Below are 60,339 nucleotides of genomic sequence, written 5' to 3'. Positions count from 1 at the left end.
AGTTTGCTTGATCCGATATACCGGGTTTGTCTATAAAAATACTAATTTTGCGTACAATGGCAAGTAGGGTCGATTCCACAGGGAGCAGGTAGGAAATTATTTCTTTCCAAATCAGCAGAACAAAATTGGGGGATTTTCAATGGGAGAGAAATAAATAAAATAAAAGTAAAATAAAAACAAAGCGAACTAAATTCAAAACCAACTCACAAAGCACAAGTCACTAAAAATAGCAATTAATAAGATTCCACCCAAAGGATCAACTGCTCAGGCACGGTCCAATTAAATGATCATCGATGCAAAGATATTTCCTCCATTTATCACTAGGTTGGTTATAGCTATCAATAAGCTCTGACAACCAGTTCTTCCTTACCTTTTCGACAGTCAAGGTACGACCATTGACTGCTTCCCTAATCAGATAACAACCCTAGGTACGACCGTAGGAATTTAATTACCCAATTGCATTAAAGCTAGAAGAACCCAACCCTAACCAATAAACACGCTAAGAGGGTTTATTTAAATTAGATCTTGCGTTTCCCCATCATAAAGCCAATTATGGTGGTCACCACGGGGTGTCAATTAAATGAACAATTACGGATTCTATTTAATTAACGTGGCAGTAGGCTATTAAATTAAATCAAATACCCGGCCGTTGATATTCAATTAATAAAATACCCATGAACAATTAATTCAGGAAACGCACGAATAATAACGAATTGGAAGAAATAATGAAAGCTTGATTAGATCTCACAGGTTTTATGGACCGCGCCCTCGCGTCACCCTTTGGGTAGAGGAGGAAATTAGCCGCTCCTCATCGTTTCAATCCCGCGTGGTTTAGTTGAATACATTAAATTGATTTCCGAAGAATTGGAGAATCACAAGAGAAAACCCACGGAATTTAGAAAAGTCAAAGGCAAAAAGTGAAGAAAGGTCTCCGTTGTACAGAGCCCAGATGCAATCCGCAGAAATCTTTAATGTCTGGCCACTAGCCGCTAGCCGCAGGCGAAACCACAGTAAAGAAAAAGAGAACAGGAGAAAAGTTTTTGACCCAGAGCCGCAGAAAGCAAAAGAAAACTCTAGCTACCTAATTTCTGTCGTCTCTGTTGCCGAATAAGAAAGAAAAAAAACAAAAGCCAAGCCAAAGTGGCGGCTGACAAGGGGTAAATTCGAAAAAGAGCTGAAAGCTACAGTCTTTATTGGCCCTCGTGGGCCCTTCCTAGTCTTTTCCATTTGAAGCAGCCGCAGGAGATATCTTCCCCATGGTTAGGAGGCCCACAATTCTTTAAAGGTTCTAATCCAGCGCTTCAGGTTCACGTGGACCACGGTCCGTCTTTCGGTTTCGTCCACCTTCCAAGGCGTGGCCACGCTCTGAAATGAAAAGTCTTCTGGAAATTTTTCCCCGCGATATCATTTTAATGCTAACCACCTACAATTCGCACAAATGTCAAATATGAGTGAAATCCCCTTTCTTAACACCATGAATGGCCAAAATTAGGACAAGATGACAATGCAAAACGTGCCAAATAACGGCTCTATCAAATCCCCCCACACCTAGACAATGCTTGCCCTCAAACATTTCGGAGCTCAGAAATACAACCAAGAGAGCAGAGGTTATGCAGTAGTCTATACTAACACAAGCATCTAGGGTCCCTGACAATATCACCAAAGGTAGAACACACCGGACATGTTGTAATTCGAAAAATATATATATGAATACTATGAACGCTCAATTCAACATCACGGAATGCCATTACCATAGGCTTGCACATTTATCACATCTCCACCACTTAAAAGTGAATCGAACACATAAATCAAAGGGACTTTAATAGGGTTGTAATGGGGCTCAGGTGAAAGGCGGGTTAAGAAGGTATAGATAGGGGGTAAAGTGTCAAGAGAATGTCCGAAACTCCCCAATAACCACAGTGCTTTACCAGAGGGGTTTCACTAACAAGGCAGTTTCCATTTGCTGTACACCTTATACAAGTGCCCCAAAAAATTTTTTTTTTTTTTCGAAACTGCTCACAAGGCGTGGGCACGCCTTGTAGCCCATAGTCCTCTGGTCACGAGGGCTTCTTCAGGTTTTTTTTTTTTTTTTTTTTTTAAGGGAGAGTCCTGTAAGGCGTGGGCACGCCTTGTAAGCCAGAGCCCTCTGGTCAGTGGCTTTTTTCAATTTTCCCTCCTTTATACAAGGATATCATCATATAGCTCCTAAGCTAACAGCACTTGCAACCCCAATTTTTGTTTGCTTTGCACACATGATGGAATTCAGGCATTCCCTGACAACACAGGGGTAAACAAGAAAGTTTAAAGAGGTCTTGGGTTAACGAACGCGGATATCAACCAGAAACGAAGGACAAAAGCTCAAATTGGTTTACTATTGGGAGATAAGGTGAGGGCTTGATTCTTTTAGATAGCTAAAGAGAGTTAAATCCTAAATGCCCTTATCATTTCAAATGCATCCAATTCAACATAAATGTGGCCTCGACATGCACAAACTAGCAAATTCTAGAATGCCAATACCATGTGTGATACCCACTCAATCAAACAAAATAGAGCAAACATGAATAACATGCTCAAGCAAGGCTCAAAAGCTCCCCAAAAGTTACACGAATGGGTCAATTCCAGCATATTCATCATTCAACAACATTGCCAAGGGAAACAAAATGCATAGCTAGCATACTTAACCACATAACCACTTACGTTGATTGCGTCATTCATCACAGCACATGCTCCAACATTGACAAGTATAGACATAATTAACGAACCGACTAACTACAATGACTTTCATTACAAATTTTTTCTTCTTTTTTTTTTTTTTCAACGAAGCAAAAAAAAAAACACAGAACTGATGAGACAAAGCTAAAAGGACTAGTGAAAACCAATCCCCCCACACCTAAGACCGACATTGTCCCCAATGTAGGAAAGATAAATGAAGTATTAGGAGAACTGAGAGGAACTTTCCTGATCACCGGGGAGTGAAAGCGAGACACTAAGGTGGAGGGGGATGAGGCGGCGTGAATCCAATGTGAGCGTAGAAGGCCGCCTGATTTTCTGCCTGAATGCGGGCGAAGACCTGGAGTGCCATAAGACGGCCATCTATCTGTGATAGCTGGGTGTTGAGCTCATGAACACCCTCCCGGAGGTCCGGGTAGCGGGGGTCTCTAGCAGGAGGAGGATGCGAGGAGGACGGTCCCGCCTGATCCGGATGGGGCGGCAAGTCAGTGGAGGGTGCAGTGGGAGGCTCCCGAGGCTGCGGCCCGTCCTCACCAGGGAGCGTAAACTGGTAAACATCGCCCACCTTGCGAATAACCCCCATTCGTTCTAAACTGCGCAAATCCAGTGGCTCAATCTCTCTAGCTAGGGCGAAGTTGTGCTCCTCGTCGAGGTCCAGCAATCCCAATCGGACGGCCAAGTGGGTAATGAGCGAACCTAGGATAATCGGTTTATTGTGCTTATGAATGACTGACTCCATTTGAATGGCTATCCAACACCCAAAATTGACCTTAACATTGTTGCGCATGCACCAAAGGAAGTAGAATTCTGCTTTGGTAAGGGTGCCGGAGGAATCTTTTCGCCCCGAGAAATTGTAAGCCAAAAACCTGTGGATGACCTTTAAGACCGGATCCTTCAGATGTCAATATATTCAGTTCTGAACGGTCTGGTGTAGTCGATCGCACTATTAATATACTCTCCGGAGGCAATGGTGTCCTCACTGACGAACCCCAAAGTCAGATTAAACTCATTGATTGAAAAATCATATTGTTTGCCTTTTAATCTAAACCGAATAATCTCCGGCTCATCCAGAGTGATGTGCTGATTCCTGATAAACTCAAAGGAGCAGTAGAATTCGCAGCAAAGCTCCTCAAACGTGGGGTAGTTAATGCTCAAATACTGTTCCCAACCTATCGCTGAGAACAATTGCTCAACCTCCCGAGCAATTCGCAGGTGGTCCAGGGTTGGGGCATGGAAGCACTTACAAGGGGCAACAGGTCGATTCACCAAAGTGTTAAACCGGTCCTGTTGGGCCCTTGTAAGATTAGTGATCGATTCCCCCCACTCCCCAGGAGACATGGTGCTCTTATTCAGGCCTAAACGGGACCGAATGGTGGGTTGAACCGGGGCTCGCCTTTTACGAGGTTGGGACCCAGATGGCCCAGCCGTAGTTGTCTTCTTAGGGGGCATTTAGGGACCACAGGAATAATGAATCAGCTCAAAGACAGCCAACCAACCACCAAAAGCAGATATGGGACCACAGTCAACAAAAATTATCGAATATTCCAGCAGCTTAGCAACAAAAGGGACACAATTACCCCACCAACCGACAACCAGACCACAAACACCAACCAATTCCCCACTGCTGACAATTAGCCGACAACAATTAAGAAGACCGAGCCAACTCCCCTCAAATCAAGATATTAGTCAATAAAAAGCAGCACTCAGAGGGCTACCAACCACGTGTTCCAAATAACACATTCACTAAAGCCCACAGATATCTCAAGTATATATTCACAGGGAAGCAGATATCAGTTGTTTCTCTTCAGATAATCAACCCACTGGTCCCCTGACAATACCAACAAATATAGCAACCCAAAAGGAGGCAAAAATTGGCAATTAAAACTCCCAATCGAAGTCACCAGCTCAACAAGAAAAGTAGGGGTACCACTTTTTATTCCCTTTGTCTTCGCTGAAGAAGAAATTGGCGGGGAAGGAGAACTGAGGCTGGGCGTGCGCGCAGAGGCAGGCGTGCGAGCTGAAGTTGCGCAGGTGGCAAAGCTGCGCCGTGCGCAGGCGCGCGCGCGCGGACGCTGGATCTGAGGCGCGCGGCTGCGAGGAGGGCCGCTCGCGGCAGAGGCGCAGGCAGGATCTGGTAGGCAGAGCAGGTCGTGCGGGCAAGCGTGCGAGAGGGCAGAGGAAAAAGGCTGCGCGCAGGTGGGCAGCGCAGGCGCGCTGATGGGCAGGCGCGCGCGCAGGTGGCAGCGCAGGCGCGCTGAGGCAGGCGCGCGCTGTCTGCTGCTGGTGCTGTGGGTGCACGCGGTCGTGAGGATCTGCGCGCGCTGCTAGGCGGCGCGCGTGCTGGTGGCGCGTCAGCGCTGGACGCGGCTGTGCAGGCCGCGCTCTGGGGCAGCTGGGGGCTGGGTCTTGGAGGCGCGCGGCTACCCGATCTGGGTGTTGGCTGCGGCGGACGGCGGACGGCGATGGGCGATGGGCGGCGGCAAGAGGCGGCGGCGGGCTTCACCAGCAAGAAGAAAGGTAAATCAGGATTTCAGAGAAATTGGAAAATTGATTGCCCAAGTCACGGACAGGGACAAGACCAGAAAAGGTAAGGAAGAATAGGGTCCTGGTCAAAGCCCCCTTTTTTTTTTTTTTTTTTTTTTGACTTTCGCTATCGAAGTGGTTGGAAGGCGTGGGCACGCCTTGAAGGACATGGTCCTCTGACCAGAGCATCCAGATGATTTCCAAACGAAATTCCATCAAGGCGTGGGCACGCCCTGTAACCTCTACTCCTCTGTCCAACACCACAAAAACAGTCAAAGCATTAAGACAAAACTGAAAAATCGCAGAGTAAGTAAAAATGATCACAACTAATATTGTAATCCTTGGGTTGCCTCCCAAGCAGCGCCTTTCTTTAACGTCTTTGGCTAGATAAGGCCTTGAAATGTTTAGATTTCACCTCTTGGATTATCAAGGAATAAAACCTCCACTTGCTCACTATTAAAGCCTTCGTAATAAGGCTTTAGACGGTGACCATTGACTACGAACCTTTTCTCCGTCTTAAGACTTTGTATTTCCACTGCACCATACTGAGAACTATTAGTAACAACAAAAGGACCAATCCAACGGGAGCGCAACTTACCAGGAAAAAGCTTAAGTCTTGAATGATAAAGTAAGACTTTTTGCCCTACGACAAACGACTTTCTCGAAACTTGTTGATCATGGAAAACTTTGCTTTTCTCCTTATAAATTGCGGAATTCTCATAGGCTTCATTCCTTAACTCTTCCAACTCTTGTAATTGGAGCTTTCTGTGTCCTCCAGCCTCCATGAGATCCATGTTACACCGCTTAAGTGCCCAAAATGCTTTGTGTTCATATTCCACCGGGAGGTGGCAAGGCTTACCAAAAACTAACCTGTATGGGGACATCCCAATCGGCGTCTTATACGCAGTGCGGTAGGCCCAGAGAGCATCTTCCAATTTCACACTCCAATCCTTTCGATCAGGTCTCACCATCTTCTCCAGGATCGACTTAACTTCCCTGTTTGATACTTCGGCTTGACCATTCGTTTGTGGATGGTAGGGAGTGGAAACTTTGTGGAGCACACCATACTTACGAAACAAAGCAGTGATCGTCTTATTACAGAAATGGGTGCCCCTGTCACTCACTATAGCTCTTGGCATTCCAAAACGGACGAAAATGTTAGATCTTATAAAATCTGCAACCACTCTATAATCATTAGTCCGGGTGGCTTTTGCCTCCACCCATTTGGAAACATAGTCAACAGCAAGTATAATGTACAAGAAACCAAAGGACGAGGGGAAGGGACCCATGAAATCTATACCCCAGACATCAAAAATCTCAACAAATAATATGGGGGTTTGACTCATTTGGTCTCTTCGAGAAATATTCCCCACCCTTTGACACTTATCACAAGATTTGCAAAACAGATATGCATCCTTAAACAGAGTAGGCCAATAAAAACCACTTTCTAACACTTTACGAGCCGTCCGCTTTGGACCAAAATGCCCACCACATGCAAATGAATGACAGAAAGCTAAAATAGAGTGAAACTCACCTGCACTTACACACCTTCTTATCACCTGGTCTGAACATTGCCTCCATAGGTATGGGTCATCCCAAAGGTAATGTTTGGCATCACTCTTTAGCTTATCCCTTCTAGCTTTTGACCAACCTGTAGGTAATTTACTTGCTACCAAGAAATTTACAATATCGGCATACCATGGTGCCGACGAATCAATGGCCAGAAGTTGCTCCTCAGGGAATGACTCCCTCAACGGTAGATCTTCTTGATTCGTGAGCAACCGGCTCAAATGGTCAGCCACCAAATTCTCGGCTCCACTCTTATCCTTAATCTCTAAGTCGAACTCCTGCAGGAGCAGGATCCATCTAATGAGCCGCGATTTGGCATCATTTTTCGCCAACAGGTACCTCAAGGCTGCATGGTCAGAGAAAACAATTACTTTTGCACCCAATAAATATGACCTAAATTTCTCCAGTGCAAAAACAACAGCTAGTAATTCCTTCTCCGTCGTGGAGTAATTAAGTTGGGCTCCACTTAAGGCTCTCGATGCGTAGTAGATCGCGTGTGGCGCTCTTCCAATTCTTTGTCCCAACACGGCCCCCACGGCATAATCACTTGCGTCGCACATAATTTCAAACGGAAGGCTCCAATCTGGGGGCTGAATGACAGGCGGCGATGTCAGTGACTCCTTCAATTTATCAAACGCCACCTTACATTCACTTGTGAAATCAAACGGCACGTCTTTCTGCAGTAGTTTGAACAGGGGTGCTCCGATCTTCGAAAAGTCTCTGATAAATCTCCTGTAAAAACCTGCATGGCCCAAAAACGAACGCACTTCCCGTACACATACGGGGTAAGGTAGAGCAGAAATAAGGTCTATCTTAGCTTTATCTACCTCTATGCCCTTAGCCGACACAACGTGTCCTAAGACAATGCCATGATCTACCATAAAGTGACACTTTTCCCAATTAAGTACCAAATTCGTCTCTATGCACCTTTTCAGAATTAAAGCCAGATTTTCCAAGCATTCATCAAAACTGTCCCCGTACACACTGAAATCATCCATGAATACCTCAATTATTTTCTCTACATACTCGGAGAAAATACTTACCATGCACCTTTGAAAGGTCGCTGGAGCATTGCAGAGTCCGAAAGGCATTCGGCGGTAGGCAAACGTGCCAAATGGGCATGTGAAGGTGGTCTTCTCCTGGTCTTCTGGTGCGATCGCGATCTGAAAGTAACCTGAAAAACCATCCAAGAAACAATAGTAAACACGACCTGCCAATCGTTCTACCATCTGATCAATAAAGGGGAGGAGGAAATGGTCCTTTTTAGTCACGGCATTTAGCTTCCTGTAGTCGATGCACTGGCGCCAGCCAGTTGCTTTCCTGACCGGGACCATATCACCCTCCTGGTTCTCCTCCACGGTCACTCCCGCCTTTTTCGGGACTACCTGGACAGGACTCACCCATGGGCTATCCGAGATAGCAAAAATGATCCCCACCTCTAGAAGCTTGAGTATCTCCTTTTTCACAACTTCCATCATCAGGGGGTTCAACCTCCTTTGAGCCTGTCTTACTGGCTTCGCATCTTCCTCGAGCCGAATTCGGTGCATACATAAGGATGGACTTATTCCCTTGATATCTGCTATACTCCACCCAATTGCCTCCTTATGCTCCCTCAGGACCCGCACTAGTTTGTCTTCTTGACTTGGAGACAGGTGCGCAGAGATGATTACCGGCAGTGTCTCCCGATCTCCTAGGAATGCGTACTTAAGATGCTTTGGCAGAGGCTTTAATTCTAAATCCGGTGCCTGCACAACTGAAGGAAGCAGTTTCGTTTGAGTCTCTGGCACAAAAAGAGAAGTAAGCTCATACCTTGGGGATACGGGTGGAAGCGAGTGTAAGGCTTCCACAGCATGGAGCAAATCTCCCCTTAGGTCCACATCATGAGTTACACCCAACTCCAAGTGCTTGGCTAGAGCCACTTCCAAAGCGTCTTCGCCATCTAATTCGAAAATTTCCTGCACAAAAGGCTCAATAACACTCAAAGCAAAGACCGAGTTAGATTCTTTTGGGTAATTCATCGCCTCAAAAATATTGAAATTCACAGTTTCACCATCAAATTCCATTGACAAAGTACCCTCATTCACATCTATCTTAGTCCTGGCAGTGCTAAGAAATGGTCTACCTAACAAGATAGGTGATGGGCTTAATGATTTCTCATCTCCCATGTCCAAGATATAAAAATCTGCAGGAAAAACCAATTCATTTACCTGTACCAAGACATCCTCAACTAGCCCCTCTGGATATGCATTTGTACGATCAGCTAGTTGGATTATGATGGCTGTTTCTTTAAGTGGCCCAAGATTTAGAGAAGCAAAAATAGTCTTGGGCATCACATTGATTGACGCCCCTAAATCTAACATTGCTTTCCTAATCGGTGTATTCCCTATCTTACAGGGGATCGTGAACATACCTGGATCTCCACACTTGGGTGGAAGCTTCCTTTGGAGCATTGCTGACACATTTTCTCCCACCGCTACTCTTTCGTCCCCTCTCAGTTTCCTCTTATGGGTACATAGATCCTTGAGAAATTTCGCGTACTTCGGTACCTGTTTAATTGCCTCCAACAAGGGGATGTTGATCTCCACTTTTTTGAACACCTCCAAAAGCTCTTTTTCCTTCTCTACCTTTTTTGTCTTCTCCAGCCTACAAGGAAAAGGAGGTAAGTTAGATTTAATAGTGGGCGGAGAAGTGAAAGTTACCTCAGGATCCTTGCGAATACGCCCTTCCTCTTCAATTTCCTTCTCTATCTCCTCCTCACTCTTGCTTTTTGAATTTCCCTCTTTCGGCCCTTCCAGTGTCTTGCCACTCCTCAGGGTCATGGCACTTACATTCCTGGGGTTTATTTCGGGTTGTGAAGGTAACTTTCCATAAGCATGAGACTCCAAGCGATTTATGGCAGTTGCCATCTGGCTTATTCGAGCCTCCATATCCTTCATGCCTGATTTTGTATCCTGCTGGAACTGATTGGTGCTCATGGTTAAAGCTCTAGTTTCTTGCTGGAGTTGAGCCATATTTGTGGTCAATGACCTGGTCTCCTGCTGGAACTGTCTAGTCTCTTGCTGGATCTGGGCGGTAGTCGTAGCCAGACTCTTGACAATATCCTCCAAGGAGCTCCCTGTGTTGGAGGATGATGGTTGTGATTTCGGTTGCCATGGTTGCTGAAATCCTGGTGGACGATTCGGATATGAATTTTGTTGCCTGTTCCCATAGCTGAAATTGGGATGATCTCTCCAACCCGGATTGTACGTGTTGGAATATGGATCATACTGCCTACGAGGCGCGGGCACGCCTCCAGCCATGTTCACCTGCTCCGCCCCGTTCTCTTGCAAAATGGGGCACGAGTCTGTGCAATGGTCCATGCTAGTGCAGATTCCACACACCTTTACTCGCGGTGTTTCTCTCATGGCTAATTGCCTAACAACAGACGTCAATTCTGACATTTGCTGCTGTAGGGATGAAATCTCTACCTCGTTGACTTTACGGGGAGGGTTGCTCTCACGGAAGCCAAATTGCTGGGAGTTCTCTGCCATGGCTTCGATGAGCTCCCACGCTTCCCTCGGTGTCTTGTTTGCAAGTGCTCCCCCACTGGCAGCGTCAATGATACTCCTGTCTGTTGATTGGAGCCCCTCATAGAAGTATTGGATTAACAGTTGCTCACTAATTTGGTGCTGCGGGTATCTAGTGCACAACTTGTTAAACCTTTCCCAGTATTCATACAAGGACTCACCGGGATATTGCTTAATGCCACATATCTCCTTCCTCAAACTCGCAGCTCGGGATGCAGGGAAGAATTTTTCCAAGAATTTCTTTTTTAACTGTGCCCATGTGGTAATACTACCCGCTGGTAGGTAGTATAGCCAATCTTTTGCTGCATCCTTGAGAGAGAAGGGAAAATCTCTAAGTCTTATCTGCTCCTCAGTGACCCCAGGAGGTTTCATGCTGGAGCAAACTACCTCGAATTCCTTGACATGTTTGTGGGGTTCTTCGCCAGAGAGACCATGGAAAGAAGGTAGAAGGTGAATCAACCCCGACTTCAGTTCGAAAGCAGTGTTCTCAGCCAAAGTGGGGAATGTGATGCATAAGGGCTGGTGAGTCAGCTCCGGGGCAGCCAGCTCCCTCAAGGTTTGGTTGTTGGTCATGCGTACTTCGTCTTCCGCTGACTCGTTTGCAGCAAATAAGTGCCCTTGTTTTCGTCTCTTGGTCTCTTGCCTCCGCTTACGCGCTGCCTTCTCAACCTCCGCGTCGTATACTAATTCACCTGTGCGAGAAGAACGGGGCATAAACTAGCAAAAATACCAAGAAGAACAAAATAAAATAAAAATAAAAATAAAAATTGAAATTGAAAAGAAACGAATAATCCAAACGCCAACTCCCCGGCAACGGCGCCAAAAATTGATAGGTGCCGAACCTGTGCAATAATAATTACTAAAAAGTCCTAATTACCACCTCAATTAAATAATTATAGAACAAATCCAAGTACTGGAGCAGGGACCCTAGGTGTGCAATGGGTTATTTGATTCACCCTGTTCCCGAAGAGTTTGCTTGATCCGATATACCGGGTTTGTCTATAAAAATACTAATTTTGCGTACAATGGCAAGTAGGGTCGATTCCACAGGGAGCAGGTAGGAAATTATTTCTTTCCAAATCAGCAGAACAAAATTGGGGGATTTTCAATGGGAGAGAAATAAATAAAATAAAAGTAAAATAAAAACAAAGCGAACTAAATTCAAAACCAACTCACAAAGCACAAGTCACTAAAAATAGCAATTAATAAGATTCCACCCAAAGGATCAACTGCTCAGGCACGGTCCAATTAAATGATCATCGATGCAAAGATATTTCCTCCATTTATCACTAGGTTGGTTATAGCTATCAATAAGCTCTGACAACCAGTTCTTCCTTACCTTTTCGACAGTCAAGGTACGACCATTGACTGCTTCCCTAATCAGATAACAACCCTAGGTACGACCGTAGGAATTTAATTACCCAATTGCATTAAAGCTAGAAGAACCCAACCCTAACCAATAAACACACTAAGAGGGTTTATTTAAATTAGATCTTGCGTTTCCCCATCATAAAGCCAATTATGGTGGTCACCACGGGGTGTCAATTAAATGAACAATTACGGATTCTATTTAATTAACGTGGCAGTAGGCTATTAAATTAAATCAAATACCCGGCCGTTGATATTCAATTAATAAAATACCCATGAACAATTAATTCAGGAAACGCACGAATAATAACGAATTGGAAGAAATAATGAAAGCTTGATTAGATCTCACAGGTTTTATGGACCGCGCCCTCGCGTCACCCTTTGGGTAGAGGAGGAAATTAGCCGCTCCTCATCGTTTCAATCCCGCGTGGTTTAGTTGAATACATTAAATTGATTTCCGAAGAATTGGAGAATCACAAGAGAAAACCCACGGAATTTAGAAAAGTCAAAGGCAAAAAGTGAAGAAAGGTCTCCGTTGTACAGAGCCCAGATGCAATCCGCAGAAATCTTTAATATCTGGCCACTAGCCGCTAGCCGCAGGCGAAACCACAGTAAAGAAAAAGAGAACAGGAGAAAAGTTTTTGACCCAGAGCCGCAGAAAGCAAAAGAAAACTCTAGCTACCTAATTTCTGTCGTCTCTGTTGCCGAATAAGAAAGAAAAAAAACAAAAGCCAAGCCAAAGTGGCGGCTGACAAGGGGTAAATTCGAAAAAGAGCTGAAAGCTACAGTCTTTATTGGCCCTCGTGGGCCCTTCCTAGTCTTTTCCATTTGAAGCAGCCGCAGGAGATATCTTCCCCATGGTTAGGAGGCCCACAATTCTTTAAAGGTTCTAATCCAGCGCTTCAGGTTCACGTGGACCACGGTCCGTCTTTCGGTTTCGTCCACCTTCCAAGGCGTGGCCACGCTCTGAAATGAAAAGTCTTCTGAAAATTTTTCCCCGCGATATCATTTTAATGCTAACCACCTACAATTCGCACAAATGTCAAATATGAGTGAAATCCCCTTTCTTAACACCATGAATGGCCAAAATTAGGACAAGATGACAATGCAAAACGTGCCAAATAACGGCTCTATCATTTGATGATTTCAGGTAAAGGATAACATTCCAGATGATGACCAAATCTACAATCCAAACACTGGAACAAATGCTTCTTGCATGGCGCAACTGTTGCACCTTAAATTACCGAGGTTGGTCTCCAAGAAAGCAAGAGGATGCTGCTGAATTTTAGAGCTATCATATGTGGCTTTGTAGAAGCACATTGAGGATCTAAGTAGAAATCACGTTTGGAGCGTACGCAAGTGAAAATGCAATTCGTCTTTTTGCATCCACGTTATCGACGTGTTTAATACTTTAATATGACGGAGTGGGTCACAAGGGTGTGCGATCTCAGGAAGCAATTCTATGCAGGATTTACCCAGTAAAATACCAGATTCTGTGCAAACGAAAATGGTATGTTTGATGGGTGAGTAGCACCCTGAGCAATTGCTATTGATTTGCTTTGTGACACTGCATTGGGTCAGCGGGTGGGACAGGCAGAGGGGTTGCTCGTGGGGCTCTCGATGAGATTTGGAATCTGAGAAGATGGGCATCAAGAAGGCACATTGTAGGTCTAGAACAAAGTTGCACTGCTGAGATATGTAGAATGCTTCACGGAAATTTGGCCCAGAGAAAGCACTGCATGATGGCGTTTTTACTGGGAATTTGGAGCTGGGGAAAAGGGCTAGAAGGTGTTCAAAGTGAAACTCATATCTGAATTCTAATGGCAGAGAGCACACTCTTCATGCAATATGTTTCTGCAGTGAATGAAGACAGACAGTCCCATAGATGTGACTATGGCAAAAAGAGCAGCGAAAATCGACCACAAATGGTGCTTCAAATATGAATAGGGGATGCCGGTGGTTGTTTTCAGGGGCGTGAACTTCCAATTTCTTGGTAGGCTTCAAGTTAATGCAAAGAAGGTCTATGCTGAACTTACAGATTGCACAATGGTACACAAAATTTGAACCATTGGATCCACATAAATGGCACTGGAACTTCTGAGGAGCACCGGATTCCACTTCGTAAAGCGAAAGAGGATCCTCAGAGTGACAGGAATGGTTCCACTCTTGAGGCAATTGAAATTGAGCACAAATTTCATGAAGGAAAAACCGTATATGGCATCTCTTTCATCTTCTTTTTGGTAAAGAGAGACTGCCTCTACTTCGAAAGGCTTTCTGTGGCAGAAATGACACGAGCAAGAATTCCATGGTCCTATACTTGAATCTTTATACATCTCCATTCGATAATGGTGCTTGAGATGGGCTACAAATTCCATTACTTCTCCTCGGATGATTTTAGTCTCTGGTCCTATACTTGAATTCCATGGTCCTATACTTGAATCTTTATACATCTCCAATCGATAATGATGCTTGAGATGGGCTACAAATTCCATTACTTCTCCTCGGATGATTTTAGTCTCTGGGGAAAAAAAAGAAGAAAAGTCAGTATACTGAGCTGGGTGCTTATGAATTATGATACCAGTTATGGGCTATGCAGCCTTTTCAAGTCTTCAAGTACTGTTTGGATTATGCATTTGGTCCAATGGCGTCAAGAAACAATTTCTGTCGAGTGGCTCAATTTGAACGCAAGTTACAGTTACATACGCGTAATGGCTAACTTTCTTGGTTCTGTCCCTTTCCCATGAGGTTCATTAGACAGGCTTTGATCAACTACATTGTGACTCACAATTTGTGAGGGTTTTCGGTTGTTTCCTTCTTTGGCTGCCGGTGACATTTCCCCCGAAAACAGCCTGGATTAGCTGCCACCCAGTTGCTCGTACTGATGGTTTACTAATAAGTTCAACTGTATATAGTGTCAATCAACTGGTAGTAGAAAACTGCAAACTTGAACAAGCAATACCATTATAACTTAATAAGAGAAATTTTTTACCATTGTGGATGGAATGAACCGCTTTCCGAGTTCCTTCAGTTCTTCTATCTTGCTATGTAGAGCAGCCATCTCTTCTTCTATCTCGCAACAACTCCTCTTGTTCATAATTCATTACAGTTATAACATTTTTCTTGATCACTTCCTCTTAAGCAGCAACTTTTTCACTGGTTTCGTTAGTTGGAAAATCAGCAGAGGGAGTTTGTCCACTATCGTCTGGACAGGTAACATCACCCATAAAATTGTTTACTGGTCTGCCCAATCCTGTCTTGCCATCTTCATTTGCTGCACCAGAAGAATCTCTCCAAGCCATGCAAGATATGAGAATGAAAAAACTGCAAAATGAAACTTGTGTCCTATAGAAACAAGGAGATCCAAGGGATAGAGAGGCGAACAATGGAGGCTGCATAGCTAATATTCAAGTCCAACAGCCAACATCCGTAGACCCTGAGGTGGGCACGAACTTGGTTAGGCACTTGGTTGATGAGAAAATCTGTTAAACAATCATTTGCAAGTCTTGCACAGCTCCAAGCTATATATTGCATGGTTCCCTTTGTCATTCCCTCTGTTTAATGTGCAATACGTCCAATAGCTGAACTAAGTGCAACTTCTTCCCAACTTAAAATTGAAACAACAATTAGTTTGAACAAAAAGTAATGGTTTTTTTTTTCTAACAATATGACCAAACAAAGATGAGTTACTTTAAGCACTAAGACGGAAGTGACTACAGTTCCTCGCCACTTGCTATTTTACACTCAAACAAATTGACTCAGATGATATAGTAACTAGTACAGTTAGATTTTATACAATTACCACAAACAACAAGGCCAAGATGAAACCAATAAATGGGAAGGTGAAGAAAAATACAAGTCAAAGAGCCTCCTTTGTTAGCCTCACTGGCTTTTCCTTCAAAAATGCTACATCACTGTTTGTAACCGTCAGTAGATGATGATCTAGCTCCTCTTCTTCAACATCTGCTGAAACTGATGATCCTACAGAATCTGTCCCATCATCTGCAGAGAATAAAAGAGATAAAAAGTACTGATAATTGCATAAGAAAAATGATTGGAGTGTGGAAAGCATATTAGAATCATTTTTAATGTTTTCCCCATATGTTTACTTAATAAAGGACATCATTTCTTCTATTTTGATGCCTTAGGTTAAACTTAATCATAGATGTTGCTATGTTCATATAATAGATGCACAAGGCAGTTGTTTGGCTCAAGAATTGAGGTTTGAACAGATTTGGATTCATATTTGCTCATTATTTTCTTAAGACAAGCTTCATCCAATCTTTAGGCTTGTTAAGTAATAAAGCTGAAAATGAAGCCGCCAAAAGCTTGGGCCACAAATTCATGAGCTTACTCGTATCAAAAGAAGCCCTCATCATTTTCAAATTAAGACTCCTATATAGCATCAATTATTGTGCGAGACTCAATGTTGGACATACAAACCAATTGCGTCTATAGGAAGAATCATGAAATAGTTGGAAAAAAAGGGAAAATAAACACTATGGACAGTTTCCATGCAAGAATATTAAAGTTCAATAATTTAAACTTCTGCACTGCTGACTGCTACAGGTGGGTATTCACTATGACCAACTGACAAACTCTTGAAAGCAACTTCTTTCTAAACTTGATCCGATGGAGAAGACATGTTAGACCACACTATAAAAAAGGTCAAATTATTAATTTGAAATTTGAAGTAAAAACACTCCTTTAAAGTGTGCAGGTTCTTTTAGGACTTCATCATTTGAATCAAGATAATATAGGGGATCATTTCATCCTTCTTTCACCAGAAACAGAAAACCAAACACCAATAGAACTTGCCTGAATATGCTTGATGATCAGGGAGTCTTACTGCTTGAATCTGAATGCTCTCTGGCAGCAGACAATTGAAGAAAGAACCTGAAATTTTAAGGAAGAATACTTGTTAGGCTCGGAGAACAATCTAAAATGTAGACCACCAAAAATCAGTCATCTTGCTAAAGCCTGAAAGCATCAGTATGTAGAACTGGATTCTATTCAAATACCACTGGTATAGAAGAACCCCAACATTCAAAGAAAAGCATTGAAAAATATCACCACCAATATTGGTGCTGAAGCCCAGTGGCAAGAGATCTCATTCTACTTTTCTAGATGTAATAATGTAGTGTTCATTCTCTGTAGGGTGCAGACATATCCAAAGAGATTTAATCCATTGTTTGTCTTTCTGTTACCATAATCCCATGTACAACATGAGAAAAACCATTGGCTAAAAAGCAAACTAGAGAATCCTGACTCCAGAATCTCTCCTTTCTGTGATGACTCGTTCACAGAAAAAACAACAGGAAGAAAATAAACAGCTTATTCTACTATATTTCACACGAAAGGTACACCTGAGTAATGAGAACAAGATCAAATGTTGAACTAAATAATTTATACCAAGTAATTGTATCTAGCTGACGTACATATGAAGTGTGCTTCCTAAACAAAAGTCAGATTGTGAAACCATTTTTTTCCCCAAAAAAAGGATGATTGAGGTATCTCAGTTAATTGACTAATAAATAAAATCACAGATATTATAACAAAATTAACAGCTCCAGATTGTCTAGGCCGTTTGTTTGGATTGAGCATTATTTCTCCAATTTTATTTGCTTACATCATCATTACAATTTCCAATACACCTTTTTATCTTCCCGATTACCTTTTTATCTCACATACATCACATCACAAAAAGTTCTCCCTGACTACCTTAAACTTCATCTCTAATCACATCCTTAAAACTACAAATAAACTCCTTGTGTCCTTACCTAAATGTGCTAGTCGGTTCACCCATCCAGGAATTCGCTTTCCTGTGAGACACACGCTAACATCATCGGTGAAATGATTGCAATTCTTGGCAATCAGATGATAGTTGTCTCCATGATATTTGCTAGAAAGATGCTCCATGAATGACTGAATTTCTGAACGAGTCATGTCGGTGCTACCCAAAAGGACTGACCGCCTAAAAACAAAACCAGGGCAATTTTTGGGTTCAACTTCAAACACCCCACTTGTTGGATACTCATGTGCTCCATACCCATACTCTAAACCATGTACTGCAGTCAAACAGAAGCAAAGATTACGGCTAAAGTTATAATTTTACAAACCAAAACGACATAGAACATAACCATGTTATGCTAACACATACAGCCAGAACCATTGAACTAATGGACTAAGTCAAAATAAAGGCTCAACATGTCTAATAGCAAGTGATAACAATTAACAGCACAGATCTTGTCAGAATCACATCTATGAGACTTCTTTCAACACATCTATTATTGGATTACATGCAGCCCTTTAGAACCAATGTACTCAGTCATGATTGAAATGCAAAACAGATCCAAGAAATTAGTGAAGTCGTAGATCATCACTCCCAATGTTGTCCAAAGTTGCAACAACTATCACCAAAGAGCCATAATTGCACTCCATGTTTTAAGTTACCATCTATATGTCAATATGCCTCGTATGACTCAAAACTATAACTTCCAGGAACTACTGAGGATCTGAGTAACAAGTAACTAAGCATTTATGTCAAAGTTTAATGTTCTTTAAACGTTGCCAAGATTAAGGCTAGTATAAATATATGAATCATCATACTGAACTGCATCACCAATATATAACGACAGTAAACAAAGATGAACATCTGAAGATTGATTGAAACATGAGAACCAAGATTAGCATTTTGGCATCGAAAACTTATTCTTACTCAAGATATTACATCATCATTTAGCAGTGAAAGATTTTATAAGATCAATGTATATTTCCAACAACAGATACATAAAGAGCAAAATGGAATAGAAGGTATTGCCGCCTCTTTTTTCACGATACAAAACAGTCAACTCATAGTGAATTAAATTCACAGGTAAGGAAGATTTTTTTAAGCTCCCCACAGAGTGGAGGTTCCTAAGGTGAATTAAGCTTTTCGCTGCATTCAGATGCTAAAGTGATGCAAATAAGGCTGCATGTCTGAGAGAAAATATGTGTGAATTAGTACTGTTGTTCATACATCTTACGTAAATCTATTAAGTGACGACTTGAAAGAGAGATTCTTTCTTCTTGTCGGGGAAAATGATTTTTGTTCATTATTGACTGGAAACAGTGTAAGATTCTAGGCACAAGCTTAAATAAATTGTGTTGTTACAACTGACTATGGTGGGAACAAGCATAAATGATTATGTGAATAAAACAAACTTAATGGTTTTCAGTATCACTGGAGCTCCTCTGTGGAGAAAATTAATATATCCTGTTTACCTAGTTCCACACTCAAAATACCTAAACTGGGTAAAATCTGAGATTATTAGCCCAAAAAGAAATAAATATATCACATAAAATACGTTCCTAGCTGACACTTAATTAAGTTTCCAAGTCAATATAGTTACTCCAGCTAAGAGAGATTTCTTAGCATGACAGAACAGAGAACGGTAGCAGCACACAGGGCAATAAACTACAAGAGATTAGAGATTGGCCAGCAATTGGGCAACCAAAAAGTTTTCAGCTTTATGTAAAGCTAGAAAAGAAAGACTGGCACAAACCCATGGCCTATGGACATGACTTGCAAACGATCCATGAGCTGCTTCATAGCTCAAATCCCGTAGCTTTGCTAGTATTTGACAAGTTGGTATAAAGAGTCCCCAATGAATAACCTTGAATACAAGTTATTTCCAACAACTTGTTAGACAAAAGAAGCATTCCCCAAAACGAGTTCTGATGTAAATATCAGCTGGCAGCCCATGCTTGAAAGAGTCATTTGCAATTATGGACATGGGAGCTGAGTCAGGCTGATGTAAATATCACCTCAATCTGGGTTTGCAAAATTGTTATAACAGTTGCCATGTTGGTAATCATGCCAGACAGGGCAGGAAGCTTCAACCATGTATGGTATATTATTATGGCCTTAAAATGTTTATCCACAACTATTTTAATATACTGCAATGCCTCAAAACTTGTGAGAAGCAATGCAGAGGACCAAACGGTGCACATCTATATAAACAACAACAAAAACAACATTACACTCAACAAAAACAGTCACTCCCTCAAAACTCCTAAAAACAACTAGAGGACAATCAGGTAACATCATGCTAGACAAACAACTGAAATTTAAGAAACAACTTTCTAAAAGGAATAAAGATTCAAACTTTATCACAAACAATCTCCAAACACATTACGATTCATTAGATAAAAGCATAAAAAAGTATAGTAAACTAGTAAACCATTACAAAAGGAAAGAAAGATTGGAGCTTTTTTTAATACCTTCAATGCCGGAATGAAAAATCCCAAGCCCGAACCAGTAGAGATAGTCGTTTATATTTGTGAGGTCATATACATTTAAATACAAAGAGACCCGATTTCTCTCTCCATTACTATTCCGATCCTTTGATGAACTCGAACTCGAGCTCAATGGAAACAACCGCATTTTTTTTTACCAACAACCCTCGTTCTCCAACTATGACTCTACAAGGCAAACCTCAGCTTCCACCGGACAACGAAAACAACGACAACCCTTTAATACTGATCCAAAAAAGAACCGAATAACATCAAAAAACCAGTCAGTCGGATTACGGCATAAACATTTAACTTCAATATCATACAGGGCAAAATTCAAGATTTTAGCCAGAACCCTCAAAAACAAGGCTGAATACAGTCATAAAAGAGATTAATTTGGGTTCAGAAATAAGTAGCAGGGGATCTATAAGGTGGGATGCTTTAACTACACTACATCAAACACAAATAGTAAATAACAATTCAGTACTTCGTAAGTAACCTTGCAAACAGGTAATTATGTAAAAGAAAGAAAACTTACTCTGTGACTATGTGTAAAGTTGGAAGTTTTGCTGTCAGTGATTCAGGAAGGAGACAGTTGGGGCGGTGTGTTTCTTCGGATCAGAGAGAGAGAAGAGGAGGAGTGGCATAGAGGGATGAATTAATTAATTGGTGGGAATTTCTGACAGTGGAAGATGTTTTATTACATCTGTCCGATTTTCAAGACAAAGTAAGAAGATGTCTTTTTTGGACTGATTTTTCTATTACCCCGACCCAAACGTCTTGAATGAATCTTGATACCGATTGAGGAAGGTGGAGCACTAATTGTTTCTTACTTTGGTTAATCATAGTTTAAGACACATGAATTTTTTCAGACCTATTAGGAGAACTCGCAATTCCTAAACTAAGGTTCGTAATTTGTAGACTATCTTCTTAATTTTTGGTTATCGAATTACTTGTATTTGTATTACTATTACTCAAGAAGACTCTAAATCTAGGATTTTCAAAATTACTTGATAAATTAATGTCCCTAATATTTTAGATTTGTAGATAAAACAATTGGATAAGTTAAAATCTTAATTGAACAGAGTGTATTGGTTTTGCTGCAGGTGCAGGAAGACAGTCCAAGGTGAAGGTTTGTGGAAAATGATTAAGAGCCAGGTGCTGCCAAAAACGTAATTGTCCATTGGTTTCTTATCCTCTCTGTATCGAACTAGGAGGCTGGAAAACCCTTGCTACGCACTGTTTTGTACATGTTATAGTGCTCATGATTATGTGTGATTGTGTTAATATTTATTTATTAAATAGCAAGTGAATATTTTCAAGAATAGGTCAATATTTTTATAAAATGTACTGATATTTAATAGAATTGTGCTTAAATAACATGGAAAATTATACTAATTTATTTGCCGTAATAGTGAATGTACTATATTTGTTAATAAGATTTGACCAATTATATCTAAGTAATTGGGATATCAAAGTCCAAGACAATTATTTAGCATGTGGATGGAAAAAAAATGATTAAAAAATGACAAATTTTTATGTAATTAAAGTAGGGTATACTGTTGTATTTGCTCACTATATATTCAACAAATATAGGATCTTAGCAATGAATCAGTGAATTTTCTTGAAACAACTCCATTTGTCATTCTTTTGAAGGAAAAATAAGAAGTACTTGTCTTGCCGGAAGAAACATGTCTACAGTGATCCGATAGGATGTTGCCCATTGCACCTGACCAGGAAAACCAACAAGCCGATTTTTGGATCAATTTGTTCCGCTGTACAAGAATAATTTGCTTCTCCATAATTTTCTTTCAAGCTGTAGCACTCATGTGAGTTTGTTACTTCATTTGTATTTTGTTAGTTGTGGATTGTAATTATTTTCCTCCGATACTTCCTGATTGGAAATTTGCATTTGCTTCCTCAACACAAGGAAGTGCAGATGCATGAGAAACGAGAACACTTTGTGTTTCAAGCAGGATGAGCAATGGATGATTCGAAGATTAAGGGATTGAACCATCGTTTTGGTACACAAATTTGTTCATACAATTACAGGTGATGAATGCCGTTTTCTTTCGCTACAAACAGCAAGTTCTGATAGATGGTTATATAGAAAATGTGTGTCAAACTTTCCTTGTATTAGATATATAGTAAAAATCATTTACACAATCAAACATTATGTCACTGCATTTTACACTTCAAGATATATACATCAGTGCAGGGTTATTTGCTGCCAATTTATGCATCCGTTGTAGTGCTTAATTCATCAATGATCATGCCAACTGCCAAGATATATGTAATGGCTGCTTTATCTCCATCAGATGCAAAAAATCAGAAAAGAGATGCAGCAATGAAGCATTCCTTGAAAGTATATCTGCTGTCAAAGTAGTATGTGCTGTTTGAATCCTGCCTGTGCAATTTTAACTGGCTTGACAGGTAGAATTTGCGTCTTCAACAATGTTGAAGTACAAAGAGGAAAGCCTGCCATCAAATTTAGAGGCCAATTGATGGACTGCTAATCCACAATAACGCTTTCCCATCCTCGCAATGCAAATGTCGGTGATTTTCTTAAACATAGTGTCTTCTTGGATCAAAGGCTGCTTTACAAACTCAACCAAAGGCATCCACTGCGTAGCAAAGCAAGAAAACTTAAAAATAAGTATCTGACCAATATATACCACTTGTAGTTACCAAACTTCATTAAAACTGCCCCGCCGGGAAGGCGGGGGGTGTTGGGGGTTTCATTCCTGAAGCCTCTGATGTTGAGAGGAAGTATTCGAAACAAATTATTCAATCACAGACAAGGAAGTATTCGAAACAAATTACTCAATATATCCCAAAAGTTCAGTTCAAGACCATATACTCCTGTCAAAAAACTGACTAAAAGATCTAATTGATTTTCTTCTACGAACTTACATGTTACAACCACAACAGATAATCAAATTTACAGAGATTATGGCGTCTGTTTACCTTGGCTGCTTGAATTTCTTGATCATCAACCATAATCTGTGTAGAAAGAGATCGTAACATGCAGATGAAGAACAAATCTGACTTCTCAAAAGCCACATTGTGAGCATGCCTGAAAGAAAGGAGTGTACAGATAGCTTATGATAAGGAATGGATGTCTCCAGATCCTGTACATTACAGATACCATTAGCAGTTATATGCTGATGGAATGAGTTTGCTGCTGATAGTTGAGGCATAGTGACGTAAATCATATTCAAGATAAGGATTTGGGAGGAAATCATTGGATGGCATCATTTAATTTTATTTGCTTATGCGGATTCTTCCAAAATAGTATGAAAGAATAACGAAAAAGCATGCTAATATAATCTGCAACAGGGTACTCTTTCATTTGAGAGAGATGCATGCAAGAAAAGCATGGATAGTGTCATTACCTGAAAGCTATGACTTCCACAAATTCACTGTCAACCTGGAAATGTGAAAGAATATCCGTATGAGTTAGTTGATTCACACTTTAATTTTTTTTTATAACAAGTAAAAGGCAACAATCCTTTAGGTTTAGGAGTCCATGGAAATGATGTCTTACTCCAGTTTCCTCTTTAACTTCTCTCACAGCACCCGTAAAAATCTCCTCAGACTGTAATACATGACAAAAAGTTATTTATCTAACGGATGCCATCCTGTTATTGTGTCTACTATTCATTTTCATTTCCCAAAGGCATTTAAGCATTGAAATCCAAATTCATTACTGCCAAAGATACCTCAAGAATGAAACCAGTGGGTATTTTCCAGAGGCCAGCTAGCCCTGTGGGACTGTATTTTTCCTGTACTACTAGCACCTGCATTAATCATGGGATAGTACTTCATAAATGATTGTATTGCAATGGCTAGAATTGGCATAACATTGCTGAGAAACATTCCTCAAGACTTCCGAGGATGCAGAATGAAGATTAGAACCGACAGTTTCTGAGGCAAATGGTGAAAGTATGTTGAAAACAACATGCTATTCAAGCACATTTTAAAATGATGATCACAACAAAAACTAAGCAAGCACCTCACTCTCCCTAAAGCTTTTTAAGGTACTGGTTTCAATCAAGTAATAAGGCCAATTTGATTTGGATTTGCTTTATTCTTTAAGCATAAGCAAATATACCTCGTTTTTTTCGTTTATCACAAAACTCCCAACTCCAACTTGATGGGAGGCATTAGATGGGAGCAAGCAAGGTTCTTCAGGAATCCAATATGTCATCATGACATATTCGCTTTCTGCATGGTGGTACTGAAACCCTTCCTGTTTTGATGGATACGCAAATCAGGGATTGCATTCAATTGGAAAGAGGCCATATACTTGCCAAAAAACATTCTGTCATTTTTCAATTAGAACACTGTTCTTAGATCAAATAATGGAACTTTAGGGTGGAACTGTACCTTTACTGCTATAGGAACAAATTCAGATTTTGTTATTGGCAGCTTGAGCCACACACCCTTCTTGCCCTGCAGTTTGTTGGCCTAAAAGTGTGAGTTCATAACAAGGCTGAATTTCGAAGCCATGCTCTGATCTACTTGTATTGCAGAGGAGGATTAAATGATGGATAAAGTTGCGATGATACAAGTGGAACGACAAGTCATAAACAAACGGAAACTAGATAAGTTTAGCCACATGAAAGTTGTAATGAGAGAGTTGAACATGTAAGATTCATATCAAGAGCTCCATATCACATCATTAAAGCTTTTATCACTACAAAGTGATGCTCCAAGGAGACTAATCACAGTACAGCATTACAAAAGTGAATTACCTTAGCTTTCCAATGAGAAAGTGATGAACGAAGTATGGAGGCAAAAGAAGTTGGATTAGATGGTAGACCTTCTGAATGAACGATTACTCCATTATACTCATCATCGTATGCATCAAGCACCCTGGCATCCTTGGAATACATACTCGAACTGTTTGTTCCATTGACTCGATAAGGAAAAGACTCGAATAAAATTTCTTCTCCAACTGATCTGATGGTATTATGTGAAATACTTGAATAAGAAGCCTTGGGATATGTAACTGAGCACAGAAGACAGGAAACAGGAAGGTGAAGGAGGGAGCAGATATTGTATATGAAGGTTTAGGATCTATCATCCAACCTCCCACATGAATACTGTTGTATAGATTCCACTCTATCCCTAGACAGTGACATCAATTTATCTTGCAAGAGCAGTAGAGGGTTTATGACTTCTGTACGTACAACAAAAATAGCATTTATTCAAAGTACTAGTTCAGGAGCTTTTGCAACCTGATAAACATTCCTGACATTGTTTGGTTATTCCAACAATCAGTAAATTACCATTTGACAATCACAACGGGGTTTCGTGGAAGGAAAAAGCCTTAAATTAATTGATGAAAGGAAAAAAGCAGAGAAAACAAATTGCAGAATGTTCTCACTTATCATGCAAGAAGAGAGGTGTAACATGAGTAAATGATGAGAAAAATCATAAACAATAATGGAGAACAAGATGATTATAACCAAACATTTTGTGCTTTATCAACTGGAAGGAAGTATTCAAGGTCAGATTGGAAGGAAGATGGGTTCAGCCATTACAATTCACGGACAGTAAAGGTCAGATGATTACTTTCCATGGCTCCCTACTTCCTGAGGCCAGCCAAAGAAGGAAAGTCAGGGGTCCATGTCGGAGGTAAAGAGTTTACCTCTGCAAGAAAACGATTGCATAATAACCTCCCTGCAACCAGCCATGCGCCCTGGGTTTATAAAGGAGGTTGAAAACATCATCTCTGTTCCCACCATCTTGGACATGGACACTGACTTAACAGCAGGCGGTTTAAACTGCATTTACAGGTTTCGATCTCAACTGATCCACCCTTGAACACACCTGAAGTCAGAGCCAATATATGAAATCTTATCGGATACTTAGAAGAAACAAAAACCCCTTTAAACTAATTAAGATTCCCTCGAAATTGCCAGAAACAAGGGAGCTCTTGAGATTCCAACCGTCGGAGTAAACTAGAGGGCAGCTCAAGTGAGAGCTAAAAGACTCGGAAAATTACAATTCTTGATAGAAGAATCGACAAAATCCCGTGAGTGTAGATTAAGCAAGTGGCGTGACGCTGGGAACATGTGGTCTGAAATAGGCCTTGTGGGGAAGTGACAAAACTACTTGGAAAACTGACTACAAAAATCTTCCCACGTATGCATGGCTATTAGCAGACAAGGCAAGTTGAAAGCAACTTGAAACTTAAATGAAGTCGAGTCACTAGCGAAACTACTGCGCCAATCCAAATGATGCCCAGGTAATTGCTTATGGATATATTAAAATGTACTCATCATCTTCAAATTAACAATAATGATCAAGAACCTTTGTCATCATTGTAATATGTTATCAAATAGCATAAAATCTGAATTAATCTAAATCCGGATCAGTTAATCAGATTGGAGAAACAGGTCATCAACAACCTGTCTAAACTCGGCTTATCTTTCAAATCAAATTGATTCAATTCTTCTTCATTTTAAAATGGCTGCAATTCTAGGAATTACCTAATTAATTTACCATCAAAACTTGATCTATTACTAATGCAATTCTAAGTAAGCATTCCACTAAGAAGATGATGCGATCACATTGTCGGTGCATTTTTTGATGTGGAAATCAATTCCCTGGAAGCAGACGAGGAACGAGCCAAATTGGAATTCACGAATCACGATCGAGTAGTATCAAATATTAGCGTTCGTTAAATAACGTTATTAAAAAAAAAAAGGACCGGTCCAGTCCCCCGCAACACGTACAAACAAAAAGACGATGAATTGTGTCACGTTTTGGAGTCCCACCCTTTTTTTAATAATTTTTTAATTTAATACTCCAATTTTAAGTACGGGACATGTCGTGGACGGCAGGCATTACAGCACGTGATTTCCAATTATGTTGCGGGGCCCACCGTCCTCGTACGTGTCCGAACCCAGTGACTGAACAAATGTTAGGATAATCCATCTACATTATTGCTGCTTGGTTGAATTGCGTTGGTTGGCTCCTGGAGAGGTTTATTGGATTTTCCTCTTTTTGTTGTTTTTCTACTATTATATTATACTATATAACATAAAGGTTTCCTCTCTTTTAAAATTAAAATTGAAGGTTCGTCTCGAACTCGAATTCAAATTTAAATTTAAACTCAAATTCTAAATCAGATAGTACACTTCAAACTCAAGCTCTAAGCTGTTCTCTCAAGATTTTAAGCTCGATTCTAAGTTACTTTTTCAAATACCACAATTGACAGTTTAAAGAGTTTATATTCTTGAATCTTTTTTAAGTTGATATTCTTGATTTAACTAACCTACAATATTTCTAGAGCAGATAGTACTAATTTCATTATTAGTTATTTAAAATCCCAACATCTCTCACGTGATAACCGATTCCTTCTCGAAGCAAAGCCAACACCATCTCCTTAACATTTGTGTGTTAAATTATAATTTTGCGAATTTTCTAATGGGTGCCAAATGTACCTAAATTCTACTCAATCTATCATGTATGTACACGCACACTAACAATTAACTACTAAACTCCCTCGCATTTATACATATTTTTTTTTATTTAATCTTACATTTTTAAAAATCTAACACCTGAAGTATATATTAATAAGTGTCCAATTAGACAGACCTTATGTGTATTACTGTGCTAAACACAAACTTCACCAAACGGTCCTAAGGAGCTTACTTGCAGTCATTGCTTTTGTCCAATCAGAAAACACAAGACATCATTGGTATAACTGTATATGAAGGGACGAAATTCAGCTTCCATGGTGTAAAGATCTACATCATATGCATATATATTGCTTTCAAGACTCACAAATATCTGCCCAAACTTGAATTCTTTAATCTTTTCGTGCCGTTTGCACTTGGTTGGCATAAGCTTGAACTCGAACATTAACCGAGCAAATTTGCATATAGCTCAATTGAACTCGATTTATTTGCAAGCCTACTTTTTCACATCTAAAGTTAACCCTTCCAAATGTGGAACATTTGAGAACCATGTTCCTTAAACCTTCTTCAAGCTCATTTGAACGTATTGCAGGTACATTTATTTTAATGACCTTTTTGAAGCACCGGCAAATTTAGAGGAAAAAAAAAAAGTGACAAGACATTTTTGTTGCCTAAATACACTGACTCGATTTCTTGCCTGCATTTGATAAAATCAGGAGTGACTGACCTGATATTGGAGAGAAAAACCACAAATCGACAACCTTGTGTGTAGATACTGAAATAAATGTAAAAGCTTTTATTTATAATTTTGTGCAAATGGGATCGCTTGGTGCACACTTATGATCATACAGTGATGGACGAGCGCAGAATTTCGTCTCAAGAATATCAAGCTAAGATAGAAATATTTTCTCTTCTGGGGTGGTAATTAGTGCATGCTTGTCTGGCAGCTTGTAACAAAGGAGGGAAATGAATAACAAAAGAGTTGCAGAAACCACCAATGGCATCAGTGGCTATCAGAGTGTGTAATGAGAATTGACATCTAAGTCTAATCCCCGTAGCTTTGCAAAGGATTCCACCTTGCCTTTCAATGTATGTAGTTCCCTCAACCTATTGAAAGAAGAAATGCAGACGAACTTCTTAGTATCCATTCTCATATATAGTGCAGGTTTTAGCTTTACTGCTCCTTCTGGGGCATTAGGTCTATGCAAGCAGGCATTTATGGGTTTGCAGAACGAGAATGAAAGCAAGCTGGTGGTCCGCACCCTACATCTTCAGTTTAAGAGGAAGAAATTAAGACTAACCTTGCAATCTCTGCACGTCTTCTTGCTTCTTCAGCCATGATGCTGATCTCCCTAAAATTATGCTTCTCGTTGAATGCTTTTGCTTCTGCAGATTGAAGCCCATGAAGGGTCCGCTGCTCAGCTGCCCATGCAGCCTCCCTAACTTCCTTTCCAAAATCCTTTTGTGTGGAAAATGCCATCTGGTGATCAGAGGAAGCATTATTACCATTAGTCACGCGATTGTAGAATGACCTCAATTGGAGAACAAAAAATGGTCTCATAGTAAATGATCTATATGGCATGAAAATTTTATCATTTACTCACCCTTTGACGTAATAGCAGATTCCAGGGTTTGCCACTGAGTGCATACCGAATGCCAAATTTGATAGGATCAAGCAGCAAGTAGCTGAGAATGTTATATAGCCAAATCACACCAGTCCAACCCCATCCAATCTTCCTGATTCCGCAAAATTTCGATGTGGCCACAGCAGACAGTATGGTTGCAAACTATCAAGATAATGCATTATTGAAGTCAAAGCCAAGCATATACTTTGTTTCAAACGACAAAGAGAACAATCTCGCCAATTCTCTACCAGATATCTAAAGAAAGGCCAAGGTACATCATGGAATTTTTGTTTATAGGTAAAATTGCCTCTATGTAGCAACTTCTGAACCATGCTTACCAATTGGGCAATGATAAATGCAGCAAGAAGAAGAAGACCGGGCCTTTCTGTGTATGACCATCCTCTGGAGCGCGTCACAAAGATCAAGGCTTGACTGATGGTGCTGACTTGAAGATAGACAGCAGAAGCTAGTTGTGCATTTAGGTGCTTCCTGGCATCCTCATTTGTGAGATTGTAAAGCCCTTTGTTGAAGTCAGTCACATGGAAATGTTTCTGACAGAAAGCAGACATTATTAGTTGAAATTGTCACCTCTTTTACTGGAACTGAAGTGTTGTTGAAATTGAACTGTATAAGATCGTAAGCACATTCTTCATTTCAGCGACCACATATACAGAGAATGCATTTGGTTATTCAACTCTCGAATGTGTGCACAAGTTAGCCATAGGCAGTAATGAATAAAAGTTTTCAATTTTTTTTTTCAGAACTCACTATGAACAATGAAGAAGATGTGCACTTACAGCAAAGAAGCTTGTTTCATATGTCACGTAGAAAAATATAAGAGTCATCAGTGCAAGGTAACTGCCAATTACAACGCCTGTTGCAAAAATTTCACTAAGCTTCCAGCTGTCGGGAAGTGGAGATGGCTTGACCCTGTCTTTTGATATAGTCATTATAGTACCTGGAGACAAAATGTGAGAACCAAGAAAGACATTAACAGGAGTAATAAGTACAAACTCATTGTCAATCTACTAACATTTTATATACTTCACAACCATATTAAATATTTCAGACTTACGAAACTCAAGATTTTTGTGCCTTACCATCATTGAGAATTGCAATTACAAGAACCATGAAAGGAGGAAAGTCAAATTTCCAGAATGCAGTGAGCAACATGAACCCCAACTGTTAAAAGAACAGAATAAACAACAGAAATGAGTATATTGATGGCATCTTTAAGCTTCACGTGCAGTTTAGGTACTGAAATAGGGAAACTGCATTAGCTTACCACAATACGGATTGTGATGGATACAGCATATATCTGGATAAAAGGAGAAGAGTTTCAGAACGTACATGTAATGAACTAACAACTTTTGGTCTACAGTAAGGCTGTAAATGAAGAGTATTATATTACAGTGTAATTCTTCATTCTCTGGAATATAGCTCGGCTTGTCAATACCGCACTGATAATAACACTCAGCCCAGGCTCAGTTAGAACTATATCTGACGCACTTCGTGCGGCATCCGTCGCATCTGCCACTGCAATCCCTATATCTGCTTTCTTCAGAGCAGGCGCATCATTCACCCCATCTCCTGTCATACCACAAATGTGTTTTCTGCCTTGCAATATCTTCACAATTTCATATTTGTGCTCTGCAGGGAATATAGGCAATGAATTCAGAAAGGAACTACAATATGAACATTATTGGTCTACCCAAGAATATAACTTAGTTACCAGGAAAAACACCAGCAAAGCCATCTGCTTTTTCTATGAGTTCGTCAATCGGCAGGGCTGCAACGGACTCATCCTTATGATCTCCAAGAAGGAAAGATGAGGGATACATGTTTGTACCCATCCCAAGGCGTCTCCCTGTTTCCTTAGCTATTGCTAATTGGTCACCTGAAAGATGTCACATACATATAAAGCACAGCAAGAATGAGAAGAAAAGGCAGCCACATAAAATCAGTTTACAGGAAGTCAAAAGAGCAAAAGAATAAGGCAAAAGATGACACAACTCTTGTCGGGAAAATTTCCAGACTCACATGATGACATTAGAAGCACGATTTAGTGTATAAACTTCATTGAAAAGGAAAAAGTTTATACAGAACAGATATAGCATGATTTACCTGTAATCATCTTGACACTAACTCCAAGATCTAAAGCTCTCCTGATTGTTTCTGCACTGTCATGGCGTGGTGGATCAAAAAGAGGGAGCAGGCCAACAAATTCCCATGGTCCACCAGGACTGTCTTTGGTGCCTTCAGGTACTTCCTGGAATTATTCAGATAAATTCACTTGTTATTCATCGGAAAAAGCATCAAAAAGACAATCCAAACTGATAGTTCCCTCACTTGTCGAGCAACTGCAAGGGACCGTAGCCCACGATCAGCAAATTTGTCAATGACCGAGTGCACTTTCTTTTCAATCTCAGATTTGTTCCGCGCAAGGTTGAGAATCTAAGAATCACATACGATTTGAGCATTAAAATCAAAATTTGTAGATATTAAATGCCGGTACTCTTTCTCTGCAATAAAAATACAGGACGCTGAACGTCCTTAGAGGCTGAGACATATCTCGATCACTATATATCCAATAGTGACATGGCTTTATCCTAGACCATTTCTTATTTCATTTCACTCATGCTTGTTGTGCTTGAGCAGGTTGCTGTATTGGTAGTTATACATTTTGTTCTAAGAGGTTAAAGGTACGTGAGTTTGAAGAATCTATCAGTAAGCCCTTGTAATTTAATGCTCAAATAGATGTTATTATATTGTATTATTAACAAAATCCTGTGCTTGAAGTTACTGTACCTGTTCTGGTGCACCTTTGCTCACTCTGTGCATTCTACCAGCGCCATCAGTGTAGGTAAGTGCTGTCCTTTTATCGGTTGGATTGAAAGGAAGGAAGTGAACTTCAGTGATCCCAGCTCGTGCCTTGCACATTCAGAGTCAACAATTAGAAATTTACCAACAAGAAGAGAGTATCTCAAACTTCTTCATTCAACAGAAAATTTCTCAATTACTAACTATTAAATAATCCAAGCTACTAAGAAATGCATCACACTTGGTATCTTCTCATACTTAAGAAAGAAAACCAAGCTCAGCAACCTGTGAGGGTATGTGTGTACTATTTTAATGCTGTGAAAAGTGGACAACATATAAGCTGCACTCTTGTTCTAGTTAATGTGAATTAATACCTCCTTAGGATCACCAAGCATTGAGACAATTGCAGTGTCAATAGCATCTTGATTCTCCAACCTTGAAGCTCTTGCTGCCATCAGAACAACTGTGTCTTTGTCCACGCCTTTGGCAAAAACCTGTGAAATGTCAAGAGACGGATTACTTGTTTTAAACAAATTTCTAAGTTATATTCTTGCATTTTTCTTTACCATAAAAAGCCAAGAAAATGGAAGTTCGACTTTTCTTGTGTTTCTTCAAGCTAGAAAAACCTAGTCAAACCATGGCTTCTAGTGGAGTTGGATACTCTGACTGCAAAGAATGGTTTTATAGGCCAATTCTCTATTCACTGTTCTTGTTGGACAAGAGCCAGTTTATGTAAATTTTTCAAACTCCTAATTTGTGACATACATGATGATCAGATAAAAGTCCTTTTTATCTCCTGTGATTGTGAGCACAGCGTCTCTCTTAGGTTGAGGGATGACTTACATTTCAGAATCTGGCACTTTCTTTGGGAAATAGATAAAAACACCTATAAATCCCGTGTAATGACTCCTGTATCTAAACTTGAACTCTGAAATGCTACGTCTTCTATCTATAATTTTGTCTAGGCAAAAGCAGATCAGAGAGGAAAATTTGTCACCTCAATCATATTTTTGTCCACTGTAAGTTTGTTCAGAGTTAGTGTGCCTGTTTTGTCACTGCATAGCACATCCATCCCAGCCATTTCCTCAATTGCTGTCATTCTTTTTGTTATTGCACCCTGAAACAATGTTGCATGCTTCATATTTGGGTCCTCAAAAATTCCTCATTGCCCAAGACCATGACTGGGAAAATAATTACTATAACCATGGCGAAGAGAAAAGATTGTACAAACCTGTTGTGACAAACGGTGGGAACCAATTGCCATGGTAACGGACAAAACTGTTGGCATGGCAATGGGAATACCACCAATCAGTAGAACAAGGAGATTGGCAATACCTTCGGTAGCCTTCCTATGTTGCATTGCAAACATGACAATAGTCTCAAATAGCAACCCCGTGACAATTGAGCATATACAGAAATTACCAATAGCCGTCAACACCTGAAGCAAGGAAAAGTATTACCTTCACTATTAGAAAGAATAATTAGATTTCACTTGCATGTTTACTCCTAGGCGAACCTCAGGACCATTAATACAACGCAACAGCAGTCGTTATAGCTGCATCATTTTCATAATGGAATCCATCCCAGTACAACCCCTATCGTCTAGCATATGTTCACTTGCCCTTAGAACTTGAGGTGCAAAAGAAAATTAGAAATCATATGAGAGGATGCATTTAAGCTTACTTTCTGAAAATGACCAACATTTGTAGTGCTTTCCACCAAATGAGCTGCCTTTCCAAAGAAAGTATGCAAACCAGTTGCAATAACAACAGCCTCAATTTCACCTTGCTTACATGTCGAACCTGAGTATATTACATCACCAGGATTCTTGGTAACAGGCAGGGATTCTCCTGTAAGAGCAGACTGAAAGCAGAAAAAAGTACTCAAAAACTGGGTTTTATAGATGCAAAATTGCTATTTTTATACCATGTTCGTTTTCCTTTTGCCACATTAATTGCAGTAGCATCATTTTGATTACAGAAACTCCATTGGCCATAATCAATTCACTAGAAACATTAAAAAATAACTGACACACTTGGGTGATCTTCTACTTCTTCCACGTGAATCTAGTTTTGGTTTTCTGCAATTGCAAAACGTGGATATTTGTGCATCTTGTTTGATTATACTGACAAAATTTCTACTGGGAAAAAGTGCAAGAAGAATAAAGAGATATTATCAATTGTAAAATAATAATTGAGGTTCAGAAAGTCAGTTAGAAAAGGAGAATGAGGAAGATGGCCCCATAAAGGTTTACATCCATTAGCTAGTTTGAAAATTTTAAGATTTGATATTTGCACAATTTTCTTCAGAGCTCTATTCTGTTTTACACAATAATGATGCAAACACTTGACAGTTAGTTTCATATGGCAAAATGTGTCAATTTCTACAGAGAACTAATATATAGCACCTGATCAATTTTCAATGGATCTCCTTGGAGTAGTCTTGCATCTGCAGGGATGATATCTCCTAGTTTTATGCTTATAATGTCTCCTGGAACCAGCACAGATGCATCTTCTTCATTCCATTTGCCATCCCGCAAAACCTAATGGACATATTTAGACATTGTCAAAAGACATGTAGTCCAAATAAAGAACTTGCTGAAGAAGTAACTGTGCCAAATACTTCTCCAGAAACTGACCTTAGCCTTTGGAGCCAATCGAGCCATAAGAGCTGCAGCTGCATTTCCAGCGTTATTTTCCTCCATAAAACTGATGGTTGAATTGATGAGAAGTAATATGAGAATGCCAACAAAGTCTTGGTAATCAACTTCTTTTTTCTTATCCTGCAACATGATATTTTATGGCAGCAATCAGGCATGATTTTCATGTAATGTGAGCTTCCACTAGATTGTTTTATGCACGTATAGTATGAGATCAGATGTAAAGAAGTACCTCACCACGTGGAACTGCAATAGCAATAATAGCTGCTGCTTCCATGACCCAAGAAAGAGGATTCCACATAAAGCCCAAAAACTTGAGTATTTTACTCTCCTTTACATAGGAAAGGTATGGACAAAGTCCCAAACAAAATTAAGAAAGCGAAATGCTGAATTTGAGGGATGTGCTGGGATAATCATAACAAGGGAGAAAGGTTAAAAATGCATAAACAACAGACCTTCTTCTCTTCAAGTTTATTGTAGCCAAACACACCCAAACGTGCTCGAACCTCATCAGAACTGAGACCCTCTTCGGTACATTTTAAATTTTCAAAGACTTCTTCAATAGGAATGTGTTCCTGTGATAATAGTTGATGATATAGATGATAAGATATGGGGATGAATGCCGAAACCCAGGAGCAACAATGATACCAAAGCGTAGGAACTGACTCTGTTGCCCGTCATTGATGTGTAGACATCATGAAAGTCACGATGATCCAGATTAATTATATTCATTCAAAGAGTGTCCTTTCACTTTGAGAAAGTCAAGGCAGGAAATCCATGAATGCAGTAACAAATGATCAATTCAGTGAAAATAGGCATATACCAGGCACTGTCCACATGCCGGCAGAAATAATTGATGAAACAAGCCAAGATGCATCACACTGATCCATCAAAGGGACACATTTGGGTGATCTTGATGAATAATACAGCTTACTGGAATTTTTGCACATGTTTATTTGCTGTTCAAGGGAAACTATATCACCTATCCAAGAAGATGGATGGCCCCTAGTTGTGAGCAGAAATGACCAATTTCTCTCATTCATTGATTCCTCTAAGAGTCTTCATTTCCATCTTGAGATGGGCATTTCATATGAAAAAGAGGACTTTTTCTAAAAGTGAATTGATTGTTCCCTAAGAAGACAGACATACAGTTACGACTCCTCGCATAGGAGATGTCATGTACGTACAATGCAGAACATTGTGAACCATGACAGAATGAGAGTTGACAAGTGCTTACCAAGTCAACAGTTTCTTTGCTAACAGCTTCCAAGGCTAATGTAGATTTCTCTGCATCCATTGCAGCTTCCCAGCTTCGATCTCCTCTGAATCACGGCTGGAATGTCTGTGCAGAAGAAAGTTTTACTAAATTGCCAAAAAAAAAAAAAAACTCAATACTGCCCTATAGCTTTTCCAGCTGTTTCCACTATGGGGCTGGTGATAAATGTCAGATAACGCTTTTGTTGCCCATTATACACAAATTTTGATATCCAGATTCTTTTCTACTTGAGTTTGAACAAAATTCAACACCTAAGGTGCATTAAAATCAATTGCATCGATGTCATGTAGGAAAATGATTGGTTTAGAGCTTAATGTTACCTTTTCAGGGGAAGATACTAAGCGAAAACCAGACCAGGTACCTCAAACTCCCTTTCTCTTATGTGCATTATAACCTTCATAAGTACCACCATTGTGCAGAAATATGCGGCAAAGTTGCTCAGAAGAATAAACACTACTATTTTTCTTCTATTTGAAACAGAGAAAGCCAGTTTGGTCAAAAATTTGAAACTTTTAATTAGGACAGGAAACAAGAACAAGGAGTAAAAATTGAGTTTGCATCATTTTCTAAACTGTATTTATTTTCGATTGCTGGGATGAAGTACGATGGTTTGCAAGTAGCATAATTCTAAAACATGAAAAGACAACAGAATTAGCATATTGGATAGTACAATGTAAGATCAACTGTACCTACAGAACTTCCAAGGTAGTTTTCATCAATTCAGAATGACTTTGCGATATTAGTAATAGCCAGGAGGAACCCTATTGTCCAGAGCTCAAAGAAAGAGAGAGCAGGCAACCATCAATGGTGTTCTTTAAGTAAATATACAAGTACATATCTAAGCCAACAAATCAAGTATTGACATTACAAGTTGTTTACATGCCAGCTTTTTGACAGAAACCAGAGATTGAAAAAGAACAAAAACTGAAACGGGACACTTCAGAAGAGGACAGAATCTTTCACTCTGAAGCTTCGCCAGCAGCATCAGCACAGATGAAGGACAATTTCCAAAGCCAGAAAAATAGCACGTTCCGTAACTTGTATACCAATATTTTGGATTTATTGTTCAGTACAGCACTAGAATTTGAGTTTCATGTACTTCTTTTTATTGAATGAATTTTGTTGTTGCATTGTCTCAAACGTGTTATACAACCAATGTGATTTCATGAAAGTCCAAACTTCAAGTAGCAGTCAAACAATGCTGTACAACTATCAACAGGTTAGCAACTGTGACTTCTCAAAATTGTACACACTCAAGTACTTTTGCTTGAAAAGGTTTATCAATTAGCTGCGCTTATCTTTGTTTTTGCTGTTAATATAATTCTTTTTCATAAAATGTAGCTGGACGAATCAGCCGTTTCACTTAAGCAGTAAGAGCCCCTTAAGGACAAGCATATTCTAAACCAATGTGGACGATAGTTCAATATCTTGTCCGTTGCATTTTTTTTTCAGTTGCATTTTGGCTCGAAAGCTTCCAAGTTCGATAATTGCAGTTGATCTGGTGAGATTTTTTGCCTGATACTTGAGGATACCTTAGAACAGATAGAATCATTCAGGTTTGATTCCCCTACCCCTGGTTATATCTATAAAAATAAAAAATAAAAACATCCTAAAAAATGTTGCGACTTGCAGAAAAATGTTTTATTGTCAGGAATCCGTGTTGATGTCCTAATTATATAGCCAAACAGATGATTAATTTAGATGACACAAACCCAAAAATAGAAAAATTTTAAAAAAGCTATCATTTGGTTTGGAGTTAAATCTTTTACTTATTAGGTTTCAAACTTCTTATTATAAGATAGTCCAATCTAAACTTGAACAGATGCTAAGTTTTACTCATTTGTTAGTGTTCATTGCAATGAGTGGTGGGCAACCTATTCTTTAGCCTTTCCCACTGAATTCTACCTGGAGATGGAAACAATGTTCTAAATTCTTATCCTGCAGCAAATTGGGGTGGGAAAATCTTTACTCTAGTTTTGTTCTTTTTTTTTTATTAATTTTTTCCTAACAAGGGAGCACTTAGATATGATTTAAGATGCTGAGAAGGGAGAATTTTTCTTTTTCTCCTTTTTCTAGGTTTGTCCTTAATCTCTTATCGCTTTTGCTGCCATTGTAGATAACAACTTGTAATCAAAGCATTTACGACATACTACTATGGCTAGCATTTTAAAATATGTACTAGGGGAGAGAGCAGTAAATTATTAACTTCGTAAAATCAAAAGAATTCTCCGTTGCTTTTGGCAGGCATCATATATAATTGGAGAAGATAAGTTAGACGTTATGACACTTTCGGAAATTAGTCCAATTATCACTGCCTAAAAGTGGTACACCGTTTGCAGAATTTCTGTACGCAATTGAATCCTGAAGAACAAAACATTGTAGACTGAAAAGGGTTTTGTCGAAAAGGATCAGTCAAGAATGTTGTGCAATTTCTTGTCCCATTTCCATCACCTCGATAAATCAAGGTTGAAATCCCAAAACATCACCATCAGGGATTCATAAAGTTTTAACAATGGTGAAAGAAATGGCATAAAAGATTACGTACGATAACTGCCAAATGGGGGATATTACATGCCTGGCTGGCTTTAGGGAAATTATCGAGGTAGTTCATTGGCTAATACGGGAAAACAAATAATTTTAAGATTCAATTGTACGTTTTCCGGCTATAGAACCACCTTACCTTAAGAACCAATTTGGCTTGGGACACGATATACCCTATTGTATGCGGATTGTTGTTCTCAATATTTGTGCAAGTTATTTGTAGTTTTGATCAGATGCACCCTTTTCGCATTCATCCCACCATTAATTGTCGGTTTCAATTGTAAGTTAGCAATATCAAAATAAAGAAAAATGGGACAAGGTCCTTTTTTTTGTTTTAGAATATAACAGAAGTCAATGTTAATAAACTATCGTTCAACACGCTTTAATTAACAAACAAAACTACACTAATGGCAGAAAATATATAAAACATTACACATGTGTGCGCCGTGTGTGATCTGTAAACCATCAGTTTTGACCAATTATATGATCTACTGCTATATATATATATATATATATATATATATATATATATATATCTATACATGTCGATTTCCTCACATCTACTATTCGTCTGATTCAAATTCAAATTTGATATTGAGATCTGACTAGAAAACACAAGAAATTCCAAATCTAACATATAGATCTGAAACAACTCTTAAATCTAAAAAAAATAACAAAAAACTAATCAAATCCCTCATTAAGATAGTTTAGAAGGGAAGAAAATTTCACTGGCAAATATTAGAAGGGAAAAAATTCTTGCTAGAATATCCTAAGAGATATTTTTATTAAACATAAAAGAAAAATAAAAGAAAAGGAAGGGAGACCCCAAAAAAAGTCATAAAATGATAGCTATGGAAGTGTAGCGTTGAGAATAGAGAGAGCAGAGCGAGTCCATTCTAACATGCAAAAGAACCCATTCTAACAACTAGACAGATTACGATTCATATATAACAGCTAGCTGATCTATGCTTCAAGTTATCTATTATTGTCCAAGTGCAAAAAAATGTAACATCCGTATTTGGGATTTGGCCAAACTACAGTACCATGTTCACATAATTCCCTCCCCCCCCCCCCCCCCGCCCCCGGGGCAATTAAAGATTAGATGAAGAAACTAGCTAGTCCTCACTAGTCACAAAATTGTGAACCAGTACAGACTCAATTTGGTTTGGAAAAAACCACATTTTGAACGAGTTTAGCTTAGATTAATCAAGTTTGAAACCATGCCTAAGCAAGGTATATATATATATGTATGTATATATTTCTGCATCACCATTCTTCCATGATGACAAGACTCGCACCACTTATTTTGGAGTATCATACATTCTCAACCAAAACTGACATTATCCATCAATCCCATTAATATCATCCATAACTGCATTTTCCTTCTCTAGAAACGAGGTGCGACTTGTACAAATACAAGTTTGACGTATATCCAGTTCCTCAGAAGACTCTGAGGTCTTTCAACTTTCTGAAACGACTTCAATTTTGACTTGATTATTGAACTCAACTCCCACCTATACATACACCAGAAGTTTGTCCGTGCATGTTTAATTAATTAGTACCCCACAAAAACAAGAATCTCGTAGCCTATCGGAAATTATGAGGAATGGGACAAGTCTTCCGGCATTCTATTTGTTCAATTGGCGCATAGTAATTATCATACAGTTAATTACATCGAAAGAAATTCAAAATTACACCAAAAATTAAAGGAATTTGTACTAAACGTGTCCCAATTTTTGGGTTAATAATATTAATTGGTTTGTTTGGATACCTTCTTATCTCAAATAAAATTTTGCTTGCATTATAAATATATTTTTCAACTCATTTTTTTAACATTTTCAATCACTCTTTTATCTCACGTACATCATATCATAAAAAGTATTATAATAATTATTTTAAATAATACTCTATCCAAACAAATCCGTTAATATTTACCTCACTCACTGAGGCCTTTGTGACACATCATACATGAATCTTTGACCAGTGACCAACAGGAGGAGTGTCAAGGGAGAGAGATATGGCCTATTCTATCCAGTTATTTGGCCTAGTCAAAGTAGGACAAGTCAACCAACAACAGCAAAATAGAGGTCAATATGTCAAATGTAAAGCATGGGACAAAACAATTATGACCTAACAGCAATAACGTTAAACCCGGGGGGCCAGCTGTCCTTTTTCTGGGTCGTGAGAGTAAGCAAAAGTCATATGCAATTTGCATTAGAAACCATGCACATGAAACTATCGATCACGACGTGGCAAGTTACATGGGAGCAGAGACCGTTGGAAAGAGGAAAAAGTCATATCCTGCATATTATGAAGATAATTGCTTGCCTTTTGAGCAAGCAAGAAAAAAAGTGTAAAGTGCAACTGCCTTTGACTATTATGATAAGAAAATCTCAAAGTTTTGATCGGATGGAAACTGGCTTTCAAACCTTCAATTAATTCATTCAAATGAATTGGTTACCAAAACGTACTCAGTCAAGACAGCAGCAAAATTATCCAGGGTCAAGGGCTGATAGTATAGCGATATCCGCTCTGCTGTAGTGCAGACTTGCTGCAGCTGTCTCCTGAAGTAATGGTGGGTAAATTGATTATTTTTCTATTCGGTCAACATTATACTGTAGAAAACAGGCATTGTTTATCCAGTTTGTGAATTTTGATGCTCTTTTCATTCATTCCAACTCGATAGGAGTTCCAACAATTTTGGGACCATCTTTTCTTCAAAACCCAACATTTGTCTCCAAGAAATCTTCAAATCTTGCATGCACTGTCAAAAATGACAATTACATAGGCCCCAAAATTTAGTTTTGTGTACTTAATTGTAATAATATCATGCACCTGTAAGTTCAAACCATAAAATTCACATACTCTATGCTTCACATCGATCAGGCTTCGGTAATGGACAAGGTATATGGACTTTCCATTTTCGAAGGGCTAGGTATACATATTAGAAAAGTAATAAACTACCTAGGATGGAATTTTTTACACAGAATCATTGAAAAAAAAAAACATCATTACGGTTTGAAGGAAGCATTATTCTCCGTTTTGAAAACTTCAATTTTCAACTCACTAGAATTCTTTCACTAAATGCAAACCCCAAAGGTCAAAGCAATTTGCAAATAAAGCACAATAACTGCCCATGGTTTATGGTCATTGACATGGAGCCTTGACCTTGAATGGCAACCTTAGGAGTTAGGACAATGCCATATGTGAGAATTGAAGCAGCTACAAAATGTTCCGGATACAAAAAGAAAGTTGCTAGTAGTCAAGTATATATATATGATCTACATGGTCCTACAAAAAATAGGTTTCTTGTGAGGACTAATTCATATTTGTGTAAAAATATCATGAACTAATATGAATGTGAATCTTTAGTAAAGAGTATAAACTTTTCTAATTGATCAAATCACAGAGAATCAAAACAGTAAAAACACACCCGCGGGGAAAGATTAGTACACTGCTGATGAAACCAAAGCTTTGAGGACTGGTCGTGCCTGATCCATTGGTTATTGGTCAGGTTCGAAGTCTTCAGAAGGGTAGAAGGAAAAGAAAAAGGAGTACTGAGACATGGGAATTGTTTTCTGTCAGCTAATACTCTAGTTAAGGACTCCTTTGTTTTGAGCTAAACTCACGATTCCTGTTCATATCTTTATTAATTTTCTTGAGCAACTCCAGTTTTTTTTTTTGCTATATTCTTTATTAGTTAGAAACCAATTACCCTTGACTTTGAACACCACCCGAATGACTTAAATGGTTGACGGAACTATATATTTTAGCTGCATGGACTGATGGAGGAGAAGACCCGTTCTTGCGATGCATGTGGCTTGTGCTATGTCGATTCCTGCAAGTACAAATGTATAGCGCAAATGATAAAGACAACCTTCTAAACCTTATGGTTCATGCCATCTGCTCTTCAAATTTGTAGCCCTACAACAAAAACATTAAGTTCTAAAGTAAATTCAAATAATTCTTTTCAAAATGTTACTTTATGACTATCGTTTCCAAGGAATTAGGTGCATTACTTTTGTTTTCATCTTATTAAATCAAGGGATTTTTTCTTTATAAATGAGAGAATTTAAATTCAAAATTTCTTCTACTTATAATCACTTCTATCTCATCACCCAATCCAACTCTTCTCCAGTCAGAAGATTTATTTTTATTTTGGGATGCAATCTGTTACGAAGATTTATGAAGGTTTATTTTTCTTTTGGAATGCAGTCTGTTATAAAGATTTAAGAAGGTTACAAGACTCATCCAGGAATTATTTCAAGTGATTACATCATCAAGACACACAGTAGTATATCTCAGTAAAATAGTGTCAATGAATTATATAAAGGACATTAAATGACATTAAATGTATCTTGCATTAATTACTTTTTCCACCTATAAGATGGATAAAATTCTTGAGAAATAATATGATTGTATGAGAATTGCGGCTAAAGTGTAAGTAGATAATATAAGATAATGGTCTTAATTCTTGTTCTCTTATATATTTTTTTTCTCCTCTACACCCTCTATTCTATAAATCTTGATCACTTTCCTAATTTGTCATAAATAGATCTCGCAATCTTCAATCGCGTTATTCAGCAATACAGAAATCTTATATAAGTGAACATGCCCTATGATCATATCAATGCTAAACAGGCTTAAGGGATTAAACATGTAGGGAGCTAACTGACTCTTCCTGGCATTAGCTGTAAAAGAGCTGGACTTGAGATTGATCAGTTTGTTAATCATGTTACATTTTCAATGCTCCCAAAAAAAAAAAAGGGGTTACATGTTTTTATCTAAACAAAAATGGGCTCGAGGTCAAAACTTGTTAAAAAAATCGTACCAAACTCAGATTTGTACTCTAACCACATCCTTATTCTTTGAAGAATTTCATGTAACATATGCAATTGGCATAGGTTTTTTTTTTTTTTTCCAAAAAATTTATGAAATTTGATTCCACACAGTAAACTATAGAAATGCATAGTTACTAATTGCTACTTATGTTATCTCAATGCAAACGTGACATGATTTGACACAGTTTCCATCTTCTAGTTCTTCATTTATTCATTACTCACAATGAAAAACTTTGATAGTATTACACATTGGAGTGTCTTTTAATTTCGTATCAACAAATCCTCTGCAGAAATTTTGGGTTTTTCAATCCAAGATTTCTGATCACAACTTGAGTTAAATCCTAGCATATATCTATATTTTGCTCGTTCGCCTCCATCATCCTTGCACAAAATATTCACAAAAACTTTGCTCAAATAATCAAAACCCCCCATCCTCTTTCAATTACATCACCCTCACTTGAGCACAGCCCAGAGGTGGATGTGGAGATACCGGAGATAACGGCGAAAAGTTAAATACTCCATCCACATTCTCCTCCCACATCGCACTCCAACTCGACGGTGTAAAGGGCCATTCTGACTCCGGCTCACTTTTAACCGCCGATGGAGTCTGACATTTTTTAGCTTCCTTAACCGCCACTTCCTCCGCCTCTCTCCCCCGCTTGTTGCTGCTAGAAGCACGTGGCTCACTTTTAACCACCGATGAAGTCTGACATTTATTAACTTCCTTAACCACCACTTCCTCCGCCTCTCTCCTCCGCTTGTTGCTGCTGGAGGCACGGGACTCAGAAGCGTGCTTACCAGCTTCCAGTGGAAAATTGAGAATGGCTTTGCTCCCGCGCATTTTAAACGCCGCCCTGTCGTAAGCCTTAGCTGCTTCGATGGCGGTGTCAAATGTGCCAAGCCAGACTCTCGAGCCGCGTCGCTTGGGATCTCGAATCTCCGCAGCGTACTTGCCCCACGGCCTCTGCCGGACGCCCCTGTAGTGCCTCTGATCCTCCGCAGCCTTCTTCGGCTGAGTTGACTGGGTGGGAAGGGACATCTGGCGGGCTTGCTCAATCACCTGCTTGGATTGAGTGGACTCGCTGAACTCGATCCACTCAAATTTCTTCACCGGAGGCAGTATCGTTAGGGAAGGCTTCCTGTCTCTTGCACATTGCTTCACTGGAGGCAGTATCGTTGGGGAAGGCTTCCCGTCTCTTGCACTCTGAGGAGGCTTTGGCGACGATGTCAGGTCGATAACTTGAGGTTTTTGTTCAAATTCCGAGAAATCTATGGTTTCGAATTTAGGAGCTCGAGAAAAATTTATTATTGTATTAGTTTGACAGTGTTTGAAGAAATCGGGATCATTTCGCTCAAAACTAACCGAGTTTTGTGCGAAATGATCGAAACAGTGATTCTGTTTCTTTTCAGCTTCATCAGCTGTGCTTAAGTAATCAGTGATTGGGACGGGGGAAGAAGGAGAAGAATTAGAATTAGAGTTATGATCATGATCATAGCTCGCCGAATCAGAGCCAAACGACGAGTCAGATTGGGATTGAGACTGGGAGCTGCAATTTGAAGCTCCCAAGTTGCTGTCCCCATCAATGACAAGCTCCGGTCCAAAAAACAACGCCGTCGGCGACAATTCCCCAAACAGGTGCTCCTGAATTTGCCTCAGTGCTAGTACTTCATCTGGAGTTGCCATAGATAGATAGATAGTTCAGTTGAACAACAACTTTATTCTCAAACTTTTTTCGAACTTTTTATTTTTTGGGTTTTATATTATAGAAGAAGAAGGGGAAGAATAGAAGAAGGGAAGTGGAAACTTTTTCGGGATGGATAGAAGGAAGGGATGAGTAGAGGACTGAGTAGAATAAAGAAGTGGGAAGGGGTATTTATAGGAAGGGATTGGACTTCGTCGTTTTGTTGGGAAGGATACTGCTTGAGTTGAGAGGACACAGGAGGAAGGCTGGAAGGCTGGACCAGGAAGGTTTGGTCAACGACAGGAAGGGTCTTTGTGTTTCTGTAAACTGAGTCTTCCGCTCATGTATGAATCGTCAGATCCTTTTGCGGTTGAAAGTCAAAGGAAAATACACGGCTGGGATTTTCACCTTCGGCTCAAATTATTTCTTTGTCTGCTTATAGCTGAAAAGTTTTACGAATATTCACAGGTTTTCAGGATTTGCTTCTGATTTGTAGAAGCAGAATCAGTATCCGGAAACAGTTTTCTATCAAATAAATTTTTAGGAAAGGGCTTTCTGCAAAATACATTTTTTAATCGTATTTTTATCTCATGTACATTAAAAAGATTATCACAGTTATTTTTGTGTAAAAATTTCAAAAAATAGCAACCCAAACGGGGTCTAAAATAAAAAATTTGGTGCTTTCAATTTTCTTATGTTTTACCTCTAAAAAAGTTAACATTAAATTTTGGAAAAATAATTGAAAACAAAATATGATTTGAGATCAGGAAGTTTTTTTTTTAAACAGAAAGAGGAAGAACGCGCTTCCTAATTGGGCCAAGGTAAGACAAGATGAGTTGAAGAATGCGAGCGGTTTTTATAAGTCAGGCCTGCCAAAATTACGTTGAACTTGTCGGATGGTCCGCTGGTCCGTCTCCGACAGTTGACAAGCTTATAAGCATGGAGATACAATTTATAATTTGTATCCACCAGTTTTGTAATTTGATTAGAGTCCTCTATGCTAAACTGGTGCTTTGGGAAAAAAAACATTTCTTTTCTTTTTCTAAAAGACATATCACTAATTTGAGAAAATAGAGAAAGGAAATCTTTAAATTGAGAAAATTCTGAGTTCACGTTCTTGTAAGTGAGTTATAATCTATAAATTTCGGATACAGGTAATAATTAATCCAATAAGTTCATAGTGAATATAGAGGAAAATCCGCATGTGTTAAAAAAAAAACACTTTTTTCGTTAGCTTTGTGAACACTTGAGTGAATGTCTATAAGCATCTTTATTCTTGATGTACATTCATGTATAGTTGAATACCAAGGATTAATCTTGAAAATTGGCAATTGGATCACTCCAAATATTCTCTCTCCTAAGAATAAGTGTGAGTGTGCAGAATCGTAGAATTTATAAGGATTAATGTTTTATATACTGACAATATTATACACGCGCTATCATTGTTGAATGTATGATAACTAAAGTTAATTTGAATTTGAAATTCAAATTTTGTATATATATCATATATCTTATCGCAATAGTGTGTACACTGACAATATATATGAGATTAAATCAATTTATAATTAAAAAAGTTTTAATCAAAATAGAGGTGAAGTTACGTTTTAGTTGGGTTATGAAATATTCAAAATTTTTGTCATGAAGGCACTTTTATTTTGTACTAGCAAATACCAAAAGTGTCACACCAAAAGGTATCTTTGTTTGGATAAAGTATCATTCCAAATAATTCTTTGAAATAATTACTGTAATACTTTTTGTAATGTAATATATATGAGAAAAAAAGTGATTGGAAATATAAAAAGGTGAATTGAAAAACGTGTTTATGATGTAAATGAAATTTTTTTTGAAAAAATTGGCTATCCAAACATAGCAGCTTCGTCCAAGCAATAATAGACTAACACCGGGTGGCCTAATAGTTTAATCAATTGACCGTACACTACCTGTTTTCTGTTTTTCCGTTGAGTTAAAACAACTTTGTCCACTTCTGTAGTTTTTCTGCAGTTGCATTCGTACGTCTTTTATTCGATTGTCCGAACAGAAGATGTCAAGGAGAAAGATACAAGAAAGCGTGTGATTAGCCATTGAAAAATGTTAGGGATTCAGAAATTGACTAGAATAATGCCAAAATGGGAAAATATTTTTTTTTTTCTCGTAATTCTATAGCTGCATGGATATCTCCAAGCTTACAATACAAGTAACGACAATCTGCTTCTTTTGTTCGATTCTTGGGAAAGAAGAAAAGGGTTTTATGCATTTGACTGAGAAAAAGAAGAAAAGCTTTACGCGGCTAATTAGTTTGTGGAAATCGAATGCTTGTGTTTGTCCAGGTGGTCACGAAAAGTAAAAAAAATCCAAGAAAGAGTCAGTAATTTGAGAAAATACGTTGGTGTTCTACCCCAGGACAAACGTTATAGTAATGCTTTGTGGAGCTTGAAAGGATTTTGGATGTCGTTTGAGGTTTGCAGGGAATATTAATTTATTTGTTGGACAAGAATGAATTGTTCGCTGCTTTAGAATTCAAAGCTAGCTAAATCTCTAATTCAAACTGATAAAGATTGTTTAGTTGTGCTCTTCCACTTGAATTAAATGGTTTACCAAGTCTGAATCCTGAATATTGCTTGGTGAAGATGAGATTACTTGGTGAAGCAATTAATTAAGCGAAACCAAACCATCTGGTCCATCTCATCGCGTTGCTCATAGTAGATAATTTTGAGAGCAAGTTTTGACTCGTGATGGTGACTGAAATCAAATCACCAAACTTTTTGTTAGCAAAAGAAATTTAAAAAAAAAAAAAACGTAGCACTGTTTTTGAGGTACTTGCACTGTGACAGTACGTAAAACTAGAATGGCAGAAGAATCAACTTATTATAACAATAAAAAAAAAAGTTATTATGATCAGCTCTAATTTATTGTCTACTAACTAATTAATTCCAAAGAGATTCATTGATACTCATATCTGTGTGATAATGCCCTAGACTTCATTTTAATTTGCTGAAGGAAGGCTTTCGGTTTAATTAAGTCTGTGACCATGATCATCAAAGTGCATATATATGGATCTTATTGCATCATTGATGTGAGTAGGTAGGAGAAATTAAATAACCTAGGCAGCTGGTTACATGCAAAATCCAGTCAAAATATGATATGATAATATGCTCAAAAATGCAACACAGTGGTGCGTGTGTGTGTGTGTGTGTGTATATATATATACACACACACTTACACAGTGCATTTACACAACCGTTAACTTTGCAGGATGTATTCTCCTTGATTCCTCAGGGTTTAGAGTAGCAATATTGTAGCATTATATCAATAGTAATGAAGAAATGATAAACTCGAAGAAGAGGAGCTAACTGTTTTGCAGACAACAGACTGGTTTTCTTCTTCGTGTGTTTGTTCTTGTTCTTGACTGACATGGAAAACTAGGTTGCGAAGGTTTGTTTTATTCAAAACGGCAAAAGGGCTGAGCCAAAAACAGATTTGGATTCGAAAAAGAGTAAAAAAAACCATTCCACTGCTGCCGTGCGTTTTGTCTTAAACTCTTAATTGTCCGACTGGACAAATTCTGAACATTTCAGACCAATTAATGATTCGTCGAACAGGGCTTCACAAAGTTGACATGGTCCTCATTTGCAAAGGCTCTTAATTCTTAAGCCACTTGCATGCGTCTCGTAAATGCAATTTTGAGATTGTGCCAAAGCTGTTTGCCCAACCACGTTCCAGGCTGAAATAGTCCAATTCTTGTGTAAGTTTAATTATAAAAGATTTCCCGATGGATTGCATGTAATTAACTCCGAGTATTACAGCACAAATTACATGTTTTCTGGTACATTATGCAAATCAGGTTTATTTAACTGATATTAATCAGGGTTCCAAAACAGACAAGTACTAGTTCCAACTTTCATTAAGAATTAAAGTTTTTAAGTTTTCCCCGTCACCGTGCATAAGTACGTCTCCATAATGTATTTATAGGAGCAAATTAATATTGGGTTGTTTATGGTAAAAAGTTGTATATTTAATCTAATCAGAGTTCAGACAGTGAATCTGCAATTTTTTTTTTTTTTTTGCACAAATCTTGTCATTAAAAATTTTCTAAAATGATATAAATTTAAATACTTTAATTAACAACTCCATTGAGCATGGAATACAATTTTAGTTCTAAAATTTTGGACATTGCGCTAAAGTAGTGTCAATGGGAAGAAAATCGGTCTCTAATGTTTCTAATTTCAATATAAAAAAAAACACGAATCAATCATCAAAAGCAAAAAGTTTTTTAGAGATTAATTAGTCAAAGTAATGGATTAAATTTAAAACTCTCAAAATCATTTGCAAAGCTATTTATTTAATCTATTTCTCACTTCCGTGTTAATCTTCATTGCAATTCCAGCTTATGAATTCGTAAAATATACATGCAGTAGGATATTTTCCTTCTTAAAAATGGAGAATGATTTGTTTGGAGATTTTTAATTATTTAGTTTTACTGTTTATATGACCAATCACAAGATCATCACCATTTAATTCCATAAATATCCATTTTTCTTCAATAGTAAGACAACGGGGTCAAATCCTTTAATTAATTAGCATTAAAACTTGAAAACATCTAAAAGGAAATTTTTGAAAACCAGCTTTTTTCAAATATGGAAATGTCATGGACCAGACTTATTTTTGATGATATTTTGAGGCTAGTTTAATATAATGCCTGAACTTTGAGGATCAAAAACCAAGAAGCGGAGAATTTTTTTTGAGAAACTTTCTCAGTCAACTTAGAATGGATATATAGAATGGAGATCGAAGACTCTATTAATTACATGCGAGGATAGGTAAATACAGCCTAAAAAAGACGAAATCCGACGAACAAAAGTTTTATTCTTTGGTTTCTTCGTGCAAGAGACATGAACAAAATATTGTCTTCAGCTGCTCTCTCTTTGTTTTTTTAATCCAAGTACGACAGAAGGGTTCAAACAAAATTTTAGATATTTCAGTTATTAGTCCCTTTCTCAGAATCTCGTTTCTACTTCCAAGCCCTTGTCGGTAAACTTAATCCAAGACTAATATACTTGACTTATGTATTAAGTAAATTAATTGGTGACTGCAGGATAAGCGTCTTCGGTCTTTGTCCTCTTATATATATATATATATATATATATATATATATATATATATATATATATATATATATATATATATATATATATATATATATATATATATATATATATATATATATATAAATATTCCTTTTTTTTTTTTTTTAGTGTAAGCCTCTTGCTTACACTCCCTCCCCCCGTACCACCTAACCCATCCCTTCTCCCAAAATATATACATATTCCAAAACTTATAATTTATACATATATATTTTTTTCATTTTTAAAGAGAATTAACAGTGGTTCTTCACTTATATCCTTCGATGACTTGAACTTGTAATCTGTCGATTACAAATAATTAATCTGTCATTTACGATAATATCTTGCGATGACATGTTCTTCATCAACCAATGCTTATTGTACATCCATCGACTAAATACACACGTTAAATTAAGTCTTGATTATACTAAAGCATGATAAAAGGAATCGAATAGCCCAAAAATGAATAAAAAAGGAAAAGAAGAATCGTACCTACAGATATGGAATAATAAGCTACATATTTTTTAAGTCTTTTGTCGGGATAAAGAGGTGTATGCACCAAAAAAGTGAAAAACCCGCAGCCTGCATCAACTAAAAGAAAAAATAAATAAAAATTTAATTACAAAAATGGACTCCGGCAGGCAAAATTATTGAGTTGATCCATCCGTCCGTCGAGGATTTAATTTGTTTATTTTGGTCTTCCATACGTTTATCGCGAGCGAAGAATATACCGTATTGAGAGGTGAAGGGACACAAGGATCGCCATGCCCATGCATGGACAACCATTTTTACTTCTGAACAATGTATAATTTTCTCAACGTACCTAAGTACACTTCCAATGTATATGAATATTATACACTTTTCTCAATTCAAATGTACAGAAAAGTATTATCAAAATGATCTCAAAACTATTATCTACTTCCCTATTATCTGGGCAAAGCTATATTTTTTGGCTAATATATAAAAGATTTAGATGGATCCAATTCTAACCAACATCACTGAACAATAGGTCATCTGCAGGGTGCTTAGAGATCGTACATATATAGTAAGATGCTAATTAAATTCATTGTATGCTCTCTCTTTTTATTACTTACGCTGCAGGAAGCTTTTTTTTTTTTTTTTTTTTTTGGGTGATTACTTACGCTGGAAGGTTTTGTCTGTGTAGACAAGAAAAAGATACTATATTCAAACTTTCCCAGTTGAGCAAAATCGGTGAATGGTAAAATCGTATTCAGCACAGCTGAATTTTGCTAGTATATAAATCTCATTAGAGTTTCTACCAGAAATATAAAATCTCTTTAAAGTTTACAAATAAGACCGGGTTTTCTCAATGACAAATTAAGGCTAGGTTAATTAATAGAGCAGTGATACAGTATAGTACAGGGCAAGTAACTACCTATTGACTCAGCCCTTTAGTTATAATATGATGATACAAATTGGATGACCCCAACTATAATAGGTGTTATTTGCAAAAACAATTATTTGGCTGCATTGCAAACGTACATATCTTTTTATATTTTCAATCACTTTTTTTATCTCACATACATTATAGCGTAAAAGGTACTACAGTAATTATTATAAATAATATTTCAAATAATCCCCTATCCAAACACATCCGTTGTAACTTTGTTGAATCTTGATTTTGATCAAATCATTTCGCTTTTAGCAATGAACCATATATAGCTAGCTTGAGCATCTCCACTGATAAAGAGTTGCAAATGGGTGATTCGGCAGGTTTATGGGGTCATAATTAGATTAACCTATTTAATAAATGGGTTAAAATGGACAGGTCAATAAATAAGTATTGTCTTGTATCTTATTGTGATAATAAAAATTATACACATATCAATTAGTAAATAAATCTTTTTATTCAAATAATTAAAAAAAAAGACAAAAACTAATGAAGATATATAATACATATATAGCACCAAAATGGTGATCATGATCGATGAGTTTTAAATGATGTCATATTACAGGAGTTAAAAAAGTCTTGTAGAGTTAATTAGACCCATATATTTCAAGCAAGAACTGCCTTAATTAGGATAACTTATTATCTATTTTTGGACTTCATCCTATTCAATTTGTCACCACGGTATTTTACTTATGAAGATGGAACTAGTCAATACTGTTGCATCAAGCTGAAAATCACAGTAATGTCCAGTCTCTCTCTCACTCACACTACACATGCACACGCACATATACATACATACATACATATATATATATATCAAATAATTAGACGTGTTTGTGCATTTGACCTTAACCTGTCATATTCAAGATGATCTCATCAGAGGTATAATGATCTCAAAATGTGGACTTAAAGGAATGAGAAGAAGTAATCATAGGAGTGGCGAAGTCTGAGCCTTTTACTTCAAGTATCGAATCGAGCCGGGTGCCTCTTCAAGTCATGCAAGCTTAGTCAAAACCAACCATATCTCTACTCCGTCAAACTTAACTACAATCACGGATTGAGTTGAATCGGTTTTCCTTCCTTCCTTTTTCTGTTTTTCTTCTATTTCTTACCTTCTCTCAAATGCTTTAAAGTTTTCTTTTTTTATTATTAATGAAGGATTGAAATTTTGTAGTAATAGGTATCATGATGTGTGGATTTTTCTTATACCCTTAATTTAGACATGCATGCATTGTTTTTCTTTAGATCTTGTTAATCAGTAGTATTAAGAAAATTATGAAACCCTCTACGTATTGAACCATTACATGCTTATAGAATAAGCTTGCTAGCTAAATAAAAATACAATTTTTAGCATGAAAAAGAAAGAAGTTTATCACTATTTTGCAATGAATCTTAGGTATATGAATTTCTTCATGCCCGAGAATGAACATTCAATTCTTTTTCCATTTGAGACTTTGAAACCATGCCACATTCAGGCTGTCTTCTCCTCACGAAGAGTGTTTTTACAATCCAATAGTTCACCAATTGAGTATTGGAAGTCTTTAATTATTTCCTTTTCTGAGAGATGTAAATGATTTTCTTCTAATGTCATTTACATCTCTCAGAAAAGGAGAAGTGTCTTTTAAGTTAGTTATATGCAAAATGATTAAAAATTAAAAAAAAAACTACATTTGTCATAATTTTTTTGGACTGAAAATTTAAGAAAAACTACTATTAGTCATCTATATTTACTATTTTAACTTGATCTTCTTTAGTTTACTTTCTTATCTTTTCACGGTACTAAACGTATTCTAGGAGAGATAAAATCAATTATTCGAAATGTGATTGATGGCATACGTAAAAGAGACCGTCGACATTTTTTTTTTTTTTTTGGATCAATTTCATTAATTATTCAGCATTTGGTTCATTGTAGACTATTTCCAGCATAAACCGGTTGACTTAATAAATGAGAAATATATTGACTATGAAGTCTATAATTAATGTTTGCTACAAAATCTTGAAGTACTAAACCCAATCCAAACACTTACCACTGATAATAGCTTTTACAAGGTCTAACACACAAGTATTTGAAGTAAAAAGTAAGCAAGGGAGAGTGTAGAGTGAGTGAATGCATGTCAGCAGCACTGAGCATTTTGAAGAAAGATCGAATCATCAAATCACTAAGACTTTGGCTAGGTTTGGTTGAATGTAAAATATTTGATGCGAAAACTACTTTTTTTTTTATGTATAAATAAACTAGCTCTATTAATAATTTTACAGTAGTATTGACTGGGGATGATTTCTTAAAAGTATGAACAATTTATGTGACCTCCAAGAAGTTTTAGAGAGTATCATGTCCTCCTAATACTTTCAATTAAGCTTCATCTCTTCCGAGTCTCAAGTCAAAAAAGATTTTCCCGATAAATGGAGTTGGGCTTAAATTCATCAACTATATATTACAAATTCATCACGAAAACATTATTCACAAAAAAAAAATTTTAATTATATTGTAAGCACGTCTTTTATATTTTATCTGTATTACATCACAAAAAGTGCTATTGTTAACTTTTTTTCAAAAAAAAAAAAAAAAAAACTTCTATCCGAACAAACTCAATTTCCTAAAAGTCATGCAGACATTTCTTTTGTTAGTTGAGTAGCACCCAAACAACTCATAATAATTCGACGTTCACTGAAAACGTAAAAATAATGCCCAACTCAAAGTCAGATTCAAACTTGTGACATTTCACTATTAGCAAGCAAGCATTTCTATTGGAGGGACAAATTTCGTAGTAACCCCTTTCCATATGAGGTTATTGAAAAGAAATGGTGAATTCTTTTAATGTTTCAAGTGATCCAGCAAAAGTAATATGTCAACTCCATCGGACAAAGGGTCCCTTTCAAATAAGTTTTTACACAACAAAACCTCTATTTTTTTTTTCCAACAATAGTTAAGAGGAAATCACAAACCTAATTCCACCGTGGAACCCCAAAAGCCGGTAACTTTCAGAGCCCACGGAGGAGACTTATAACTCACTCACTCAACCTTCACTGGACCGATGTGGGAGAAAGGGAAAGAGAACGCTCTCACTATTGGTTACCCTCACCATTAATAACTGATGGGCTTCTAATTCTTTTAAAGCTTTTCATAGATTCTGCAATTTTGTCAAAAATCAAAATTTCTCTTTGGGGGTCTCCCATAGTCCCGTTCAATTTTCATGACTTGGTCTGAGCACCGTAGATGTTCAAACCATACTAGTGTACCATTTAGACAGCAAAACTGATAAATCAACTCAAAAATACTTCGAAGCCTGTTTGGCTCATGACTTTAATGCAAACCTTTGTTCAAAATCTTCATTAGACATATTTTATGGGAGATCGACATGTATATACTTTAAATATTCAAACTTGTGTTACAAAAATTGGAAAAAAGAAAAACAAAAAATGGCTTTGGTTAAATATATTGACACGATAAATTCTTTAACTGAGCTTGTGTTTGAATAGGAGACTATAGTAAAAAATTAGAACAAAATTGTTGTACTTTTTTAATATAATATACGTGAAACAAAAAAAGATAATTAAGAAGTTAAAAAATTGATTAGAAAAGATGTTTACGATATAAGAAAAAAAAAATACCTAAACAAATCTAGTCTAGATCTTGTTCGTTTGTAAGATTTTGCGTGATAGTCCTGAACTGTCGATCCGGGGGACTTTTATTAGCCCATTTGTAAGTTGGGTCCTAAATACTAGGCCCTATGAGTTACAAATCCAATTTAATGATGGGCCTAAACTGCAAATTATCTCTGAATGACACTGTCTATAACCTGTACTTTTGTATGGGTTTTTTTTATATTTTGCTGCCCAATTCGACTATTTCTTACCCATAGGCCTAAGGCCCAAAACTAGTTTTCTGAGTAGAGGTAGGCCTATCAACAGTCCGGGTCTAGACTCGGACCTGGCCCCGCTAATTTTTTCGAGTGTGGGTACAAATATAATTTTCTATACTCGACCCAAATCCGAACCCGTTTTTCCCAATAAAAAAAAGGGTCAAACACGGAATATTGCATTCCGATCCGTACTCGACTCAAACCCGTTTAAATAGATATATAAACAAAGATAATTAAGAAATTAAAAAAGTGATTAAAAAAATGTTTACAATATAAGCAAAAAAAATTATCTTTTTTAAAAAATATATATATCTAAACAAACCCAGTCTGGGTTTTGGTCATTTGTAAGTTTTTGCTCGATGGTCCCGAACTGTGGATCCCAGGGACTTTTTAAGTTGGGGCCTAAAAATAGGCCCTATGATTTTCAAATCCAAATTAAAAATGGGCCTATGCGGCAAAAACTCTGAATGATTCTGTCAACAACCTGCATTTTTGCATGGGTACTTTTTATATTTTGCTGCCCAATTCTGCTATTCCTATTCCTTTCCCATAGGCCATGGAGGAGCCTGAGGCCCAGAAGTAGTTTTCAGAGCAGAAGCACAAATGAATTGCAAGTTCCTTATTTTTTTTTTAATCTCTGGATCAGCTGTTACTTCATTTATTTTAATCAAATACAAAAATAAGAATGAGTACACATGTAATAATTTTTGGGTTTTTTTAGACAAAAATTTAACTGTAAAAACTCAGGTACAATTAATAGTTTCTTGAAGCAATTGAGGCACATGGGGGATTGTGCATAGCTTTCTTTAAATTTACACAGGTATAGTTGGAAATTTGATTGGTCAATGGGGGTAGATTGTGCATATAACCTTCTTTGAAATTTACACACTGTTATAGTTGGAATTTTGCTTGGTCAATGCACAACTACTTTTTAACCAGTGGGAACAATTTGACAGTTAATTTGAAATGATAGTAGAAAGTTTCTAAAAGGGAATTTTCAAAAACTCTAAGGAAAACTTGATGGATAGTGAAGTATTCCAAAGATGAAGGTTGCAATCTGATTGGACAGAATTTCTAGTGTCACATGAAACAAACTCTAGACCTCCCTGCCTACTTGTCTACGTACAGTTAGGACATACAAGATGTGAGGCAGAAAATAGGAATAGTAATCTGTTTATTATCCTCTAATATTTTGATGCAATAAGTAGGCCACTCTGGATATTCTGATTTATGGGACATTGAAGATGGTGTAAGAAGCCTTGTCCAAATGAAAAATGGTGTAAGAATTGCTTGTCAGCTTATTGTTTGGACAGCAGATTATTTGGCCAAATATATTTGCTTACATCATTATTACAATTTCCAATACACCTTTTTATCTTTCCAATTACCTTTTTATCTCGCATACATCACATCACAAAAAGTGCTATAGTAAAAATATCTCAGATAATTTGCAATCCAAACAAGTAAGGGAGTGTTAACTTTCTTGAATCTAGCCATTCTATAATCAACCATATTTCTTCCAATTGTTTCACACATTAATGAGTTTGTTTGGACAACAAGAATTTGGAATAAAAATTTCAGATTTTATTTTGCTTGCATCATACACACAATTCCCAATCACCTTTTTATCTCACATACATCACATCACAAAAAGTGCTACAATAACTGGATCAAATAAATCATCCAAATAAATTATTATCCAAATAAATCATCCAAATACAATTCTTCCAATTGTATCCGAGGATGTAATGCTCAAATCAATTTAATAATTAATTTTACATGTCCATCTCTCTCTCTCTCTCTCTCAAAAAAAAAAAAAAAATGGAACCACAGCTCTTGTAGTCCTACTACCCCACCCTCCAAAGACAATTACTGGTGCCATATTCCAGCAATTAATAAATTTATATGCACAAAAACAAAAAATGGAATCACTTTCCTTTTTTTTTTTTTTTTTACAAAAAAATTTAAATAATTTCAACTCTGATCACCATCAAAGTTAGGATACGTCTGAGACTCTAAGTCACTTTCAATGAATCACCGCTCTCTTTGATAGAAATGGGGTATTTGGGAGGGGCTGCGGTCTTTTCTTTAGATTTCAAATGCTCTTTCCCATGTCCATGTTTGAAATTCTAAAAGACTGCGGGAATTTTGTCATTTACCCAAAAAAAAAAAAAAAGGGAAAGAAAGAAAGACAGCGGGAATATTATTATAATATAGTTGCCAGCTCTGGCCATGGGTTTGAGAATGACATAGCTCTCGCGTCAGGGTATGAGTAAAATGACTAGCATTTTATAATTATGTATCATGGCAAATTACTCAAGTATTCGTGAAACCTATGTATTAAAAGCCAAATGTATGGGCAGCGAAAAGACAATAATGCCTTTATTAAGAAAATTTGTCTCATGACCATTTTTCAAATTCCAATTCTTCTTCTTCTTCTTCTTCTTCTTCTTCTTTTCTTTACGGTTAAATAAAAATTGTTATTTTCTTACTAAAAAATAAGTCACCATAAGAAATTAAATATATATATATGAATTTTTTAGTATTTTCTATTTATATTTACAATTTCATAGTATGCATTAATTATTAACTAAATATTATCATGCATTAGTTGTCAATAAAATATGCAAACAACTAAACATATACTATTTAATTTTCTCATAACAAAACAATAACGTATGTTCAAGTCGAAAATGAAATTATTAATAAAGATAAAGAAGAAAAGAAGAAGCAAAAACAAAGAAAAGTAAAACTAAAATATATACATTGAACAAGTAATTCTTATTAATGATACGAGAGGAGAGATAGATTGGGTGGTACGAAAAGAGGGAGTGTAAATGAAAGATTTTTTGTTTGAAACCTCCTACTTACGCTAAAAAAATACTCATAATAAAAAATTGTTAATAAACTAAAAAGATCTTATATTATCTGTAATGATGTACATTAATTTAAATTTTTTTAATGATGATATAGGATAATAGTTACTTTTTATAACAAAGTAATAGTAAATACTTTCTAATCATAAACAAAAATTATTTAACACATTATTGTTGAATATTTTACACCATAATACAAATGAAGGACGAGAAAAAGGAAATCTAAACACAATACAGAGAAGAAGAAGAAGAAAAAGGAGTATGAATATGAACAAGTGTTATGAGGCAAATTTCATAGAATGAAGGCATAATTGTATTTTTGCTACTCATATTCATTTGCCTTTTAGTTGTAAGAGGCAAGTTTGTAGGTTTGATGAATACATGGAATAATTTGACACTTACCGAGTGCTCATATGAAAAAAAGCTTTTTTATTAAAACCAAATTGGGCATTATGACGCTGCTACTAATAGTCTAATACGCAAGTCCTGCGGTAATTAATGTGCCTAGAAACCAGTGCTTCGCTTAAAACATCAGCTTTGATGAACAACGAAGCAGCAAAATCAAATTAGTCCTCAACTTTAAAACAAGACCAAGCCATGACTTTCTTTCCATAACACTAGTCTATTCGCGTTCCCATTTGCAGTTGATAGTGACGATTTACTTACGATTTTTAGCAGCAACTTCTTGTTCATTAATCAACTGCTCAAAAATATGACATAGCAAGGAACGAGATGAAAAAGTGAAGTCGCAATGACCTAAGCAGAAGCGCAAAACTACTGGTAATCAAAATTATATACAGCCACCTTATCTTTTTGGAATATTTCAATAGCAGCTGGCTTAATAGAATAAGAATTTCTGTAATGACCTTCTGGGAAAGAACCGTAGTCTGAAGCTGCCTCGCAACATCCAATTTGATCACGTTGAAGAGTTTTTTAAACTCAATTCAACAGAGAAATGCTGCCCCTTTTTTTTTCAACCATTTGTTAATCTAAGTTGTCTTGTTTCTGGTCATAGTTCGTATGATTCATGCACTCTTCTGTCGTCAAAGTAATATGAGCATATCCATATACTTTGGTACGCACGTGTAGTTGCTTTGGCACCTAGTGATAATGCCAAAAATAGACAACAGCAAAGAAGAAATGTTCCAGGTCCCTCTCAATTGAATGAATAAATTGGCCTGCTGAATGTTCAAAGGTTCTCTAGTTTATTACTATTATACGCCAATATTCAAGTGGTAGGAAATGGGCATAAGTTCTTTGCTAAAGTGCTTAATTAGATCCACTTTCATGGAGAAAATAATGCAGTATCAGCCAATACTTCTTAGGATCAAGAGTATCTGCAGGTAGTTTATACTATCTTGTTCAAACCTATTAATGTGAATTTAGTCCTCTATAGTGAAAAAGCTGGCCACCCTAATGTCGACAGTACAAGAGTTGTAGGTGATTCTTTTTTTTTTTTTTTCTTTTTTTGTATTTTAGAAAAGTATGTAACTTGAATAAATGGGGCAACCACACAAAATGGATTTTGAATATGAATTTTGTAATTGATGTTCCAAATGTAATTATTGACAACTATGCTTGTATCATTTTTCTACTCCTTTTCTTCAGTCGCAAAGGATCCTCTGTTTTATTTTTTATCTCACTTTCTGTCCCTTCTTTCATTATGTTATCATTTTTTTCTTTACAAACTTTCTATGTTAATTATTTTTTGTTTCTTTAAATTTCAGTAACTAATTACAGTGTAAAAAAGTAAATACAATAGACTAAAAAAATAGAGAAGAATGGAATTTTTATGAACTTTTTGTTGTATTTTTTTTCCCGGTATTAGATAGTGTCATTTTACCCTGTTGTACTTTGACTTTACCTTGTTATTGGTTATTCAAACTTAAGAAGAGAAAAAAGAATTAAAATAGGATATTTATGAAGAAAGTTAACAATTTAATGAAATATGGGACAAATTAAAAAGTGGGATAGAAGGTCTTTTGGAGTCTTGAGATGCTATCACAAATTACATCCATATCAAGGGAGATTATGATTATATGTTACTGATAATAGAAAGGTAAGGCTAGAAGAGAACTAACTATGTTCCAATTGAAAAAGTCTTTTTTTTTTTTGGTAATTAACTTATTACTATTTGACGACAAAGTTAAAAAATTTTCTAGTTT

The 60,339-nt window shown here is 37.5% G+C and overlaps 5 protein-coding genes across 5 annotated transcripts; all 5 read right to left on the bottom strand.

Moving 5' to 3' along the window:
* Positions 1-12,275: 12,275 nt before the first annotated feature.
* On the bottom strand, positions 12,276-15,243 carry LOC140004333 (uncharacterized). Its single transcript, XM_072063216.1, has 4 exons — positions 14,746-15,243; positions 14,460-14,658; positions 13,793-14,274; positions 12,276-12,780 (listed from the first exon to the last, which is right to left on the bottom strand). The coding sequence occupies exons 2-4, from the start codon at positions 14,587-14,589 to the stop codon at positions 12,646-12,648; spliced, it is 747 nt and encodes a 248-aa protein (XP_071919317.1). The 5' UTR covers positions 14,590-14,658; positions 14,746-15,243; the 3' UTR covers positions 12,276-12,645.
* Positions 15,244-15,383: 140 nt separating this feature from the next.
* On the bottom strand, positions 15,384-21,179 carry LOC113706485 (deSI-like protein At4g17486). Its single transcript, XM_027228397.2, has 5 exons — positions 20,566-21,179; positions 20,016-20,273; positions 17,534-17,821; positions 16,572-16,649; positions 15,384-15,755 (listed from the first exon to the last, which is right to left on the bottom strand). The coding sequence occupies exons 2-5, from the start codon at positions 20,176-20,178 to the stop codon at positions 15,613-15,615; spliced, it is 672 nt and encodes a 223-aa protein (XP_027084198.1). The 5' UTR covers positions 20,179-20,273; positions 20,566-21,179; the 3' UTR covers positions 15,384-15,612.
* Positions 21,180-22,143: 964 nt separating this feature from the next.
* Positions 22,144-26,101, bottom strand: LOC113706484 (nudix hydrolase 8-like). The gene is made up of 9 exons (XM_027228396.2): positions 25,684-26,101; positions 24,785-25,041; positions 24,417-24,482; positions 24,142-24,279; positions 23,750-23,827; positions 23,575-23,625; positions 23,423-23,457; positions 22,995-23,103; positions 22,144-22,651 (listed from the first exon to the last, which is right to left on the bottom strand). Exons 1-9 carry the CDS (start codon positions 25,823-25,825, stop codon positions 22,445-22,447), a joined length of 1,083 nt encoding a protein of 360 aa, XP_027084197.1. The 5' UTR covers positions 25,826-26,101; the 3' UTR covers positions 22,144-22,444.
* Positions 26,102-28,233: 2,132 nt separating this feature from the next.
* LOC113706482 (plasma membrane ATPase 1) lies at positions 28,234-36,645 on the bottom strand. The gene is made up of 22 exons (XM_027228394.2): positions 36,530-36,645; positions 35,802-35,906; positions 35,020-35,139; positions 34,797-34,895; positions 34,544-34,687; positions 34,313-34,447; positions 33,589-33,768; positions 33,137-33,343; positions 32,903-33,022; positions 32,280-32,399; positions 31,894-32,016; positions 31,435-31,539; positions 31,210-31,354; positions 30,818-30,982; positions 30,497-30,735; positions 30,371-30,403; positions 30,186-30,267; positions 29,883-30,043; positions 29,424-29,636; positions 29,065-29,247; positions 28,762-28,940; positions 28,234-28,567 (listed from the first exon to the last, which is right to left on the bottom strand). The coding sequence occupies exons 2-22, from the start codon at positions 35,859-35,861 to the stop codon at positions 28,474-28,476; spliced, it is 2,907 nt and encodes a 968-aa protein (XP_027084195.1). The 5' UTR covers positions 35,862-35,906; positions 36,530-36,645; the 3' UTR covers positions 28,234-28,473.
* Positions 36,646-43,551: 6,906 nt separating this feature from the next.
* Positions 43,552-45,052, bottom strand: LOC113719858 (ethylene-responsive transcription factor 6-like). Its single transcript, XM_027245051.2, has one exon. It carries the CDS (start codon positions 44,904-44,906, stop codon positions 43,665-43,667), a length of 1,242 nt encoding a protein of 413 aa, XP_027100852.1. The 5' UTR covers positions 44,907-45,052; the 3' UTR covers positions 43,552-43,664.
* Between the last annotated feature and the right edge of the window lie 15,287 nt (positions 45,053-60,339).

Source organism: Coffea arabica, chromosome 8c (assembly GCF_036785885.1).
Source record: "Coffea arabica cultivar ET-39 chromosome 8c, Coffea Arabica ET-39 HiFi, whole genome shotgun sequence".
In the NCBI taxonomy this organism is placed as follows: domain Eukaryota; kingdom Viridiplantae; phylum Streptophyta; class Magnoliopsida; order Gentianales; family Rubiaceae; genus Coffea; species Coffea arabica.
Note: the sequence above shows the minus strand (reverse complement) of the source record. Positions and strands in the feature narration are given on the sequence as shown.

What these genes read in the sequence shown, in the direction of transcription:
- LOC140004333 (XM_072063216.1), bottom strand. Translation starts at nt 14,589, where the DNA reads ATGTCACCGGCAGCCAAAGAAGGAAACAACCGAAAACCCTCACAAATT. An exon ending in AAGAAAGTTAGCCATTACGC is followed by an intron (nt 14,275 to 14,459) that starts GTATGTAACTGT and finishes TTTTTTCCCCAG; the next exon opens with AGACTAAAATCATCCGAGGA. An exon ending in TGTGTACCATTGTGCAATCT is followed by an intron (nt 12,781 to 13,792) that starts GTAAGTTCAGCA and finishes TGCGAATTGTAG; the next exon opens with GTGGTTAGCATTAAAATGAT.
- LOC113706485 (XM_027228397.2), bottom strand. Translation starts at nt 20,178, where the DNA reads ATGCGGTTGTTTCCATTGAGCTCGAGTTCGAGTTCATCAAAGGATCGG. An exon ending in TTTTCATTCCGGCATTGAAG is followed by an intron (nt 17,822 to 20,015) that starts GTATTAAAAAAA and finishes GTTTGACTGCAG; the next exon opens with TACATGGTTTAGAGTATGGG. An exon ending in GAACCGACTAGCACATTTAG is followed by an intron (nt 16,650 to 17,533) that starts GTAAGGACACAA and finishes TTAAAATTTCAG; the next exon opens with GTTCTTTCTTCAATTGTCTG.
- LOC113706484 (XM_027228396.2), bottom strand. Translation starts at nt 25,825, where the DNA reads ATGCAGTTTAAACCGCCTGCTGTTAAGTCAGTGTCCATGTCCAAGATG. An exon ending in TTGTTCCTATAGCAGTAAAG is followed by an intron (nt 24,280 to 24,416) that starts GTACAGTTCCAC and finishes CCATCAAAACAG; the next exon opens with GAAGGGTTTCAGTACCACCA. An exon ending in GTGGAAGTCATAGCTTTCAG is followed by an intron (nt 23,104 to 23,422) that starts GTAATGACACTA and finishes CCTTTCTTTCAG; the next exon opens with GCATGCTCACAATGTGGCTT.
- LOC113706482 (XM_027228394.2), bottom strand. Translation starts at nt 35,861, where the DNA reads ATGGATGCAGAGAAATCTACATTAGCCTTGGAAGCTGTTAGCAAAGAA. An exon ending in AATTGCAATTCTCAATGATG is followed by an intron (nt 30,044 to 30,185) that starts GTAAGGCACAAA and finishes TTTTGTCTCCAG; the next exon opens with GTACTATAATGACTATATCA. An exon ending in AGACGTGCAGAGATTGCAAG is followed by an intron (nt 28,568 to 28,761) that starts GTTAGTCTTAAT and finishes TTCTTTCAATAG; the next exon opens with GTTGAGGGAACTACATACAT.
- LOC113719858 (XM_027245051.2), bottom strand. Translation starts at nt 44,906, where the DNA reads ATGGCAACTCCAGATGAAGTACTAGCACTGAGGCAAATTCAGGAGCAC.